Below are 72089 nucleotides of genomic sequence, written 5' to 3'. Positions count from 1 at the left end.
AACCTCCATCAGGTTGCAAATTCAATATAATTTTTTTCACTATCTAGCTCTGAAAAGATATTTCGGTTTCTAGCAGTGTGTGGGACTTGTTCTATTAGTCCATCTATACTAACCCCCATCAGGTTGAAAATTCAATATAATTTTTTACTGCATCTAGCTCTGAAAAACTATTTCAGCTTCTAGCAGTGTGTGGGACTTGTTCTATTAGTCCATCTATACTAACCTCCATCTGGTTGCAAATTCAATATAATTTTTTTCTGCATCTAGCTCTGAAAAAATATTTCGGCTTCTAGCAGTGTGTGGGACTTGTTCTATTAGTCCATCTATACTAACCTCCAGCAGGCTGCAAATTCAATATAATTTTTTTCTGCATCTAGCTCTGAAAAAATATTTTGGCTTCTAGCAGTGTGTGGAACTTGTTCTATTAGTCCATCTATACTAACCTCCATCAGGTTGCAAATTCAATATAATTTTTTTCTGCATCTAGCTCTGAAAAAATATTTCGGCTTCTAGCAGTGTGTGGGACTTGTTCTATTAGTCCATCTATACGAACCTCTAGCAGGTTGCAAATTCAATATAATTTTTTTCTGCATCTAGCTCTGAAAAAATATTTCGACTTCTAGCAGTGTGTGGGACTTGTTCTATTAGTCCATCTATACTAACCTCCATCAGGTTGCAAATTCAATATAATTTTTTTCTGCATCTAGCTCTGAAAAGTTATTTCTGCTTCTAGCAGTGTGTGGGACTTGTTCTATTAGTCCATCTATACTAACCCCCATCAGGTTGCAAATTCAATATAATTTTTTTCTGCATCTAGCTCTGAAAAAATATTTCGGCTTCTAGCAGTGTGTGGGACTTGTTTTATTAGTCCATCTATACTAACCCTCATCAGGTTGCAAATTCAATATAATTTTTATCTACATCTAGCTCTGAAAAAATATTTGGGCTTCGGCTTGTAGCAGTGTGTGGGACTTGTTCTATTAGTCCATCTATACTAACCTCCACCAGGTTGCAAATTCAATCTAATTTTTTTCTGCATCTAGCTCTGAAAAAATATTTTGGCTTGTAGCAGTGTGTTGGACTTGTTCTATTAGTCCATCTATACTAACCTCCATCAGGTTGCAAATTCAATCTAATTTTTTTCTGCATCTAGCTCTGAAAAACTATTTCGGCTTCTAGCAGTGTGTGGGACTTGTTCTATTAGTCCATCTATACTAACCTTCATCAGGTTGCAAATTCAATATAATTTTTTTCTGCATCCATCTCTGAAAAAATATTTCGGCTTCTAGCAGTGTGTGTGACTTGTTCTATTAGTCCATCTATACTAACCTCCAGCAAGTTGCAAGTTCAATATAATTTTTTTCTGCATCTAGCTCTGAAAAAATATTTCGGCTTCTAGCTGTGTGTGGGACTTGTTCTATTAGTCCATCTATACTAACCTTCAGCAGGTTGCAAATTCAATATAATTTTTTTCTGCATCTAGCTCTGAAAAAATATTTCGGCTTCTAGCAGTGTGTGGGACTTGTTCTATTAATCCATCTATACTAACCTCCATCAGGTTGCAAATTCAATATAATTTTTTTCAGCATCTAGCTCTGAAAAGATATTTCAGTTTCTAGCAGTGTGTGGGACTTGTTCTATTAGTCCATCTATACTAACCCCCATCAGGTTGCAAATTCAATATAATTTTTATCTGCATTTAGCTCTGATAAACTATTTCGGCTTCTAGCAGTGTGTGGGACTTGTTCTATTAGTCCATCTATACTAACCTCCAGCAGGTTGCAAATTCAAAATAATTTTTATTTACATCTAGCTCTGAAAAAATATTTGGGCTTCGGCTTGTAGCAGTGTGTGGGACTTGTACTATTAGTCCATCTATACTAAACTCCAGCAGGTTGCAAATTCAATATAATTTTTTTCTACATCTAGCTCTGAAAAAAATATTTTGGCTTCTAGCAGTGTGTGGGACTTGTTCTATTAGTCCATCTATACTAACCTCCAGCAGGTTGCAAATTCAATATAATTTTTTTCTGCATCTAGCTCTGAAAAAATATTTCGGCTTCTAGCAGTGTGTGGGACTTGTTCTATTATTCCATCTATACTAACCTCCATCAGGTTGCAAATTCAATATAATTTTTTTCTGCATCTAGCTCTGAAAAAATATTTCGGCTTCTAGCTGTGTGTGGGACTTGTTCTATTAGTCCATCTATACTAACCTTCAGCAGGTTGCAAATTCAATATAATTTTTTTCTGCATCTAGCTCTGAAAAACTATTTCGGCTTCTAGCAGTGTGTGGGACTTGTTCTATTAGTCCATCTATACTAACCTCCATCAGGTTGCAAATTCAATATAATTTTTTCTGCATCTAGCTCTGAAAAAAATATTTCGGCTTCTAGCAGTGTGTGGGACTTGTTCTATTAGTCCATCTATACTAACCTCCAGCAGGTTGCAAATTCAATATAATTTTTTTCTGCATCTAGCTCTGAAAAAATATTTCGACTTCTAGTATTGTGTGGGACTTGTTCTATTAGTCCATCTATACTAACCTCCATCAGGTTGCAAATTCAATATAATTTTTTTCTGCATCTAGCTCTGAAAAAATATTTCGGCTTCTAGCAGTGTGTGGGACTTGTTCTATTAGTCCATCTATACTAACCTCCATCAGGTTGCAAATTCAATATAATTTTTTCTGCATCTAGCTCTGAAAAAATATTTCGGCTTCTAGCAGTGTGTGGGACTTGTTCTATTAGTCCATCTATACTATCCCTCATCAGGTTGCAAATTCAATATAATTTTTATCTGCATTTAGCTCTGAAAAACTATTTCGGCTTCTAGCAGTGTGTGGGACTTGTTCTATTAGTCCATCTATATTAACCTCCACCAGGTTGCAAATTCAATATAATTTTTTTCTGCATCTAGCCCTGAAAAAATATTTCGGCTTCTAGCAGTGTGTGGGACTTGTTCTATTAGTCCATCTATACTAACCTCCAGCAGGTTGCAAATTCAATATAATTTTTTTCTGCATCTAGCTCTGAAAAAATATTTCGGCTTCTAGCAGTGTGTGGGACTTGTTCTATTATTCCATCTATACTAACCTCCATCAGGTTGCAAATTCTATATAATTTTTTTCTGCATCTAGCTCTGAAAAAATATTTCGGCTTCTAGCTGTGTGTGGGACTTGTTCTATTAGTCCATCTATACTAACCTTCAGCAGGTTGCAAATTCAATATAATTTTTTTCTGCATCTAGCTCTGAAAAAATATTTCGGCTTCTAGCAGTGTGTGGGACTTGTTCTATTAATCCATCTATACTAACCTCCATCAGGTTGCAAATTCAATATAATTTTTTTCAGCATCTAGCTCTGAAAAGATATTTCGGTTTCTAGTAGTGTGTGGGACTTGTTCTATTAGTCCATCTATACTAACCCCCATCAGGTTGCAAATTCAATATAATTTTTTTCTGCATCTAGCTCTGAAAAACTATTTCAGCTTCTAGCAGTGTGTGGGACTTGTTCTATTAGTCCATCTATACTAACCTCCATCAGGTTGCAAATTCAATATAACTTTTTTCTGCATCTAGCTCTGAAAAAATATTTTGGCTTCTAGCAGTGTGTGGGACTTGTTCTATTTGTCCATCTATACTAACCTCCAGCAGGTTGCAAATTCAATATAATTTTTTTCTGCATCTAGCTCTGAAAAAATATTTTGGCTTCTAGCAGTGTGTGGGACTTGTTCTATTAGTCCATCTATACTAACCTCCATCAGGTTACAAATTCAATATAATTTTTTTCTGCATCTAGCTCTGAAAAAATATTTCGGCTTCTAGCAATGTGTGGGACTTGTTCTATTAGTCCATCTATACTAACCCCCATCATGTTGCAAATTCAATATAATTTTTATCTGCATTTAGCTCTGAAAAACTATTTCGGCTTCTAGCAGTGTGTGGGACTTGTTCTATTAGTCCATCTATACTAACCTCCAGCAGGTTGCAAATTCAAAATAATTTTTATTTACATCTAGCTCTGAAAAAATATTTGGGCTTCGGCTTGTAGCAGTGTGTGGGACTTGTACTATTAGTCCATCTATACTAAACTCCAGCAGGTTGCAAATTCAATATAATTTTTTTCTACATCTAGCTCTGAAAAAAATATTTCGGCTTCTAGCAGTGTGTGGGACTTGTTCTATTAGTCCATCTATACTAACCTCCAGCAGGTTGCAAATTCAATATAATTTTTTTCTGCATCTAGCTCTGAAAAAATATTTCGGCTTCTAGCAGTGTGTGGGACTTGTTCTATTATTCCATCTATACTAACCTCCATCAGGTTGCAAATTCAATATAATTTTTTTCTGCATCTAGCTCTGAAAAAATATTTCGGCTTCTAGCTGTCTGTGGGACTTGTTCTATTAGTCCATCTATACTAACCTTCAGCAGGTTGCAAATTCAATATAATTTTTTTCTGCATCTAGCTCTGAAAAACTATTTCGGCTTCTAGCAGTGTGTGGGACTTGTTCTATTAGTCCATCTATACTAACCTCCATCAGGTTGCAAATTCAATATAATTTTTTCTGCATCTAGCTCTGAAAAAAATATTTCGGCTTCTAGCAGTGTGTGGGACTTGTTCTATTAGTCCATCTATACTAACCTCCAGCAGGTTGCAAATTCAATATAATTTTTTTCTGCATCTAGCTCTGAAAAAATATTTCGACTTCTAGCAGTGTGTGGGACTTGTTCTATTAGTCCATCTATACTAACCTCCATCAGGTTGCAAATTCAATATAATTTTTTTCTGCATCTAGCTCTGAAAAAATATTTCGGCTTCTAGCAGTGTGTGGGACTTGTTCTATTAGTCCATCTTTACTAACCTCCATCAGGTTGCAAATTCAATATAATTTTTTCTGCATCTAGCGCTGAAAAAATATTTCGGCTTCTAGCAGTGTGTGGGACTTGTTCTATTAGTCCATCTATACTAACCCCCATCAGATTGCAAATTCAATATAATTATTATCTGTATTTAGCTCTGAAAAACTATTTCGGCTTCTAGCATTGTGTGGGACTTGTTCTATTAGTCCATCTATACTAACCTCCAGCAGGTTGCAAATTCAAAATAATTTTTATTTACATCTAGCTCTGAAAAAATATTTGGGCTTCGGCTTGTAGCAGTGTGTGGGACTTGTACTATTAGTCCATCTATACTAAACTCCAGCAGGTTGCAAATTCAATATAATTTTTTTCTGCATCTAGCTCTGAAAAAAATATTTCGGCTTCTAGCAGTGTGTGGGACTTGTTCTATTAGTCCATCTATACTAACCTCCACCAGGTTGCAAATTCAATATAATTTTTTTCTGCATCTAGCCCTGAAAAAATATTTCGGCTTCTAGCAGTGTGTGGGACTTGTTCTATTAGTCCATCTATACTAACCTCCAGCAGGTTGCAAATTCAATATAATTTTTTTCTGCATCTAGCTCTGAAAAAATATTTCGGCTTCTAGCAGTGTGTGGGACTTGTTCTATTATTCCATCTATACTAACCTCCATCAGGTTGCAAATTCAATATAATTTTTTTCTGCATCTAGCTCTGAAAAAATATTTCGGCTTCTAGCTGTGTGTGGGACTTGTTCTATTAGTCCATCTATACTAACCTTCAGCAGTTTGCAAATTCAATATAATTTTTTTCTGCATCTAGCTCTGAAAAAATATTTTGGCTTCTAGCAATGTGTGGGACTTGTTCTATTAATCCATCTATACTAACCTCCATCAGGTTGCAAATTCAATATAATTTTTTTCACTATCTAGCTCTGAAAAGATATTTCGGTTTCTAGCAGTGTGTGGGACTTGTTCTATTAGTCCATCTATACTAACCCCCATCAGGTTGCAAATTCAATATAATTTTTAACTGCATCTAGCTCTGAAAAACTATTTCAGCTTCTAGCAGTGTGTGGGACTTGTTCTATTAGTCCATCTATACTAACCTCCATCAGGTTGCAAATTCAATATAATTTTTTTCTGCATCTAGATCTGAAAAAATATTTCGGCTTCTAGCAGTGTGTGGGACTTGTTCTATTAGTCCATCTATACTAACCTCCAGCAGGCTGCAAATTCAATATAATTTTTTTCTGCATCTAGCTCTGAAAATATATTTCGGCTTCTAGCAGTGTGTGGGACTTGTTCTATTAGTCCATCTATACGAACCTCTAGCAGGTTGCAAATTCAATATAATTTTTTTCTGCATCTAGCTCTGAAAAAATATTTCGGCTTCTAGCAGTGTGTGGGACTTGTTCTATTAGTCCATCTATGCTAACCTCCATCAGGTTGCAAATTCAATATAATTTTTTTCTGCATCTAGCTCTGAAAAGTTATTTCTGCTTCTAGCAGTGTGTGGGACTTGTTCTATTAGCCATCTATACTAACCCCCATCAGGTTGCAAATTCAATATAATTTTTTTCTTCATCTAGCTCTGAAAAAATATTTCGGTTTCTAGCAGTGTGTGGGACTTGTTCTATTAGTCCATCTATACTAACCTCCAGCAGGTTGCAAATTCAAAATAATTTTTATCTACATCTAGCTCTGAAAAAATATTTGGGCTTCGGCTTGTAGCAGTGTGTCGGACTTGTTCTATTAGTCCATCTATACTAACCTCCACCAGGTTGCAAATTCAATCTAATTTTTTTCTGCATCTAGCTCTGAAAAAATATTTTGGCTTGTAGCAGTGTGTGGGACTTGTTCTATTAGTCCATCTATACTAACCTCCATCAGGTTGCAAATTCAATCTAATTTTTTTCTGCATCTAGCTCTGAAAAACTATTTCGGCTTCTAGCAGTGTGTGGGACTTGTTCTATTAGTCCATCTATACTAACCTTCATCAGGTTGCAAATTCAATATAATTTTTTTCTGCATCCATCTCTGAAAAAATATTTCGGCTTCTAGCAGTGTGTGGGACTTGTTCTATTAGTCCATCTATACTAACCTCCAGCAAGTTGCAAGTTCAATATAATTTTTTTCTGCATCTAGCTCTGAAAAAATATTTTGGCTTCTAGCAGTGTGTGGGACTTGTTCTATTTTTCCATCTATACTAACCTCCAGCAGGTTGCAAATTCAATATAATTTTTTTCTGCATCTAGCTCTGAAAAAATATTTTGGCTTCTAGCAGTGTGTGGGACTTGTTCTATTCATCCATCTATACTAACCTCCATCAGGTTGCAAATTCAATATATTTTTTTTCTGCATCTAGCTCTGAAAAAATATTTTGGCTTCTAGCAGTGTGTGGGACTTGTTCTATTAGTCCATCTATACTAACCCCTAGCAGGTTGCAAATTCAATATAATTTTTTTCTGCATCTAGCTCTGAAAAAATATTTCGGTTTCTAGCAGTGTGTGGGACTTTTTCTATTAGTCCATCTATACTAACCTCCATCAGGTTGCAAATTCAATATAATTTTTTCTGCATCTAGCTCTGAAAAAATATTTCGGCTTCTAGCAGTGTGTGGGACTTGTTCTATTAGTCCATCTATACTAACCCCCATCAGGTTGCAAATTCAATATAATTTTTTTCTGCATCTAGCTCTGAAAAACTATTTCGGCTTCTAGCAGTGTGTGGGACTTGTTCTATTAGTCCATCTATACTAACCTCCAGCAGGTTGCAAATTCAAAATAATTTTTATCTACATCTAGCTCTGAAAAAATATTTGGGCTTCGGCTTGTAGCAGTGTGTGGGATTTGTTCTATTAGTCCATCTATACTAACCTCCACCAGGTTGCAAATTCAATCTAATTTTTTTCTGCATCTAGCTCTGAAAAAATATTTTGGCTTGTAGCAGTGTGTGGGACTTGTTCTATTAGTCCATCTATACTAACCTCCATCAGGTTGCAAATTCAATCTAATTTTTTTCTGCATCTAGCTCTGAAAAACTATTTCAGCTTCTAGCAGTGTGTGGGACTTGTTCTATTAGTCCATCTATACTAACCTTCATCAGGATGCAAATTCAATATAATTTTTTTCTGCATCTAGCTCTGAAAAAATATTTCGGCTTCTAGCAGTGTGTGGGACTTGTTCTATTAGTCCATCTATACTAACCTCCAGCAGGTTGCAAATTCAATATAATTTTTTTCTGCATCTAGCTCTGAAAAAATATTTTGGCTTCTAGCAGTGTGTGGGAAATGTTCTATTTCTCCATCTATAATAACGTCCAGCAGGTTGCAAATTCAATATAATTTTTTTCTGCATCTAGCTCTGAAAAAATATTTTGGCTTCTAGCAGTGTGTGGGACTTGTTCTATTAGTCCATCTATACTAACCTCCATCAGGTTGCAAATTCAATATAATTTTTTTCTGCATCTAGCTCTGAAAAAATATTTTGGCTTCTAGCAGTGTGTGGGACTTGTTCTATTGGTCCATCTATGCTAACCTCTAGCAGGTTGCAATTAAATATAATTTTTTTCTGCATCTAGCTCTGAAAAAATATTTCGGCTTCTAGCAGTGTGTGGGACTTGTTCTATTAGTCCATCTATACTAACCTCCATCAGGTTGCAAATTCAATATAATTTTTTCTGCATCTAGCTCTGAAAAAATATTTCGGCTTCTAGCAGTGTGTGGGACTTGTTCTATTAGTCCATCTATACAACCCCCATCAGGCTGCAAATTCAATATAATTTTTATCTGCATTTAGCTCTGAAAAACTATTTCGGCTTCTAGCAGTGTGTGGGACTTGTTCTATTAGTCCATCTATACTAACCTCCAGCAGGTTGCAAATTCAAAATAATTTTTATTTACATCTAGCTATGAAAAAATATTTGGGCTTCGGCTTGTAGCAGTGTGTGGGACTTGTACTATTAGTCCATCTATACTAAACTCCAGCAGGTTGCAAATTCAATATAATTTTTTTCTGCATCTAGCTCTGAAAAAAAAATTTCGGCTTCTAGCAGTGTGTGGGACTTGTTCTATTAGTCCATCTGTACTAACCTCCACCAGGTTGCAAATTCAATATAATTTTTTTCTGCATCTAGCCCTGAAAAAATATTTCGGCTTCTAGCAGTGTGTGGGACTTGTTCTATTAGTCCATCTATACTAACCTCCAGCATGTTGCAAATTCAATATAATTTTTTTCTGCATCTAGCTCTGGAAAAATATTTCGGCTTCTAGCAGTGTGTGGGACTTGTTCTATTATTTCATTTATACTAACCTCCATCAGGTTGCAAATTCAATATAATTTTTTTCTGCATCTAGCTCTGAAAAAATATTTCGGCTTCTAGCAGTGTGTGGGACTTGTTCTATTAGTCCATCTATACTAACCTCCAGCAGGTTGCAAATTCAATATAATTTTTTTCTGCATCTAGCTCTGAAAAAATATTTTGGCTTCTAGCAGTGTGTGGGACTTGTTCTATTAGTCCATCTATACTAACCTCCAGCTGGTTGCAAATTCAATATCATTTTTTTCTGCATCTAGCTCTGAAAAAATATTTTGGCTTCTAGCAGTGTGTGGGACTTGTTCTATTAGTCCATCTATACTAACCTCCAGCAGGTTGCAAATTCAATATAATTTTTTTCTGCATCTAGCTCTGAAAAAATATTTCGGCTTCTAGCAGTGTGTGGGACTTGTTCTATTAGTCCATCTATATGAACCTTCATCAGGTTGCAAATTCAGTGTAAATTTTTTCTGCATCTAGCTCTGAAAAAATATTTTGGCTTCTAGCAGTATGTGGGACTTGTTCTATTAGTCCATCTATACTAACCTCCAGCAGGTTGCAAATTCAATATAATTTTTTTCTGCATCTAGCTCTGAAAAAATATTTCGGCTTCTAGCAGTGTGTGGGACTTGTTCTATTATTTCATTTATACTAACCTCCATCAGGTTGCAAATTCAATATAATTTTTTTCTGCATCTAGTTCTGAAAAAATATTTCGGCTTCTAGCTGTGTGTGGGACTTGTTCTATTAGTCTATCTATACTAACCTTCAGCAGGTTGCAAATTCAATATAATTTTTTTCTGCATCTAGCTCTGAAAAACTATTTCTGCTTCTAGCAGTGTGTGGGACTTGTTCTATTAGTCCATCTATACTAACCTGCATCAGGTTGCAAATTCAATATAATTTTATCTGCATCTAGCTCTGAAAAAAATATTTCGGCTTCTAGCAGTGTGTGGGACTTGTTCTATTAGTCCATCTATACTAACCTCCAGCAGGTTGCAAATTCAATATAATTTTTTTCTGCATCTAGCTCTGAAAAAATATTTCGGCTTCAAGCAGTGTGTGGGACTTGTACTATTAGTCCATCTATACTAACCTCCATCAGGTTGCAACTTCAAAATAATTTTTTTCTGCATCTAGCTCTGAAAAAATATTTCGGCTTCTAGCAGTGTGTGGGACTTGTTCTATTAGTCCATCTATACTAACCTCCAGCAGGTTGCAAATTCAATATAATTTTTTTTTGCATCTAGCTCTGAAAAAATATTTTGGCTTCTAGCATTGTGTGGGACTTGTTCTATTAGTCCATCTATACTAACCTCCAGCCGGTTGCAAATTCAATATCATTTTTTTCTGCATCTAGCTCTGAAAAAATATTTTGGCTTCTAGCAGTGTGTGGGACTTGTTCTATTAGTCCATCTATACTAACCTCCATCAGGTTGCAAATTCAATATATTTTTTTCTGCATCTAGCTCTGAAAAAATATTTTGGCTTCTACCAGTGTGTGGGACTTGTTCTATTAGTCCATCTATACAACCCCCATCAGGTTGCAAATTCAATATAACTTTTATCTGCATTTAGCTCTGAAAAACTATTTCGGCTTCTAGCAGTGTGTGGGACTTGTTCTATTAGTCCATCTATAGTAACCTCCAGCAGGTTGCAAATTCAAAATAATTTTTATTTACATCTAGCTCTGAAAAAATATTTGGGCTTCGGCTTGTAGCAGTGTGTGGGACTTGTACTATTAGTCCATCTATACTAAACTCCAGCAGGTTGCAAATTCAATATAATTTTTTTCTGCATCTAGCTCTGAAAAAAATATTTCGGCTTCTAGCAGTGTGTGGGACTTGTTCTATTAGTCCATCTATACTAACCTCCACCAGGTTGCAAATTCAATATAATTTTTTTCTGCATGTAGCCCTGAAAAAATATTTCGGCTTCTAGCAGTGTGTGGGACTTGTTCTATTAGTCCATCTATACTAACCTCCAGCAGGTTGCAAATTCAATATAATTTTTTTCTGCATCCAGCTCTGAAAAAATATTTCGGCTTCTAGCAGTGTGTGGGACTTGTTCTATTATTTCATTTATACTAACCTCCATCAGGTTGCAAATTCAATATAATTTTTTTCTGCATCTAGCTCTGAAAAAATATTTCGGCTTCTAGCTGTGTGTGGGACTTGTTCTATTAGTCCATCTATACTAACCTTCAGCAGGTTGCAAATTCAATATAATTTTTATCTGCATCTAGCTCTGAAAAACTATTTCGTATTCTAGCAGTGTGTGGGACTTGTTCTATTAGTCCATCTATACTAACCTCTATCAGGTTGCAAATTCAATATAATTTTTTCTGCATCTAGCTCTGAAAAAAATATTTCGGCTTCTAGCAGTGTGTGGGACTTGTTCTATTAGTCCATCTATACTAACCTCCATCAGGTTGCAAATTCAATATAATTTTTTTCTGCATCTAGCTCTGAAAAAATATTTCGGCTTCTAGCAGTGTGTGGGACTTGTTCTATTAGTCCATCTATACTAACCTCCATCAGGTTGCAAATTCAAAATAATTTTTTTCTGCATCTAGCTCTGAAAAAATATTTCGGCTTCTAGCAGTGTGTGGGACTTGTTCTATTAGTCCATCTATACTAACCTCCAGCAGGTTGCAAATTCAATATAATTTTTTTCTGCATCTAGCTCTGAAAAAATATTTTGGCTTCTAGCAGTGTGTGGGACTTGTTCTATTAGCCCATCTATACTAACCTCCAGCCGGTTGCAAATTCAATATCATTTTTTTCTGCATCTAGCTCTGAAAAAATATTTTGGCTTCTAGCAGTGTGTGGGACTTGTTCTATTAGTCCATCTATACTAACCTCCATCAGGTTGCAATTTCAATATATTTTTTTCTGCATCTAGCTCTGAAAAAATATTTCGGCTTCTAGCAGTGTGTGGGACTTGTTCTATTAGTCCATCTATACTAACCTCTAGCAGGTTGCAAATTCAATATAATTTTTTTCTGCATCCAGCTCTGAAAAAATATTTCGGCTTCTAGCAGTGTGTGGGACTTTTTCTATTAGTCCATCTATACGAACCTCCATCAGGTTGCAAATTCAATATAATTTTTTTCTGCATCTAGCTCTGAAAAAAATATTTCGGCTTCTAGCAGTGTGTGGGACTTGATCTATTAGTCCATCTATACTAACCTCCAGCAGGTTGCAAATTCAATATAATTTTTTTCTGCATCTAGCTCTGAAAAAATATTTCGGCTTCTAGCAGTGTGTGGGACTTGTTCTATTAGTCCATCTAAATGAACCTCCATGAGGTTGCAAATTCAGTATAAATTTTTTCTGCATCTAGCTCTGAAAAAATATTTCGGCTTCTAGCAGTGTGTGGGACTTGTTCTATTAGTCCATCTATACTAACCTCCAGCAGGTTGCAAATTCAATATAATTTTTTTCTGCATCTAGCTCTGAAAAAATATTTCGGCTTCTAGCTGTGTGTGGGACTTGTTCTATTAGTCCATCTATACTAACCTTCAGCAGGTTGCAAATTCAATATAATTTTTTTCTGCATCTAGCTCTGAAAAACTATTTCGGCTTCTAGCAGTGTGTGGGACTTGTTCTATTAGTCCATCTATACTAACCTCCATCAGGTTGCAAATTCAATATAATTTTTTCTGCATCTAGCTCTGAAAAAAATATTTCGGCTTCTAGCAGTGTTTGGGACTTGTTCTATTAGTCCATCTATACTAACCTCCAGCAGGTTGCAAATTCAATATAATTTTTTTCTGCATCTAGCTCTGAAAAAATATTTCGGCTTCTAGCAGTGTGTGGGACTTGTTCTATTAGTCCATCTATACTAACCGCCATCAGGTTGCAAATTTAAAATAATTTTTTTCTGCATCTAGCTCTGAAAAAATATTTCGGCTTCTAGCACTGTGTGGGACTTGTTCTATTAGTCCATCTATACTAACCTCCAGCAGGTTGCAAATTCAATATAATTTTTTTCTGCATCTAGCTCTGAAAACATATTTTGGCTTCTAGCAGTGTGTGGTACTTGTTCTATTAGTCCATCTATACTAACCTCCAGCCGGTTGCAAATTCAATATCATTTTTTTCTGCATCTAGCTCTGAAAAAATATTTTGGCTTCTAGCAGTGTGTGGGACTTGTTCTATTAGTCCATCTATACTAACCTCCAGCAGGATGCAAATTCAAAATAATTTTTTTCTGCATCTAGCTCTGAAAAAATATTTTGGCTTCTAGCAGTGTGTGGGACTTGTTCTATTAGTCCATCTATACTAACCTCCATCAGGTTGCAAATTCAATATAATTTTTTTCTGCATCTAGCTCTGAGAAACTATTTCGGCTTCTAGCAGTGTGTGGGACTTCTTCTATTAGTCTATCTATACTAACCTCCATCAGGTTGCAAATTCAATATAATTTTTTTCTGCATCTAGCTCTGAAAAAATATTTTGGCTTCTAGCAGTGTGTGGGACTTGTTCTATTAGTCCATCTATACTAACCTCCATCAGGTTGCAAATTCAATATAATTTTTTTCTGCATCTAGCTCTGAGAAACTATTTCGGCTTCTAGCAGTGTGTGGGACTTGTTCTATTAGTCCATCTATACTAACCTCCAGCAGGTTGCAAATTCAAAATAATTTTTATCTGCATCTAACCCAGCCAATACTTTTGGCCTAATACCACAGTTTGGCCACTCAGCTCTGCTCGGTTCCCATCCATTGTTTTTTGTGCAAACAACTCAAGATTTGTGAATTAGTTAATCACCAAAATGAGTGGAAAAAGGCCTGCTGCTGGTGGAAAGGGGAATAGGCGTGTTCGGAAGGAAAAAAAAGGTTGTGTCCGCGGGGTAGGTGTTAAAGCAACAGTAACATCTGCAGAAGAAAGACCATCTTCCAGTCAAACTAAGATGTCTACTTCTTTTATCGGACAATGTGATAAGATCCCTTTCTTACGGCCACGCCAATCGCTACAAATTCCAGATGAGGCACAAAAACAGCAGGTGCTTCAACGGATATCAAGTGCTCCTTTAAGTGGGCTCTCCTCCACCTCAACTTCAACATCACAAATACTCCAGTCCTCAAAGGTGTCACCCCAATCGCACTTGCTTCCTCACGGCTCCCAAGTCTCCAGCTGTCCATCTGAGTATTGGGTAAAACAGATGGCTGGGTCTGCAGAGCTGTTTACTCAGACTATAGCCTGGGAATCAGAGGTCGGCTCCAGAGCTTCTGTGAATCCAGACGAGGAAATGATCTGCACTGATGCCCAGAATCTTTATGAGTCGGATCCAGGACAAGACGCAGAAGGTTCTGACCATAATGTAGACCCTCGTTCCCAAACTGTAACTCCTGTTGGTGGAGCCAATGAGGAAGACGATGATGAGACTCAAATACCTGATTGGAGCGATAACTTTAGTTTTTTGTCAGGGCAGGAAGAGGTTGGCTCTGAGGACGACGGGTGTGATAACACACAGGGTGATGATGACGAGGTTGGAGATCCCACTTACTGTCAACCCTCAGTCAGCCAAGAGATGAGGTCAGCAGAGGAGGTGGAGGAGGATGCTAGTGACGATGAGGTCAGGTTGCACCTTCCTGGACAGAGACGTAGTACTGGAAGCACGTCAACAACTGCATCCTCAAACACAACTCTGCTTCTGACCACAAGTCGTGGTGGCTCTTCAGGTCGCATGGGTTCTAAGCCTTGCATAGCCTGGGCATTTTTTCAGATCGATAAAGATGACCCAACTCGTGTTATCTGTAACATTTGTCAGCAAAAGCTAAGTAGAGGCCAAAAAATACATAGTTTGAGTACTTCATGCATGAACCGGCACATGGATATGAAGCATAAGTTGCAGTGGGAAGCTCACTGTGCTACAATGCGACCTAGCCGGCCGGGCCAACCACCGTCTACCACATCTTGTGCATCCGCGGCCTCTTCATCCTCTGTGACTGGGGGGACAGCAGTCACACATGTTTTGGGATGCAGACCTGCCACCTCTTTACCCGCAACAGCCAGCGTGATTGGCAGGTCATCATTTTCTTTGGAGTTGGAAACACCAGCTGGTGTTCAGCACTGTCAGACATCGATAGCACCACCTTTGGATCAAGGCAACCTAACATGTCCGCCTGCATCTTCCTCACAGACCGGCAGTTTGCCGGGGACTCGCTTCTCAACCCCGTCTAAGCACAACAGCCAGCCCTCGGTCCCTCTGATGTGGGCAAGTAAAAGACCATTTCCTCCTAGCCATGAGAAAGCTAAGAGGTTGAATTTCACCATCTGCAAGCTCTTGGCTACAGAAATGCTTCCTTTCCGCCTGGTGGACACAGAGAATTTTCGAGACCTCGTGTCCGTCGCACTGCCCCAGTACCAGATGCCCAGTCGGCACTACTTCTCAAAGAAAGGTGTGCCTGCGCTCCACCAGCATGTCGCACACAACATCACCGCTTCTTTGAGAAACTCTGTGTGTGACAGGGTGCATTTCACCACAGACACTTGGACGAGTAGGCATGGACAGGGGCGTTACATGTCGCTGACTGGGCACTGGGTAACCATGGTGACAGCAGGACAAGGGGCTGCTGTCCAAGTCTTGCCGTCCCCACGAGTTGTGCGTCAATCCTCTTTATCTCGAAGTTCCTCCACTGCTTCTGCCTCCTCAACCTCCTCTCGGTCCTCCACCTGCACTCAAAGCCTGTCTGGTCATGCCACAAGCTTTCTAACTGCGCAGAAGGGATCCTGCATACCTCCTTACTATGCTGGCAGTAGGGCTCAACGTCATCAGGCGGTTTTTACTTTGAAATGTCTGGGAAATGTGAGTCACACAGCTGAGGAGTTGTGGTCAGCTCTGGAGAACCAGTTTCATGAATGGTTGTCTCCACTGGACCTGAAACCAGGGAAGGCCATGTGCGACAATGCTGCAAACCTGGGTGCGGCCCTTCGCCGGGGCAATGTCAAACACGTGCCTTGTATGGCTCTCGTGTTGAACCTGGTTGTCCAGCAATTTTTAGCCCACTATCCCGGACTAGATGGCCTTCTGCAGAGGGCACGATCACTGTGTGCTCACTTCCGCCGTTCTCATCCCGCAACTCAGCGACTTACATCTCTACAGAAGTCATTGGGCCTGCCACTTCACCGGCTAAAATGCGATGTGCCTACCCGGTGGAATTCAACTCTGCACATGTTGCAGCAACTGTGGCAGCACCGACAAGCCCTGGTGCAATACGTTCTGACGTATAGCCTAGGCCAACGAGATCCAGAGGTGGGGCAAATCACGCTGGAGGAGTGGTCTCAGATCAGGGACCTATGCACCCTTCTGCACAGTTTTGAAATGGCGACGAAGATGTTTAGTGCTGACGATGCCATTATCAGCATGACTATTCCGGTGATTTACATGCTGGAGCACATGTTAAACATAATTCGGAGTCAGGTGGTGGCACAAGAGGAGGTGGAGGAAGTAGAGGAGGAGGAGTTGTATGCGGAAGGGCTAACATCTGCAAGGTCCAGACGGTCGGCAGCACCAAGGCGGAAGGCATGTGAGGGTGGGGGAGATGGTTTTACCAGGGCGCATGGTAGCAGCCAAACTAGTGAGGAAGGTGCAGGAGCCCTGGAAGTGGAGGACAAACTGATGGAAGACTCATCAGATGAGGGAGACCTTGATCACATTTGTGTTGTGCGAGGTTGGGGGGAGAGGGCAGAGGAAGGAAGCATGATTGTTACCTCGCCACCAACACAACAGGGACTTGGTGCTCCTGGATGCGCAAGACACATGAGTGCCTTCTTGCTGCACTACCTGCAACATGACCCTCGAATTGTGAGAATTAGAATTAATCCTGACTACTGGGTTGCCACACTGTTAGATCCCCGGTACAAAAGTTAATTTGCAGAAATTATTCCTGCCATAGAAAGAGATGCACGCATGCAGGAGTATCAGCAGAGACTGTTGCCGAATCTTATATGTGCTTTTCCCCAAAACACTAGTGGTGCACGTAGTGAATCTCACAGTTCCAACTTGCCAACCGTGGGACCGTCGAGCGTTCAGCTCTCAAAACGTAACAGAAACACAGTATCTGCTGGTAACATCAATTTTGCGGAATCATTTCACCACTTTTCTAGCCCATCCTTTGCAAGGCCACAGGAGACAAGAAGTCTGACACATAGTCAACGCCTAGAGACGATGGTACAGGAGTATCTCCAAGTGAACATTGAAGCCATCACTGTGTCACTGGACCCTTGCTCTTTTTGGGCTTCCAATCTAGATAAATGGCCGGAGCTCGCCACTTACGCCTTGGAGATCTTGTCATGCCCCGCAGCCAGCGTTCTGTCTGAACATGTGTTCAGCGCTGGTGGTGGTGTGCTGACAGATAAGCGCATGCGGCTCTCCACTGATAATGTAGACAGACTCACGTTCATAAAGATGAACAAATCATGGATCCGAAACGACTTTTCTACCCCTGTGTCATCCTGGGGAGAGTAAAAGCTTGACGATTTGTTAAAATCACCTCACCAACCGTTTTAAGCTTTAAAATTACTAACCATGTTTATCTGTATCTTGGCTGGAAAATAATTTGGGCCTTGTAGCAGTGTGTAGTTCTGATTCTATTAGGCCATCTATACTAAGCTCCACCAGATTTAAAATTACTAATCATGTTTATCTGTATCTTGGCTGGAAAATAATTTGGACTTTGTAGCAGTTTGCAGTACTGATTCTATTAGGCCATCTATACTAAGCTCCAGCAGCTTTCAAATTAATAATAATTTTTAGCTGCATCTAGCCCGGAAAATAATTTTGGGGCTCCTAGATGCGCAAGACACATGAGTGCCTTCTTGCTGCACTACCTGCAACATGACACTCAGATTGTCAGAATTCGAAGTAATCCTGACTACTGGGTTGCCACACTCTTAGATCCCCCACACTCTTCGATCAACCTTTTCATTTTAATAAAGAACAAAAAAATGGTCATTTTTGAAATTATAAGCATTAGCATTTTATTAGAAACTGAAATCAAACAGTTTTCAACTCAAAACTTTATTCTAGGTGATGTTACATTTGCACATAGGACCCCTTGTTCGAAAGGAGCTTCTGAACTCTCTCATCCATTGAATTTGTCAGGTTTTGGATGGTTTCTGCTTCAATTGTTTTGCATGAGAACAGAATACCCTCCCAGAGCTGTTGCTTAGATGTGAACTGCCTCCCGCCATCATAGACACTCCTTTTGATGATGCTCCAGAGGTTCTGAATGGGGTTGAGGTCAGGGGAGCATGGGGGTCACACCATAAGTTTGTCCCCTTTTATGCCCATATCAGCCAGAGATGCAGATGTGTTATGTGCAGCATGAGACGGTGCATTATCATGCATGAAAATGATCTTGCTGCGGAATACACGGTTCTTCTTCTTGAACCATGGCAGGAAGTGCTGTTTGAGAAACTCCACATACATTATGGAGTTCATCTTTACCCCTTCAGGGATCCTAAAGGGGCCGACAATCTCTCTCCCCATGATTCCAGCCCAAAACATTATTCCACCTCCTCCTTGTTGGCGCCGTAGCCGTGTTTGCGTGGGGTGTCCATCAACCAGCCATCCTCCACTCCATCCATCTGGACCATCGAGCGTTGCACGGCACTCATCGGTGAACAAAACAGTTTTGATGTCAGTCTTCATGTATTGTTTGGCCCACTGGAGCCGTTTCTGCTTGTGTGCAGTGGATAGAGGAGGTCGACAGGATGGCTTACGCACAGCTGCAAACCTCTGAAGGACTCTGCATCTTGTTGTTCGGGGGATGTTGGAGGCACCAGCAGCTTCAAAAACTTGTCTGCTGCTATGACAAGGCTTTTTTTCCGCTGCTCTTTTAACCTGATGTAATTGCCTGTAGGAAAGAGTCCTCAATTTTCCCTTATCAGCACGCACACATGTGTACTGTGAATCAGCTACATACTTCTTGATTGTGCGATGATCAGGATGAAGTGTCTTGGCAATGTTGATTGTAGTCATGCCTTGACCTAAACACTCCACAATTTGTTGCTTCTCAGCAGCCGACACATCCTTTTTCTTTCCCATTTTTGCAGAACATGTAGGCTGCTTAATAATGTGGGACAGCCTTCTTAAGTAGTTTTGCCTTTCATTGGACACACCTGCCAAACTAATTAGCACAGGTGTCTGCAATTGCTTACAGTGATATAAAGAGCCATGACACACATCACCATCAATGAGTTTAACTGACAAACAAAAAAATTCTTACCTTATCACTCCTAAACACTTTTTGCATAATAATTTGGAACACAGTGTACATGTGCTTTTCCACAAAACACCAGTGGTTCACGTAGTGAATCTTACAGTTCTAACTTGCCAACCGTGGTCTGTATGGAGTTGTTCAATAAAGGGCCCAAAATTAAGATAACATAGATGGGAGTGGTCTCTATGAATAGGAATTCCTAAGTATTTGATACCCTGTGAGGGCCAGGCAAAGGGAAAGTTGAACTGGATGGAATCCTGTATGGATTTGGGGAGGGAGACATTGAGGGCCTCAGACTTCGCTGCATTGATTTTAAAATTTGACCATGTAACAAAGTGATCTATTTCAGCCATAACAGCAGGGATGGATATATGTGATTGAGTGATATATACTAGGACATCATCAGCAAATGCAGAGCACTTGTACTCGGTGCCTCCCACCTCAATCCACCTAATATTGGGGTTATGGCGAATTGATGAGAGCAGGTGCTCCGTCACTAGGATGTATAAGAGAGGGGACAGAGGACATCCCTGCCTTGTCCCATTGGTGATTATGAAAGGTGATGAAAATGTTCCATTTATCTTTAGCCTAGGTGACGTATTGCGATACAGGGCCGTGATTTTGCCTATAAAAGGGTCCCCTAGACCCCTACCCCAAGCTGTTGAAGGGAATAATATATGGCATGCCAGGAAACTCTATGGAGTGCTTTCTCAGCATCCAACGTGTTATGATCTGCTACAAGCACTAAGGAAAGAAAGGAGATCTGTCCCTACAATAGAACTAAGCTAGATCCCTACGATGTAACGGGGAACCTGATCCTGCGATCAGACCCGCTAAAGTCCTCGGCTAGTCTGTACGAAGACCTATAGATGCAAGGGAGGGATCCCTACAAGAACTAGGGACTGGGATAAAGTTGGACACCTCCTAGCAGAAATTGTAGCAGTAAAAGACAAACACACAACATAGAACATAAAGGTCCGAAGACCTAGCTAAACTGACTGAGAAAGGTAACTAAGCACCAGGCTAACTTAAGAGTAGAAATTACAATGAAGTCCAGCAAGGCCAGGAGGGCGGAGCAGGATTAAATAGGCAAAAAAGTTCATGTGACCAGCAAGATAGAAAAAGCCTAACAGGAGAGTTCTACCAGTACCCCCTCTTTTATGAGGATCCTCCGGATCCCCTAGGCCCAGGCTTATCAGGAAACCTCTTGTGAAACGCTCTGACAAGTCTGGAAGCAGAAACATCATCCGCCCTCACCCATGAGTTATCCTCGGGACCGAAACCCTTCCAAGCGACGAGATACTGCAAACTCCCTCTATACCGTCTAGAATTTAGGATGCGGGAAATTTCGTATTCCCCGTCCTCCACCACCGGAGGAACAGTGGCAGAGGCGTCTCCACCCGACACATAAGCTCTTTTCAACAGAGAAACATGAAACACCGGATTAATCTTCCAGGAGGTAGGAACCTCCAACCTAACAGCAGATTGGTTAACTACCTGAAGCACCTTAAAGGGCCCTACAAACTTGGGACCCAGTTTTTTAGAAGGAATCCTCAACCGCAGATTCTTAGAGGACAACCAAACCATGTCACCAATAACAAACAAAACCTCTTGCCGTTTCCTATCAAAGTACCTCTTAGATTTTTTGTTAGCCTCCTGAAGATTACCACGCACATCCGTCCAAACTCTCTCCAAATCACCGGAAAAACTCTCCTCCTCAGGCACAGCCGATACCAATTTGGAGAATGACCCAAAAGACGGATGTCTCTCAGAACAACAAAAAAAAGGTGAACAACCAGCAGAAGAGGATGTATGGTTGTTAAGAGCAAACTCAGCAAGTGGCAGCAACTCAGACCACCCCTCCTGATTGTCTGACACAAAACAACGCAAGAACTGCTCAACATCCTGATTCTTCCTTTCTGTCTGGCCATTAGACTCAGGATGATATCCAGATGAAAACGACAAATTAACTCCCAACCTGTCACAAAAAGCACGCCAAAAACGAGCCACGAACTGAGGTCCCCTATCCGAAACAATGTCAGTAGGAACGCCATGTAGTCTGACAATTTCCTTGACAAAGGCCTTAGCGAGTGTCTTAGCGCAGGGCAGTTTGATGAAAGGAACCAAGTGACACATCTTGCTAAAACGGTCCACGACCACCCAGATGACTGTGAAACCCTCAGAGGGGGGAAGGTCAGTAATAAAGTCCATAGCCAGATGTGTCCAAGGTGCACTAGGAACCTCCAGAGGGCAAAGCAACCCCGCTGCAGGAGTATGTGAAGACTTAGATCTAGCACACACCGTACATTGACGCACCCACTTAATGACTTCCTTCTGCCATCCAGGCCACCAAAAACTGCGACCCACAAGTCTCTTGGTCTCAGAAATTCCTGGATGACCTGCCAACCGAGACTCATGACACTCAACAAACAAATCTCTCCTAAAGGTCCTAGGCACAAACAACCTCCCATGGGGAGTGTTAGATGGGGCATTCTCCTGTGCTTTAAGAATCTCATCTTCCAAAACGGAGTCCAATGCAGCAATCACAACACCTTCTTGTAAAATGCTCCCCTCCTCCTCAGCACCGACCATGGGAGAAAAGCTGCGAGACAAAGCATCAGCTTTAACATTCTTGGTACCCGGGATGTAAGTAACGGAAAAATTAAACCGCGAGAAAAAAAGTGCCCACCTAGCCTGACGGGCATTCAAGCGCTTGGCAGCATCAAGATAGGTCAGATTTTTATGATCAGTGAAAACCTGATGGGGAAATTCAGCACCTTCCAAGAGATGACGCCAGTGTTCAAATGCGAGTTTAATAGCCAGCAATTCCCGATGACCAATATCGTAATTAAGTTCAGTCTCAGAAAATTTTTTTGAAAAAAAAGCACAGGGATGTACTCCATCCTTGTTTTTCTGAGACAACACCGCACTGACCCCCACCGAAGAAGCATCAACCTTAACCAAAAACGGTTTAGTCACATCAGGCTGCATAAGGATGGGGGCAGAGCTGAACCTCTCCTTAAGAAACACAAAAGCTTCAATGGCCTCAGTAGTCCACTGAACCGCATTAGCACCTTTCCTGGTGAGATCGGTCAGTGGTTTGACAATAATAGAAAAATTTTTAATGAATTTTCTGTAATAATTGGTGAAACCCAAAAACCTCTGTATCGATTTCAAACCAATAGGCCTAGGCCATTCTTGAACCGCCTGAACCTTCACAGGGTCCATCTCAAAGCACTCGCTGGAGATAATATAGCCCAAAAAACTAATTCTCTGTACAGCGAACTCACATTTCTCCAGCTTAGCAAAAAGAGAATTGTCAATTAATAACTGTAATACCTCACGTACGCTCCGCCAATGAGACTCCAGATCCGGTGAATAAATCAAAATGTCATCCAAATACACAACCACATTTTTGCCGATCAAAGGTCTAAGGATGTCATTAATAAGATTCTGAAAAAATGCTGGAGCATTGGTAAGACCAAAAGGCATAACCAGGTTCTCAAAATGACCCACAGGAGTGTTAAAAGCAATCTTCCATTCATCACCCTCCTTCATGCGCAACAAATTGTATGCCCCCCGGAGATCAATTTTAGAGAACCACTTGGACCCCACTAACTGGTTAAACAAATCAGGAATCAATGGCAGTGGGTAAGGATTGCGTACAGTAATTTTATTAATCTCACGAAAATCCAGACAAGGACGTAAACCGCCGTCCTTTTTTTTAACAAAAAAAAATCCAACAGCCACAGGAGACTTGGAAGGCCTAATGTGACCGGCGGCCAAGCTTGTCTGTATGTATTCCTCTAAAGCCTTTCTCTCAGGAATAGTAAGATTAAATAAACGTCTTTTAGGAAGAGTCGCTCTAGGGACAAATTCAATGGTACAATCATAGTCTCTATGGGGAGGCAAAATCTGAGACTCCTCCTCAGAAAAAACTCTCCAAAAATCCTGAATAGGTACAGGTAATTCCCCCTTTTCCACTGCAGCAATACGTCCGTTACAACACTTGTCATAACACTTAGGGCTCCAGGACTTAATTTCATTGGTAGACCAATCCAGTACAGGATTGTGCAATTTTAACCAGGGTAACACCAAAATTACTGGAGAAGGCAAATTATTTAATACCACCAAATCCAAATTTTGTTGGTGAATACCATTAATAGTGAAGGGAAATTCACAGACCTTGTGAGTAACACTCTTCAAGGGGGAGCCATCGACAGAAACCTCAGCAATAGGGGATGACAAAGGTTTGGGTTTTAATTTAAGTTTTTCCAAGAATCCCCCATCAATCACATTCAGAGTAGAACAACAATCCACAAATATCCGAAATTCAATTAATTCTTCCTGAGCAGCAGCAGTAGCAGAAAGAAATACCCCTTAGTATTTAAACAGGCAATACGGGCGTAACTGACCTTTTTTTTTTCTTTGTTCATACGAAGCACACAGTCCTTAATAAAATGGTCAGATTTCCCGCAATAAAAGCACAAGCCTTCAGAAGATCTGCGGTCTTTTTCCTGAGAGCGGGGAGCCTTCGCCCCAATCTCCATCGGCTCTCCAATGTCAGTACAGACCCTCTCAAGACTCGGAGCTGAAATGGCAGAGGATTTACTCTCAATAACCCTTGCACGCAGTCTCCTGTCCACCCGTATAGCTAATTGCATTGCCTCCTGCAAGTTTCCAGGTGTTCGATAAGCAATCAGCAAATCCTTAACCCTTTCACCTAGCCCCGCAAGAAACAAACTTTTCAAAGCTGAATCGTTCCATCCCACCTGGGCAGACCACCGACGGAAGTGAGAACAATATTTTTCCACATTACCTGATCCCTGCCTCAAACGTCTCAATTCAGTCTCAGCTCATGAGACACGATCAGGATCATCATACAACAAACCCAAAGCAGAAAAAAACTATCCACTGATCTAAAGCATGGATCACTAGGTTGGAGAGAAAAGGCCCATCCCTGAGGTTCTTTGCGCAAAAGTGACATTATGAACCCTATGCGCTGTGATTCATCACCAGAGGATCTGGGTCTCAAACGAAAATACAACAAACAAGCATTTTTAAAGGAAAAAAATTCTTCTTGATCACCAAAAAATAAATCAGGCAAACGTACCTTTGGCTCCACAAAATGTGCTCCAGAACAGCTACTCACGTGTTGTTGGAGCTCGGCCACCTCCAGAGAGAGTCCCTGCAGGCGTTGAGCCAAATCCTGAACCGACACCATGATGGAAACTGGAAGTCTTTCCTTAGAGATATTTTTTTGGCTGGACTTACTGTTATGATCTGCTACAAGCACTAAGGAAAGAAAGGAGATCTGTCCCTACAATAGAACTAAGCTAGATCCCTACGATGTAACGGGGAACCTGATCCTGCGATCAGACCCGCTAAAGTCCTCGGCTAGTCTGTACGAAGACCTATAGATGCAAGGGAGGGATCCCTACAAGAAATAGGGACTGGGATAAAGTTGGACACCTCCTAGCAGAAATTGTAGCAGTAAAAGACAAACACACAACATAGAACATAAAGGTCTGAAGACCTAGCTAAACTGACTGAGAAAGGTAACTAAGCACCAGGCTAACTTAAGAGTAGAAATTACAATGAAGTCCAGCAAGACCAGGAGGGCGGAGCAGGATTAAATAGGCAAAAAAGGTCATGTGACCAGCAAGATAGAAAAAACCTAACAGGAGAGTTCTAACACAACGAGAGTATCTAATTACAAATTTGTAACTGCATCTAGCCCAGGAAATACTTTGTGCCTAGTAGCAGTGTCTGCTAGTCAGCGGATTATCCCAGCTGTTAGGCAAGCTACACTACCTGTAGTTTGGACACTTAATTTTTTCAAAGGAAATGGTTCGGGCCCCCGGGACACTCAGTGAAGAGCATCGGGGAGGCACCCCAAGGCATTGGGGCTGGGACTGGCGGTAGGACGCCTTGCGGTGGACCGCCGAGCTCGATCCTTATGAAAGCTTTTTAACTGCAGCAGCTTTAGTGGATGCTACTGGAGCTGGAATTACGCAACTGCTGGCATGAGACTTGCCCTCCAATAGATCCTTGTAAAAGGATTTAAAGTGTATTCATTCAAATTAGAGAGACAATTTAAATTAAAAAGCTTAGACCTGCCTCCACCGCAGGGGGGCTCGCTCGACCCACCAGCGGACAGGCACCAGTATTGGGAGAGGGGGGCTGGCCGTCAGGGTCCACCGCAGCTCTGGCACAAACCCGGCGACACGGAGGTCGCATGGGTAGTAACGGACTGGCCGTGTCAGCTTCGCACTTTTTTGGTTTTAGAAGGGCATGACATGCCTATATCTGTGTCTCCCCCTCCTTTTACTCCTCCACCTCTTTTCTTTTCGCATGACTATATGTACTTGTCACTTTTCCATGTGTTAGTTGTGTCTTCTGAGCAGTTTGTCAGCTTTTGGACACCTTTGAAGGTGTTTTCTATGTGTTTCTATGTGTTTTTGTTTGCCTGCCATTGGTTTTAACGGTGTTCGAAGGTGTTCGATGAACAGTTCGACGAACAGTTCGGCGAACATACGGGTGTTCGATGAACCGAACCGAACTCGAACACTACGGGGGTGGTTCAACACTACTCCTTAGCTTGCTGGTACTTTTCTGTGGGAATGAGCCTGTCTCCAGCCAGCCAGGAATATCCACTGAATGGCATGCCATGGTTTGGTATTAACAGTATCCCAGTACCCAAAGCGAAGACATCCACAATTTCCATATCTCAGGAATTTTATTTGGTACACTGGCTGCCAAAACATTAGCTTCTCACAAAGGAGCTGAAGACACTGAGTGGCAGTAGGTGCAAGTTTCTCCAGCAAGACCTGTTTGTTAGATATCAGAGGGAGAACAGAATTGAGCTTTTACCAAGGTGCCAGATTTCAGATCTTAAGTCTTATAGATTGCTGGAGCCAGTCCACAGTAAAAAAAAAAAGCAGCCATAGCGTGTCCAGGAACCTTCACACAGACTTTTCTTAGCCAGGGCAGCTTCTCGCTGAGAGTTGTATTTCACCACAGCTATATTCTTTAGCTTGGTGAAAGGACTGGCATAGAGGGAAACTGTATATACTCCAGCTGTCATTTCTCCCATGAAGTCCTCTAATGCAGCTTGTTCCATAAGCAATGGCAGCCCGTCCAACATCAGTTCACACTTCTTGGTGGTGCCTGATCTGCAATGCATTTTGAGAAATAACGTGCATAAGCAAAGCCACGGTTTAGGCCACTGAAGGTCATCATTAAACGAAACTCATACAGCTTTCTCACAGACTGAAAGAGGGGTATCAAGACTTCCAAGACAGCCAAGACTTCCCTGTCCTCACCAAGAGGATGACTGTCCATGTTCTCCTCCTCGCTCTCCTCCTCCTCATTATCACCCAATCCACGTTGAGATGAGATGAGGCTGGGCTATGTAGCATCACCCTGTATAGTTCCTTGCTCCGTCTGCAATACCTCCTCTTTAATTGTAAGCATTAGTTTTTATGTGCAGAGGCTGACCTGAATTCCAACGGGCGTATTGAAGCTGGTACTCAACAACTGCCCTCTGCTGCTAACAAATCCTTCCCAAAATCTGCAACAATGATTTCCAAAGTGTGGTCACATCGCACACCAGTCAGTCAGCTTCCACCTCCACAAGCCTAAAAGGCAAAATTTCTAGTGCAAGCAGTCAAGAAATGTGCCAGTTTAGTATTGTGGCCTATTGGTTCCTGCTTTTTTGTGCTTACGTTCCAAGGACTGGGGTAGGAACAACTGTATGCTGTTCTGGGACAAGGACATGGACGTGGTTGATGACTGTGGTTGCAAGTAGTGATGAGCGAATATGTTTGAAAAACGATCGCTGATTTCAAATTCGGCACGAATAATTATTGCGTTGCAACTAAGTGTTTTTATCACTTTATCTAGGATAGTGGTGGTGTACAATGAGTGGGGAGACATATATGATGAGGGGAGGGGCTGAGGAGAGCTTAGATGAGCTCAGGACAGCGCTGTGCTTGTCATTTTTTTTCCCTAACTTTATGTGTGCAAATCGCGGCTAGCCAATCAGGGCGCAGGAACCATCCACAATGTCCAGACACAAGGGCTTGTGCCATTGGCTGCTGAAATCACATGTCTCTCTCTATATAAAGAGCAGACATGCTGTTTTATCGCCATTTTGTCATTATAAGAGGTCACAGAGGCTGCTGCTGACGCTGCTCCTGGACTCATTAGAGATTTTAGCTACTTAGCTAGGCGGTTGCTTCTAAGTCAGATAGTTTAGGTAGCTAGTTTCCTGTGTGGCTGTGAAATCGACCTTTCAGCAGATTTTTTTTTCTCGTGCCATTACTGAGGTCCACACAAAGACAGCAGGGCACATTTCTTAAAAGTCTGTTGTGCACTGCTTCTATTGTGTTCCATGAATGAGTACACTTTAAAAATCTATTTTTTTCAGTTGCTGCTAACATCATATAGCAAGCTATAGTAGCCCACCTTGTCATTTTGTGGGGGTGAAATTCAGCTGTATGTAGAGCTCCTGCAGAATACAAAAATCATTTTTTTTCAGTTGCTAATGTGATACAGCAAGCCATAGTAGCCAACCTTGTCATTTTGTGGGGGTGAAATTCAGCTGTATGCAGAGCTCGTGAAGAGTACAAAAATCTATTTTTTCAGTTTCTAACATGATACAGCAAGCCATAGTAACCCACCTTGTCATTTTGTGGGGGTGAAATTCAGCTGCATGCAGAGCTCATGCAGAGTACAAAAATCTATTTTTTCAGCTGCTAACGTGTTATAGCAAGCTATAGTAGCCCACCCTGTCATTTTGTGGGGGTTAAATTCAGCTGTATGCAGAGCTCCTGCAGAATACAAAAATCATTTATTTTCAGTTGCTAATGTGATACAGCAAGCCATAGTAGCCAACCTTGTCATTTTGTGGGGGTGAAATTCAGCTGTATGCAGAGCTCGTGAAGTGTACAAAAATCTATTTTTTTCAGTTGCTAACATGATACAGCAAGCCATAGTAACCCACCTTGTCATTTTGTGGGGGTGAAATTCAGCTGCATGCAGAGCTCATGCAGAGTACAAAAATCTATTTTTTCAGCTGCTAACGTGATATAGCAAGCCATAGTAGCCCACCTTATCATTTTGTGGGGATGAAATTCAGCTGTATGAAGAACTCGTGCAGAGTACAAAAATCTATTTTTTTCTGTGAGTAACGTGACGCAGCACGCCACAGGCCACCTTTTCATTTTGTCGCGGTGAAATTCAGCTGTATGCAGAGTAAAAAAATCTATTTTTTTCTGTAACTAATGTGATACAGCAAGCCATATCTCACCTTTTCATATAGTAATGCTGAAATTCAGCTGTGTTCAGAGCTGTTGCAGAGTAAAAACAAATATTTTTTTCAATTGCTAACGTTATACAGCAAGCCATATTTCACCTTGTAATTTTGTGGCGGTGAAATTCAGCTGTATGCACTGTTCATGCAGAGTAAAAAAAAATCTATTTTTTTCTGTAACGTGATACAGAAAAGCTCTGAGTTTGAAATTGTTTGGAGCATATCTTCTCCGTTAAACAAGCCTCATCCACACTAAAAAAAATACTTTTTTTCTCTTACTAACATGATAGGGAAGGAGAGATCTCAGTTTGAAATTGTTTGAAGCATATCTTCTATGTTATACAGGCCTCATCTACACTAAAAAAAAATTCTTCTGTTACTAACATGATATACTAGGGGAGATCTCAGTTTGAAATTATTTGGAGCATATTTTTTATGTTATACAGGCCTCATCCACACTAAAAAAAATACTTTATTCTCTGACTAACATTATACAGTAGGGGAAATCTCAGTTTGAAATTGTTTGTAGCATATCTTGTATGTTATACAGGCCTCATCTACGCTAAAAAAAATACTTTCTTCTCTGACTAACGTGATACAGTAGGGAAGATCGCAGTTTGAAATTGTTTGTAGCAAATCTTGTATGTTATACAGGCCTCATCCACGCTAAAAAATACTTTCTTCTCTTACTAACGTGATACAGTAGAGGAGATCTGTTTGAAATTGTTTGGAGCATATCTCCTATGTTATACAGGCCTTATCCACACTAAAAGAATACCTTCTTCTCTTACTAACGTGATACAGTAGGGGAGGTGTCAGTTTGAAATTGTTTGGAGCATATCTTCTATGTTATACAGGCCTCATACACACTAAAAAATACTTTCTTCTCTTAGTAACGTGATACAATAGGGGACATCTCAGGGTGCCAAGGGAGACTGGATTACTGTGATCGAGGGAAGCTGTTGATCTGTTTGAAATTGTTTAAAGCATATCTTGTATGTTATACAGGCCTCATCCACACTAAAAAATACTTTCATCTGTGACTAACGTGATACAGAAGGAGAAATCTCATTTTCAAATTGTTTTTTTTTCATATAGTGACGCTGAAATTCAGCTGTGTGCAGAGCTGTTGCAGAGTAAAAACAAATATTTTTTTCAGTTGCTAACGTGTTACAGCAAGCCATATTTCACTTTGTAATTTTGTGGCGGTGAAATTCAGCTGTATGCACTGTTCATGCAGAGTAAAAAAAATCTATTTTTTTCTGTGAGTAACGTGATACAGAAAAGCTCTGAGTTTGAAATTGTTTGGAGCATATCTTCTCCGTTATACAAGCCTCATCCAAACTAAAAAAATACTTTCTTCTGTTACTAACGTGATACAGTAGGGGACATCTCAGTTTGAAATTGTTTGGAGCATATCTCCTATGTTATACAGGCCTCATCAACACTAAAAAATACTTTCTTCTGTTACTAACATCATACAGCAGGCCAGATGTCAGTTTAAAATTTTTGGGTGCTGATATTGTTCTCCACACAGGGGTACACATGATAAAATAGAAATTGGTTTTCTTACTACTGTGGTGTTTAAAGCATGCTACATTTCATCTTTTAATTCTTTGGTGCAGATATTGTTCTTGTCATGGGTGTGTCAGGTGTGACAGACAGTCGCTCTGGATCCGGCTGTAGAAGGTCACTGCGCTTGGCATTACAGACGCCTCATTGATCCTCTCATCTGTAGTATAGTTATATCATTCTTCCGTTAGGACCCAACAGCGACCTCCAGTCTTCTGCTGCTGATTGACAAACCCTTGCTTGGTAGCTAAAACCTCTCAGTTTCTCCAGAGAGTCACCAGTGATAGTTCTATGTACCTCTGTGCAGGCTTGGAGTACTGGCAGTCGGTTAGTCTCATCTTTGGTGCCCTTGGAGATCAGTTGGCGTTATCTCTCTGATGTCTGCTCAAGCCAAGTGTATCCTCTTTGTTTGTTTACCTTGCTGTCTTTAGTTTGCAGTGGGGCCTGACTAGTGCTCACCCCGTCCCCTGCCTATCTAGGGCCTCGCTCTAGGGACATTCAGGGTTTAGGTTCCTGCTCGGCGATAGGTGCAGAACCTATATAGGGATGGTAGGGTAGGCAGGGTGATATTAGATCTGCCTAGGGGAATGCACTCCCCCTTTCCCTAGTTGTTGGGCTTCCTTCCCCCCTCTTACAGTCATTGTACACTTATTCCTTCCCTCACCTTGCGTGACAGTTCTCCACACAGGGATGCACATGATGAAATCGAAATTGGTTTTCTTACTACTATGGTATATAAAGCAGGCTATAATTCATATTTTAATTCTTTGGTGCAGATATTGTTCTCCATACAGGGGTACCCATCATAAAATCAAAATTGGTTTTCTTACTACTGTGGTATATAAAGCAAGCAACATTTCATCTTTTAATTCTTTGGTGCTGATATTGTTCTCCACACAAGGGTACACATTAGTGATGAGCGAGCACTAAATGTGCTAAACTTAGTGGTTAAGCGGTTTCTCAAAACCTATCTAGATCTGCCAGAGCTGCTTGTGAAAGTATGCCGCATGTGTGCCCATTTCAGAAAGTCAGCTACAGCTTCCGCCACCCTGGCAGTGCTTCAGCAGCGTTTGCAGCCTCCAGCTCACCGAGTGGTGTGCGATGTCACCACACATTGGAAATCAACGTTGCAGATGTTGGGAAGGATTTGTGAGCGGCAGAGGGCAGTTGTAGAGTACCAGCTTCAACACGCACATTTGAATGCAGGTCAGCCTCCGCACATAAGAGGTGATGAGTGGGCATGGATATCTGACATCTGTGCCGTCCTCCGAAACTTTGAGGACTCCACCAAGATGGTGAGCGGCGATGACGTCATAATTAGCATCACCATCCCGCTTCTCTGTCTACTGAAATGCTCGCTGCTCACAATTTAAGAGGAGGCATTGCAGGCGGAGCAAAGAACTTTACAGGGTGATGCTGCACAGCCCAGCCTCATCTCATCTCAACGTGGATTGGGTGATAAAGAGGAGGAGGAGGAGGAGGAGGAGAGGGGAACATGGACAGTCATCCTCTTGGTCAGGACAGGGAAGTCTTGGCTGTCTTGGAACTCTTGATACCCCTCTTTCAGTCTGTGGGAAAGCTGTATGAGTTTCACTTAATGATGACCTTCAGTGGCCTAAACCATGGCTTTGCTTATGCATGTTATTTCTCAAAATGCATTGCAGATCAGGCCATTGCCCAACTCTGTAGTCATGAAATTCAAGACGTAAAGAAAGATCTTTGTGTGTCGAAGCACCACTGAGAAGTATGATCTGATGTTGGACGGGTTACCATTTTGTTATGGAACAAGCTGCATTAGAGGACTTCCTGGGAGAAACGACAGCTGGAGTAGATTTTTTTCCCTCTATCCCAGTCCTTTCACCGAGCTAAAGAATATGGCTGTGGTGAAATTCAACTCTCACCGAGAAGCAGCCCTGGCTAAGAAAAGTCTGTGTGAAGGTTCCCGGACACTCTATGGCTGCTTTTTTACTGTGGATGGCACCAGCAATCTATAAGACTTAAGATGCAATCTGGCAACGTGGCAAAGCCCAGTTCTGTTCTCCCTCTGATATCTAACTGTCACGGGTGTGTCAGGTTTGACAGATAGTCATACGGGATCCGACAGCAGAAGGTCGCTGCGTTTGGCGGTGTAAACATCTTCCTGATACTTTCATTAACCCTCTCTCTCTTGGACCCAGCGGTGAACTTTACCTTGCTTGGAGATTATACTTTTAGGTCCCAGCGGTTATCCTCACCTTCTGCTGCTAATTACCACACCCTTGCTGGATCTTTAAATGCACTCAGTTTCTCCAGAGAGTTGCTGGTGATAGAGTTTCCCCTTCTATTCAGGCCTGGAATTCTAGTAGTCAGCTAGAATTTCCTTGAAGTGCCTTTGTGGATTGTAGTCATGTTCTCTCCGGTGTCATCTTCAAGCTAAATGTATTCCCTTGTATGTTTTCCTGGTTTGTACTTTTGTTTGCAGTGGGACTGACTAGTGCTCAACTCTTCCCCTCCCTACCTAGGGCCTAGAACTAGAGTCATCTAAGGCTAAGTTATTTTGCTCAGCGATAGGTGTGGAACCTATGTAGGGTCAATAGGGGAGTCAAGGTGTCGTTAGATCAGCTTAGGGGTCTCCACTCTCCGTTTCCCTAGTTGTAGAGCTCCCTCCTCTGTTTCCATTATTATACACTGGGTTCTCCCCATACCTAGCATGACACTAACAAACAGGTCATGCTGGAGAAACTTGCACCTACTGCCACTTAGTGTCTTCAGCTCCTTTGTGACAAACTATTGTTTGGGCAGCCAGTCTACCAAATAAAATTCCTGAGGTGGAAATTGTACATGGCTTAGTTTCTGGCACTGGGTGCTAATACCAAACCATGGCGTGCCCTAATTCACTGGATATTCCTGGCTGGTTGGAGACAAGCTTATTCCCACAGAAAAGTACCAGCAAGCAAAGGAGATGGTGGACTCTATCATCATGAAGGAGTTAGCTCATTGTCTAGGAGACCAACCAACGCTGATGTCTACCTTGTGCCCAATCCAGAAAGTCACCATTAGTGATGAACGAACGTGCTGCTCGCCACTGCTCGGTACTCACCCGAGCATCACTGTGCTCGACGAACTCGGCGAGTATTTCCGGGTTGTTCGGGCAGGAACTCGGGTCCCCTCCCTGCATGTTTGTTGCTCTTTAAAGAGCAAATGAACATGCAGGGATTTCCTGCCACGCACTGTAATGCCGTAGCCATGTTGGCTATGGGCATTACAGTGATTGGCTGGCCGTACAGCGTCATCAGGTCTATATAAGACCTGGCGCCGCTATGCTCGTCACAGAGTACCCCGGAATCAGGCAGAGTAGGGTGAGGTGCGGCTGCACCAGGGAGAGATTTGCTTCTTTATACACTGCTCAAAAAAATAAAGGGAACACTTAAACAACAGAATATAACTCCAAGTAAATCAAACTTCTATGAAATCAAACTATCCACTTAGGAAGCAACACTGATTTACAATCAATTTCACATGCTGTTGTGCAAATGGAATAGACAATAGATGGAAATTATTGGCAATTATCAAGACACACTCAATAAAGGAGTGGTTCTGCAGGTGGGGACCAAAGACCACATCTCAGTACCAATGCTTTCTGGCAGATGTTTTGGTCACTTTTGAATGTTGGTTGTGCTTTCACACTCGTGGTAGTATGAGACGGACTCTACAACCCACAGAAGTTGCTCAGGTAGTGCAGCTCATCCAGGATGGCACATCAATACGAGCTGTGGCAAGAAGGATTGCTGTGTCTGTCAGCGTAGTGTCCAGAGGCTGGAAGCGCTAACAGGGGACAGGCAAGTACACCAGGAGACGTGGAGGGGGCTGTAGGAGGGCAACAACCCAGCAGCAGGACTGCTACCTCCTTGTGCAAGGAGGAACAGGAGGAGCACTGCCAGAGCCCTGCAAAATGACCTCCAGCAAGCTACAAATGTGCATGTGTCTGCACAAATGGTTAGAAACCTACTCCATGAGGGTGGTATGAGGGCCCGACGTCCACAGATGGGAGTTGTGCTCACAGCCCAACACCATGCAGGACGCTTGGCATTTACCACAGAACACCAGGAATGGCAAAGTTGCCACTGGCGCCCTGTGCTCTTCACAGATGAAAGCAGGTTCACACTGAGCACATGTGACAGACGGGACAGAGTCTGGAGACTGGAGACGCTGTGGAGAGCGATCTGCTGCCTGCAACATCCTTCAGCATGACCGGTTTGGCAGTGGGTCAGAAATGGTGAGGGGTGGTATTTCTTTGGAGGGCTGCACAGCCCTCCATGTGCTTGCTAGAGGTAGCCTGACTGCCATTAGGTACTGAGATGAGATCCTCAGACCCCTTGTGAGACCATATGCTGGTGCAGTTGGCCCTGGGTTCCTCCTAATGCAGGACAATGCCAGACCTCATGTGGCTGGAGTGTGTCAGCAGTTCCTGCCAGATGAAGGGATTGAAGCTATGGACTGTCCCATCCGTTCCACAGACCTGAATCCGATTGAGCACATCTGGGACATCATGTCTCGCTCCATCCACCAACATCACGTTGCACCGCAGACCAGGAGTTGGCGAATGCTTTAGTCCAGGTCTGGGAGGAGATCCCACAGGAGACCATCCGCAACTTCATCAGGAGCATGCCGTTACGGATCCGGGTGGTGGAACCTCTGTGCTGCGGTGCAAGGAGGGACCCAGAGGGGCGTAACTAGGTATCAACTCGGAGCGACCAAGGTCGTACGGCAGCTCAATTGACTCCGTGACCAGGGAGGGTCCGAGCAGAGGGACCAGGTGCTACTCTGGGGACGACCTTGTAAGGGAGCAGGTGACTCCCACGGTACAGATGGCAGGGACTGACCGATATTGCAGATGGGCACAGCAGGCAGGCTGACGAGTGATCCGGGTAGATGGACTGGCAGACACGGCAGGAGACAGGCGGGAGCCTCTAGGTAGGCTGTCAGGTGGTCACAGCAGGTGACAGGCAGGAGCCTCTAGGAAGGCTGTCAGGTGGTCACGGCAAGTGACAGGCAGGAGCCTCTAGGTAGGCTGTCAGGTGGTCACGGCAAGTGACGGGCAGGAGCCTCCATGTAGGCTCGGCAGGTATCAAGCAGGAGCCTCCAGGTAGGCATGGTAGGTAGCGGGCAGGTGCTTCCAGGTAAGGAGGCGGGCAGAGCCCATAGACAGACTGGCGGACTGAACGGAAGACAGGCTGTCGGGCTGGAGAGTAGTCAGGCTGGCGGACTGGACTGGTAGTCAGGCTGGCGGGCAGGCCTAGTAGTCAGGATAGCAGTGGGACCTGAGGGCTGAAGCAGAGGTAAGTACACTATGCAACAACTATTGCTCGGGCACCTCCGGCAATTGGCCCTAAGCACCGTGCCCAGGAAGCTGAACGCGCCGGCAGCAGCAGGAAGAGGAGCGCTTGAGGACGCCGGGCGAGGAGCGCGGTGGTGAGAGGGATGGTGTCTCTGCCTGGCAGGGGGCAGAGACGCCGATGCTACAGTACCCCCCCTTTTACGCCCCCTCTTTTTTAGGCCAGAAAGACATTTTTTAAGGAGAAGAGGGGCATGAATGTTCTCCCTGGGTTCCCAAGTTCTCTCCTCTGGGCCAAACACCTTCCAATCCACCAGAACAAAAGGTTTTTCCTCTTACCCTCTTGGCCAGAATGTTCTCTACCTCATAAACGTCCTCAGCAGAAACCGGAGCAGGGGGAGTACCTGGACTGTTGGAAAAAATATTAAACACAACAGGTTTGAGGAGAGATACGTGGAAGGAGTTGGGAATCCTCAAGGTGTACGGGAGTTTTAACTTGTAGGCCACTGGGTTGATTTGTTTGAGGACTTCAAATGGACAGATGAACCAAGGACCCAACTTATGGGAGGGTATTTTGAGCCGAACATGTTTGGAGGAGAGCCAGACCTTGTCTCCCGGACAGAATTGAGGCGGATCCAGACGTCTCTTCATCCGCTCGGAGGACTGAAGAAGTGCGGACCTAGTATTTTCCCAAATGGTGGAAAATTCGCTCACCAGAGACTCCGCGGCAGGGTTGTCCACAGAAGCGGAGACGGGAAACAGAATCCGGGGATGTTGACCGTAGACTACAAAGAACGGGGACTTGGAAGTCGATTCGCTCTCATGGTTGTTGTAGGAGAACTCGGCCCATGGTAGGAGCTCCACCCAATCGGTATGGTGAGTGTTAACAAAGTGCCGGAGGTAGCTGGTAAGGATCTGATTGATACACTCCACTTGGCCATTGGACTGTGGATGGTAAGCGGAGGAGAAATCCAGGGTGACATCCAGCAGCTTACACGTAGCTCTCCAGAAGCGTGAGGTGAACTGAACCCCTCGATCCGACACAATGTGGAGGGGTAGGCCATGGAGACGGAAGATGTGAAGGATGAAGTCCTTAGCCAGCTCCGATGCAGACGGGAGACCAGGCAGAGGGATGAAGTGGGCCATTTTAGAAAAGCGGTCGGCGACCACCCCACCCAAATGACTGCACAACCGGCAGAAACAGGGAGATCTGTAATACAGCATAGCAATGTGCTGCCACGGGGCAGCAGGTACGGGAAGAGGCAGGAGGTGACCGGCTGGAAGATGTCTGGGAACTTTGTTGCAGGCACAGGCCGAACAGGCAGAGACGAAGTCTACCACATCCTTGCGCAGGGTAGGCCAACAGTAATGCCGGGTAATGAGCAGGAAGGTCTTCTTCTGACCGGCATGGCTGGCTAGTTTAGATGAATGACCCCGGTGAAGAATCTTCTCCTGATCTGGAACCGCTACAAACGTCTTACCGGGTGGGAGACGAGTCAGATCCAAGGGGGCCATACTCATCACTTTGGAGGGGTCAATGATGTGCATAGGCTCCTCCTCTAGATCGGAGGACAGGAAGGATCGGGACAAGGCGTCAGCTTTAACATTCTTGTCCGCCGGGCGGAAATGAAGGATAAAGTCGAAGAGAGCGAAAAACAGAGACCACCGGGCCTGACGCGGATTGAGTCTTTGGGCATTCTGGAGATATGCTAGGTTTTTGTGATCAGTATAGATGATCACCCAGTATAGAGTCCCTTCAAGCTGGTAACACCACTCCTCCAGCGCCAATTTGATGGCTAGCAGTTCTCGGTCTCCTATGGAGTAGTTGCGCTTAGACGAGGAGAAGAGTTTGGAGAAGAAGCCGCAGGTTACCATTCTATCGGATGAAGATTTTTGGGTGAGCACCGCTCCGGCTCTGGAGGAGGAAGCATCAAACTCCAGAAAGAACTGTTTGTTGCAGTCCGGACGGTGCAGTACTGAGGCAGAGGAGAAGGCTTGCTTTAAGGAAAGGAAGGCCTCCTCGGCTTCGGGCGGCATTCCTTGGGATTTGCTCCCTTACGGTTGAGCGCAGAGATGGGAGCAGTCCGGGAAGAGAAGTGCGGGATGAAGAGACGGTAGTAGTTGGCGAAGCCCAGGAATCGCCGAAATGCTTTCAACCCCTCCGGACGGGGCCACTTTAAGACAGAAGAGAGCTTCTCGGGGTCCATTCGTAGACCTGTCTGGGGGATAATATAGCCCAGGAACGGAAGGGAGGTCTGCTCGAAGAGGCACTTCTCAAATGTGGCATAGAGGTGATTCTGCCTGAGCCTAAGCAGGACCTGACGAACATCCCTCCGGTGTGTGGGAAGTTCCGGAGAGAAGACCAAGATGTCGTCCAGGTACACCACCATGCAGGAATATAGAAGGTCACGGAAGATGTCATTGACTAATTCTTGGAAGACGGCGGGAGCATTGCAGAGACTGAAGGGCATCACACTGTATTCATAGTGACCGTCCTGGGTATTGAATGCCGTCTTCCACTCGTCTCCTTGACGGATCCAGACCAGGTTATACGCCCCACGTAGATCCAGCTTGGAAAAGATCCTGGCACCCTTAAGGTGGTCAAACAACTCGGAGATGAGCTGCAGGGGGTATTTGTTTTTGACCTTGATTTGGTTGAGCCCTCTATAGTCAATACAAGGGTGTAGTGAACCATCCTTCTTCTTGACAAAGAAGAATTCGGCCCCAGCCGGGGAGGTAGATTTCCGGATGAATCCCCTAGCCAGATTTTCCTCAATGTACTCCGACATGCCCCGGGTTTCGGCCGACGACAACGGGTAAATACACCCACGGGGTGGAGTGGCACCGGATAAAAGGTTGATCGGGTAATCATATGGCCTATGAGGTGGCAGTGTCTCTGCTTCCTTTTTGTTGAAGACATCTGCATAGGACCAGTAAGGTGCCGGTAAGCCGGGTAGATTAGCCGGGGTGGGTGGAGGACGAACCGGGCGGACCGGGACCAGGCAGGTCTTATGGCAATCCTGTCCCCAACGGAGAACTTCACCGGATTGCCAATTCAGCACGGGTTCATGTCTCTGAAGCCAGGGTAGACCTAGCAATAGAGAGTGAGAGAGACCGGAAAGCACATGGAAGGAGATCCTCTCAGAGTGCAGCATTCCCAACTGCAGGGTTATAGGTTCTGTGAAGAGCAGGATGGTCACCGGAAGGAGTCTTCCATCCACGGAGGCGACTGCCAATGGTTCAACCAGAGGTTTGGTGGGAATGTGATATTTCTCTACCAGGGACTGGGAAATGAGGTTCCCAGCAGCTCCGGAATCCAGGTGTAAAATTTCAAAGTAGCGGTTCTCTCCCCAGGAGATAGAGACAGACAAAGTCAGGGAAGGAGAGGGTTTACTTTTGCCCAGGATGACCTCTCCGAGCGGTCCTAGACACTGGCGTTTCCCGGCTTCACCGGGCAGGAACGGATGAAGTGCTCCTTACTGCCACAGTAGAAACAGCTCCCCTCGGCTCGGCGTGACTCTTGGCGAGATTTGACCATCTTGGTCTGGTCGACCTGCATAGGTTCGGGCGAGCATGCCCGGGGAGTTGCTAATTGAGAGGTAGGTCTCTGGAAAGTAGGAGCAAGACAAAGAAATCTTCTCTCCCGGGTAGTCTCTTTAGCACGTTCCAGGAAACGGATGTCGATCCGGGTAGCTAGCGACACCAGGTCATCCAGAGTGGTAGAGATGTCCCGACACGCTAGCTCGTCCTTGATCCGACCGGAAAGGCCCTCCCAAAAGGTGGACACCAGTGCCTCGTTGTCCCAGGTAAGCTCAGAGGTGAGGGTACGGAACGGTATGGCATACTTGGCCACGGTGAGACATCCTTGGCGGAGACGGAATAATGAGGAGGCAGTAGAAATCCTACGTCCGGGTTCATCGAAGACCCTCCAGAAGGCAGAGAGGAAAGCTGGAAGATCAGACACCAAGGAATCCCCTCTCTCTCATAGAGGGTTAAGCCATGCCAGCGCCTCCCCGGTGAGGTGAGACATGATGAACGCCACCTTAGCCCGATCGGAGGGAAACTGATGTGCCAAAAATTCAAAGTGCAGCGTGCACTGGTTCAGAAAGCCCCGACATGAGACGGAGTCACCTCCAAAACGAGGAGGTGCAGAAAGCCGGGGACCTGGGTTGGATGCCGTGGTATTGATGGGCAGCGGCTCTGCTGGAGCGGGAGTCGCAAGACTCGAGGCAGACACAGGTGGGACAGTCAGCGTGTCCAGGCGGGAGTTGACATTCCGCAGGAAGTTCAGGATGGTTTCCTGTTGGGATCTCTGATTAGAAACCTCCTGGTACAGGTCAGAGAGTGAAGGAACTTGGGGGCCACCGGGTTCCATGGCCCGAGCAAACTGTTACGGATCCGGGTGGTGGAACGTCTGTGCTGCAGTGCAAGGAGGGACCCAGAGGGGCGAAACTAGGTATTAACTCGGAGCGACCAAGGTTGTACGGCGGCTCAATCGACTCCGTGACCAGGGAGGGTCCGAGCAGAGGGACCAGGTGCTACTCTGGGGACGACCTTGTAAGGGAGCAGGTGACTCCCACGGTACAGATGGCAGGGACTGACCGATATTGCAGATGGGCACAGCAGGCAGGCTGATGAGTGATCCGGGTAGATGGACTGGCAGACACGGCAGGCGACAGGCGGGAGCCTCTAGGTAGGCTGTCAGGTGGTCACAGCAGGTGACAGGCAGGAGCCTCTAGGTAGGCTGTCAGGTGGTCACGGCAAGTGATGGGCAGGAGCCTCCAGGTAGGCTGACAGGTGGTCACGGCAAGTGACAGGCAGGTGCCTCTAGGTAGGCTGACAGGTGGTCATGGCAAGTGATGGGCAGGAGCCTCCAGGTAGGCTGACAGGTGGTCACGGCAAGTGACAGGCAGGAGCCTCTAGGTAGGCTGACAGGTGGTCATGGGAAGTGACAGGCAGGAGCCTCTAGGTAGGCTGTCAGGTGGTCACGGCAAGTGACGGGCAAGAGCCTCCAGGTAGGCTGACAAGTGGTCACGGCAAGTGACAGGCAGGAGCCTCTAAGTAGGCTGACAGGTGGTCACGGCAAGTGACGGGCAGGAGCCTCCAGGTAGGCTGACAGGTGGTCATGGCAAGTGACAGGCAGGAGCCTCTAGGTAGGCTGACAGGTGGTCACAGCAAGTGACAGGCAAGAGCCTCTAGGTAGGCTGTCAGGTGGTCACGGCAAGTGACGGGCAGGAGCCTCCAGGTAGGCACGGCAGGTAGCAAGCAGGACCCTCCAGGTAGGCACGGTATGTAGCGGGCAGGTGCTTCCAGGTAAGGAGGCGGGCAGAGCCCATAGACAGACTGGCGGACTGAAAGGAAGACAGACTGTCGGGCTGGAGAGTAGTCAGGCTGGCGGACTGGACTGGTAGTCAGGCTGGCAGGCAGGACTAGTAGTCAGGCTAGCAGCGGGACCTGAGGGCTGAACCAGAGGTAAGTACACTATGAAACAACTATTTCTCGGGCACCTCCATTTTGGAGGAGGTGACTTATATATGGGAGGACCTCCGGCAATTGGCCGGGGACTCCTTAGGGCGGTGCACGTGGCCCCTTTAAGAGGGAGGGAGCGCGCGCGCGCCCTAAGCACCGTGCCCGGGAAGCTGTGCACGCCTGCAGCAGCAGGAAGAGGAGCGCTGGAGGACGCCGGGCGAGGAGCGCAGCGGTGAGAGGGACGGCGTCTCTGCCTAGCAAGGGGCAGAGACACCGATGCTAGACATGCCAAGGCATTGTAGGGAGGTCATACAGGCACGTGGAGGCCACACACAATGCTGAGCCTCATTTTGACTTGTTTTAAAGGACATTACATCAAAGTTGGATCAGCCTGTAGTGTGTTTTTCCACTTTAATTTTGGGGGTGACTCCAAATCCAGGCCTCCATTGGTTAATAAATTTGATTTCTATTGATGATTTTTGTGTGTTTTTATTGTCAGCACATTCAACTTTGTACAGAACAAAGTATTCAATGAGAATATTTCATTCATTCAGATCTAGGATGTGTTATTTGAGTGTTCCCTTTATTTTTTTGAGCAGTGTAGTTAGTATAGGTTTTCCACAAGATATATACAGTATATATCAATCTAAACTAACAGTCCATCTGAGGACTAATCCAGCTGCATATATTCAGTGGTGATAACAGGAGATAGGCAGGCAGGCAGGCAGCGTATGTGGCAGACTGCAGTGCATGATACAGCACAAGAGAGTCCATTGAGCGTCCTATTAGTATAGGTATTCCACAATATGTATATATATATATATATATATATATATATATATATATATCTCCATCTGAATTAAAAGTCCTTCTGAGGACTAATCCAGCTGCATATAATCAGTGCTAGGAAGGCAGGCAGTGTATGTGGTAGGCTGCAGTGTATGATAGAGCACAGGGGGGTCCATTGAACGTCCTGTCTGCTGCTGCTGTAATAATTACAATTATTTGTAGACATAGCCCCTGATATCAGGGGTCCAGGAAAATATATTATTGATCTTAATCCTGGTTATTTGCTTAAAGAGCAATCCAGAGTACACAATTTTTCTCCTCCATTTGCTTGTTCTCATTGCAGAATAAAGCCAGATGTGTTCCATATTTCAGCAATAAAAATCCAGAAATTTAAACTGATAAACTGAACGTGGAAAATATTGGCCTCCTTTTAGATTCTGTTGCAGTGTGTCGGTCAAGCTATTCACACTAGGTGTCTGTGAAGAATAGCATTAGTAAATTACAGGCCAGCTATTTAAAACCGTGGTTCTCCGTCAGACATAACACCTATAAGAGTGTTCCAAAATCAGCCATTCCTCGTGAACGTGGAAAATATTGTCCTCCATTAAACATGGGCAAGGTGCGTTGCAAGGGATGGAGAAGTGGACATGATGGTGATGGTGCATGCAGAGGCCGAGGCTGAGGACGTGGCCGTGGGCAAGCTGAAATTGTGCCAAAATAAACACCCACATCATCTCTCTCGACCTTCCTGTCCAAATTACTAGGGGACCGCACAACACCACTATTGAACACACAGCAGAGTCAAAAGGTTGTTGGTTGGATAGCAGGTAATGCTTCCAGTCACTTTGCTGCCATCACCACCACCCTGTCTTCCACACGGTCAAGTCTCAGTAGCCGTGAGTCTGGACCGCATATTCCTCACCCTGATCCTCTTTCCTTCCACCATGCTGAGTGCCCGTAGACAACTGATCCTACACTTGGACGCTCAGAAGAGCTGTTCACTTTTCCGTTTGTAGATTCGGGCCTCTTGCCCGGCCAGCTTAAAGTGAGTCAAGAGGAGAGCATGTGTAGCGATGCCCAAATATTGGAGCAGCCACTGTCACACAAAGGCAACGGTGGTAAAATGCAATTACTGTCGCAAGAGGTGGATGATGATGAGACACAATTGCCAGAAAGTCAGGAGGAGGACCAGGGTGTGGAAGTGGAAGACGAGGTGGTGGATGATATAGTAACTGACCCAACCTGGCAGGGGGACATACAGAGCAAGGACAGCAGCACACAGGGGGAGGGAGGCGTAGCACCACAACAGGCAGGAAGAAGCAGACACAAGGCGCAGAAGCGTTCCTCGTAACGCCAACACGATGGAAGTTGCCAGTACAACTGTTAGGTCTTCCCGAGTCTGGTTATTTTTTAAAGACTCAGCAAAAAGGCCATTTGCACCACCTGCCAGGTCAGAACCAGCAGGGGTAGCAAACATAGCAGCCTGACCACCACCAGCATGATCAAGCACATGGCAGCAAAGCACCCAACTAAGTGGGTCGAACCCCAAGGTCCAGCAACAGTGTCTGCGGGTGACACCACTGCTTGTTCCGTTGAACATGCACCCTGTTCATGGTGCATGCCAAGATGCCTCCCGCCCTGCACCTGTCATTGAACACTCTCGACTAGCACCATCAGCAAGTACGTCCACATCCATGTCCCAGCGCAGCATTCAGATGTCCCTACACCAGTCCTTGGAACGCAAGCGAAAATATGCAGCCAACACCCCACAGGCCACATTACTAAATTCACACATTTTGCAAATGCTTGCGCTCGAAATATTGCCTTTTATGCTCATGGAGTTGAAAGCTTTCTGCAACCTGATGGCAGCGGCCATCCCTTGGTACTCGGTCCGCAGCCGCCACTATATTTCCTGGTGTACCGTCCCCGCATTACACAAGCACGTGTCCCACAACATTAGCCGTGCCCTCAACAAACGCAGTTACTGGGAAAGTCCACCTAACCATGGACACATGAACAAGTGCTTGTGGGCAGGGATGGTACATCTCGCTGATGGCACTCTGGGTTAATATAGTGGAAGCCGGGACCCATTCGGACCTTGGGACGGAACACGCCCTCCCGATGAAGAGGATTGCGGGCCCTGGGTCAATCAAGGTTTCCCCCACATTATACAGCTCCTACACCTCCTCCTCCTCCTCATCTTCAGCCTCCTCCATCGCTGAAATGATCACATCAGTCGCAAGCTGGAAGCACTGCAGCAATGCCTCAACCAAGCGGCAACAGGCTGTGCTGAAGCTTATATGCTTAGACGACATACCGCACAAACGCTGAAAAGTTGTGGACACCTCTGAAAGAGGACGCAGATCTGTGGCTGACACTGCTGAACCTACAGCCAGGCATGGTCGTGTGTGACAATGGCCAGAACCTGGTGGTGGATCTCAGCTGAGGCGAGCTCACACACGTACCATGCCTGGCCCATGTGCTTAACCTCGTGGTTCAGCAGTTTCTCAAAACCTACCCGGATCTGTCGGTACATCTTGTCAAAGTACACCGCATGTGTACCCATTTTAGAAAGCCCTTGCCGTGCTTCAGAAGCGTTTGCAGCTTCCAGCTCACTGACTGATCTGCGATGTCCCCACGCGTTGGAACTCTACAGTGCAGATGTTGGGAAGGATTGGTGAGCAGTAGAGGGCAGTTGTTGACTACCAGCATCAACAAGGCTGTCAGTATTCAGTTCAGACTCCACACATAAAACCTCAGGAGTGGATATGGATGTCAGACATATGTACCATCCTCCAAAACTTTGAGGACTCCACCAAAATGGTGAGCGGCGATGACGCCATAATTATCGTCACCATCCCGCTTCTCTGTCTTCAGAAATGCTCTCTGCTCACAATTAAAGAGGATGCATTGCAGGCGGAGCACGATGAGATGGAGCAAGGAACTATTCAGGGTGATTTCACACAGCCCATTATCATCTCATCCCAATGTGGATTGGGTGACAATGAGGAAGAGGAGGAGGAAGCACAGGAACTAGTTTCTTGTGCTATAGACTGTACTACCTGCACAGCTGTCCTACCATCTGTTCTGCGTGGATGGCCTGAGGACAGGGAGGAGGAAATGGAGGAAGATGAGGAGGAGAGCACGGTCAGTCATCCTCTTCGTGAGGACACAGAAGTCTTGCCTGTTAGCAGTCTGGCTCACATGGCTGAGTTTATGTTATGCTAACTTTCCTGTGACCCTCGCGTTGTCCAAATTTTGGGTGACAGTCATTACTGGTTGATATCACTTCTAGACCCACACTACAAGGAGAATTTTCTGTCTCTTATTCCCTTGCAGGACATGCCTAATAAAATGGTGCAGTACGAGAAGGCCTTTGTTGCGAAATTATTTAAAAAATTCTCATCTGGAAACGCTGGCGGCAGAGGTCACAGTTCATTGGACAACCAAGGAGTACAGACGAGGCAGGGGAACACTGTCAAAATTCTGGAACAGTTTTCTCAGACCCTCCCATCACACAGGCCCTGAGCCGTGGGATACTCTCCCAAGGAGGGAAAAGTTTTGAAAGATGGTGATGGAGTACCTTGCCGATTGTACCAACGTCCTCTGTGATTCATCTGTGCCTTATAATAATTGGGTATCCAAGCTGGACACGTGGCATGAACTGGCTCTCTAAGCCTTGGAGGTCCTGGCCTACCCTGATGCTAGCATTTTGTTAGAGTGGGTTTTTAGTGCCGCAGGTGGAATTATAACCGATAAGCGCATCCGCCTGTCAACTGAAAATGCTGACAAACTGACTCTTATAAAAATGAACAAGGGCTGGATTGGGCCAGACTTCTCAACAACACCGAATGATAGCAGCGTAACAAACTCAAATGCAGTGTCTTTTTTAGGGCTGTCAAACTCTATCCCCAAGCACATCCAGACAAGGGTATAAGCTTCCTAATTTTGTCTATTTGCTCTTGTCCTCCTCCTTCTCTGCATCCTCATCCACCATATGTACCATATCAATATATTAACGTCTCTTGCAAGGGACATTGGAGTTCCTCCAAATTTTTGGCAGCTGTTGCATTCACTGCATAGGCAAACAGTATGGGAGACCCACATCCTAATAATGGGAACATTGTTTTCAGGAGGCCCTCCGACCTCTACGTCTCTTGCAAGGAACATTGGAGTTCCTCCAAATTATTGACAGCCATTGCAGTCATTGCATAGGCAAACAGTATGGGCAACCCTCTCCTTTCTAATGGGAACATGTCATTACTGTAGTCCAGCTCTATGTGTCTTTAAATTGTTAGTAAGGTTTTTCCTAAATTTTGGCAGCCGTTGGACTCACTGCATACCCTATAACTGTATAGCAGACCCTGTCCTTTCTAATGGGAACATTTTTTTTTTACTAAGACCCTCCTCTATGTCTCTTAAAAGGGGTATTGGGTTGCATCCAAATATTTGGCAGCCCTTGCAGTCACTGCACATGCAATAACAGAATGGGAAACCCACTCGTTAATAATGGGAACAACAAAGCATAGCCGACTGCTGGCCCTTTAAGAATAGTAAGGCTGTAAAAATAGTGTTTTTGACTTTCACAATCCCTCCTTCATAAATGAAACAGGATGTGTCTGATGATGTGTCACACACCACATGGCCAGATAAGGTAGTAAAATGTTAAAATGACATTTCCCAGTGAATGTATTTGTCTTGGTTGAAAGCAATGCAAATGTAACAATTATAATGGATAGCTCAGGAGTCCTTTGCGTGGAGACACGACAGAACACAGATTATAGGTGGAAAGTCTATATTATTAACACACGGTGAATAAACACTAGTGCAGAGAAAAACTCAAAGTCCAAACAAAGTTTCTTGAAGATGCTTGACGCAAGAAAGTCTTTGTTTAGTCAAAACACAGTTATGTACATATATATTTAAGCAAGTCCATATTATATATATATATATATATTTAATTGTCCAGGGAGGCCTGGATAGAAAGTCCAGAACAGACCTGTGCTCTGATTCTATTTATAGTAGGTAGGAATGGAGCAGAAACCAGCTTTCGTGCTCAGCAAATGCAGGTGGGAGCAGAGGCACAAAGGAAGCAGCACGAGTAGCAGAGGCAGAAGGAATGCTGGAAACCAGGGTATTCAGCAGGATCACTTGAGAGCAGGAGAGGAGATCACACAGGATAGCAGGAGAGTGCAGGAGAGTGCAGAAAGCCAGGAAGCCACCAGGAACTGGTCACAGGCAGAATACTCAAGCAGTGGCTGGAGGGCGGGGTGGAGTTATAAAGCAGACGACAAAGGGCACATGAGACCAAGGACGCCATCTTGAAAAAGGGCAGGAATGCCCAAAAGGTAATAGAAAATCCTCAGAGTCCTGACAGCAAAAGTGCAAAAACGCATCAAAAACGCTACGTGTGAACATAGCCCAAGTTGTGGAGGAGTATTTTTGTTTTTGGTCATTTTTTTTTGCCTTACATGCAAGTCATTATCCTGGAAAGGATGTTCCTTAACATATTTCCCAGGAAAATCCATTTTGGCTTCGTTTTTTTATGTTTTATTGTGATTCCGTAAAAGTGGTGTAATACCTCTGACAATGTTGTTGAAGCAGTGACCTGGGAGTCAAAAATGCTTTCAGGGGTCTTCCCCATGCTGTTCCCATGTCATTTGAGCACTTTTCCCATCGATTTGGGAAATTTTTAGTCCCTCTGCAGACCGCCAGGGTCAGCCGCCGGAAAAATGCTCGAGTTTCCCATAGACTTACATTGGGCTCATTACTCGGACTGAGCACTCGAGCATTCCAATTTGCCTGACTCGAACAACGAGTACCCGAGCATTTTAGTGCTCGCTCATCATTAGTCACCAGTCCTCTGTCTATTGAAACGCTTGCTGCTCACAGTTAAAGAGGAGGCATTGCAGGCGGAGCAAGGAACTATACAGGGTGATGCTATGACGCGCCCCCAGAACCGTGGGGTACTCGGCAGCCAGGCCTTGTGCTGCTTTTGGGGGATATCACGGTGGCTGGCCCGGTCCGTGACCCAGGGCGGTCAGTGAAATGGGGAACTTGTATTATATGGGGATTTTTGGTATTTTTCGTGACGCCACCTGTGGTGTCTGGTGAAGATCACCAGCGCTGCAACAGTCCTCTGAGGCAGATGGTAGGGGCAGCTATGATGGGACAGCTCCCCACAGGTGGAGCAGGCCTCAGGGCAGTGTAGAGGTGTAGAAAGATGGTGGAAGCAGGAGAGAGACGGCAGGACAGTCTCAGAGGAAGTACAGGCACACACACAAGGGCACACTTCAATACCTTTACTGGTGGTGCTGCAGGCACGGTCCAGGGTACTCCAGGTGAAGGGCGCACTTCTGGACTCTCCCCAGTGAGCGTGTATAGGGCCTCCTGATCTGTGTCTTTTACTCTCTAAGCTTCGGGCCTGCCTGGCACTAGGCCTGGCTAGCTTACTGCTTCCTTCTTGTACCTACTGACCTGGCGGTAGGGTTTTCTCCTGTTTCCCACTATTCCTGGTCGCTGGAGCCTTAGTGGTACCTAACCCTGTTGCTATGGTCAGCGGTTGGTTAACCTGGGACTTGTAGTTCTCCAGAGGTTCCGGTGGTTCCTGCTGGGTCATAAAGATCCCTGTAGGCGCGGACCCGGTGTCCGGTATATGGTTCGAGGTGAGCCTGTTATGCTCCTCTGCCCCCTATGCATTTCTCCTTCTTCCCCTCAGTCTGCAGAATCTCTCATTCAGACTCCCTGAGCAGACTCTCTGAGTTCTGTCCCTGTCTGTGCCTGACAGGAACTCTCACTTGCCTTCTAGCCCGCTCCAGGCTCTCACTGGCCAGACTAGCCCGCAGCTTGGGCCTAGCCTGGCCTTCAGCCACACCGACTTCAGCTTGCCTGGAGCTGCAGCATGGTGTCACACTGTCTGCTTCCCACTGACTGACTTCCAGAACTCCACCCCCCAGTAATTATATAACTGACAGGGCTCCATCTTGTGGACTCGGGTGGAGGTGTCTGTATGCATTGAGGCCACTGGGGAGAATTCCATCCAAGCACCCCTCTCGGATCTGTGGCACCAATGCGCAGCAGGGCGCCAAATTCCCCCCTAGTAAAACTCAGTACTCCTGGACTGAAGCAATTTTCAAAAACAGGTTAACAATAACATTTCTTCCCTTTATGTTAGGCACATTTCTTGAACGTTGCAAAAACATAATCAATAATACACATATATACAATAGTTAAAGTTTTTGAGCAAATGTCAGCGAGTCCCCTAACAGGGTGTCTATTTCACTGCATAGGTAGCTTTAGAGGCACTCCAGGGAGTGCAACCATGCACAAGGAAACAGTTTGTGGGCTGCACACGCACATTAGCAGCAACACAACTTTACGTTCTGCAATGACCAGTTTTGGTGAGATCCCTCCTCGGGTGTGTCCCTCTCATCCGGGTAAGCTGGCTTGTGGGGGACCTGCTCCAAACCCCCAACGAAGGTCCAGGGCGGGCTGCAGGACTGGTGTAGGACCACTGGTTTGGCCACGCCATGCAGGTTTTAGTGGTGGTGGGCTTGTGAAAACCACCAGGGGGCACCTCAGGAGGTGCAAACTACGTACAATGGTGGGACCGCTCATAGTTCACGGACTCCAAGTTTAGGTTACATGAGAGCTACCGGGAAACAAGTAGCTCAAGGGCGCCCCATCCTGGGCTGCGCCTGGTTATGGGAGGTGGGTGACCCGTCCTGGTCATCCTCCCGTTCAGTCAGGGTGTCCTGTTCCAGCAGTTCCCTCACCCTCTGAACATTTTAGGGCATGCTGTAGAGTCATGGGCACCATCCGTGCCACAGCTCCTGCTGGTGCGGCGATTGCTTTAGCCTGAGCAGCACTGGACGAAGTTACTCCTGCGGGGGCATTGTCGAGGGCCGCGGTGTTCTGCTGGGCTTCAGACATCGTTGCCCCCCTAGTGAACCGTGGCCTACCTTCTCTATTTTTCTTCCGGTAGGCCGCAGCTCTGCAGGCGACGGTCTCCTTCCAGGACCTTGCGTCGCTCGCGTCTGACGTCAGGGCGCTCACTGGCTCCTTCCAGGACCTGACGCTTCCTGATTTGACGTCAGGGGCGGGGCGTGTCCTGGGCTTCGCGCGCTTCAGCAGGCACGCCTCTCAGTTTCCCGCGGTTACACCCTTCTTCCCGCGCGGCAACACAGTAATTGCGGCGATCTTCGCCACAGTTAAACACACAGTTCTTATTAAAGGCGCACAGTACCCGGTGGCAATGGGCACGGAATCCTGTTCATGACACCAGAACGATGACGCGCCCCCAGGGCCGTGGGGTACTCGGCAGCCGGGCCTTGTGCTGCTTTTGGGGGATATCACGGTGGCTGGCCCGGTCCGTGACCCAGGGCGGTCAGTGAAATGGGGAACTTGTATTATATGGGGATTTTTGGTATTTTTCGTGACGCCACCTGTGGTGTCTGGTGAGGATCACCAGCGCTGCAACAGTCCTGTGAGGCAGATGGTAGGGGCAGCTATGATGAGACGGCTCCCCACAGGTGGAGCAGGCCTCAGGGCAGTGTAGAGGTGTAGAAAGATGGTGGAAGCAGGAGAGAGACGGCAGGACGGTCCCAGAGGAAGTACAGGCACACACACAAGGGCAAACTTCAATACCTTTACTGGTGGTGCTGCAGGCACGGTCCAGGATACTCCAGGTGAAGGGCGCACTTCTGGACTTTCCCCAGTGAGCGTGTATAGGGCCTCCTGATCTGTGTCTTTTACTCTCTAAGCTTCGGGGCTGCCTGGAGCTAGGCCTGGCTAGCTTACTGCTTCCTTCTTGTACCTACTGACCTGGCGGTAGGGTTTTCTCCTGGTTCCCACTATTCCTGGTCGCTGGAGCCTTAGTGGTACCTAACCCTGTTGCTGTAGTCAGCCGTTGGTTAACCTGGGACTTGTAGTTCTCCACGGGTTCCGGTGGTTCCTACTGGGTCATAAAGATCCCTGTAGGCGCGGACCTGGTGTCCGGTATATGGTTCGAGGTGAGCCTGTTATGCTCCTCTGCCCCCTATGCATTTCTCCTTCTTCCCCTCAGTCTGCAGACTCTCTCATGCAGACTCCCTGAGCAGACTCTCTGAGTTCTGCCACTATCTGTGCCAGACAAGAACTCTCACTTGCCTTCTAGCCCGCTCCAGGCTCTCACTGGCCAGACTAGCCCGCAGCTTGGGCCTAGCCTGGCCTTCAGCCACACAGACTTCAGCTTGCCTGGAGCTGCAGCATGGTGTTACACTGTCTGCTTCCCACTGACTGACTTCCTGAACTCCACCCCCCACTATTTATATACTTGACAGGGCTCCATCTAGTAGACTTGGGTGGAGGTGTCTGTATGTATTGAGGCCACTGGGGAGAATTCCATCCATGCACCCCTCTCGGATCTGTGGCACCAATGCGCAGCAGGGTGCCACAGCTACACAGCCCAGCCTCATCTCATCTCAACGCGAATTGGATGATAATGAACAGGATGAGGAGGAGAACATGGACAGTCGTCCTCTTGGTGAGGACAGGGAAGTCTTGACTGTTTGGAAGTCTTGATACCCCTCTTTCAGTCTGTAGGAAAGCTGTATGAGTTTTGCTTAATGATGACCTTTAGTGGCCTAAACCATGGTTTTGCTTATGCATGTTATTTCTCAAAACGCATTGCAGATCAGGCCATTGCCCAACTCTGTAGTTATGAAATTCAAGACATAAAGAAAGATCTTTGTCTGTCGAAGCACCACCGAGAAGTATGAGCTTATGGAACAAGCTGCAAAAAGCAGAGTCGGACTGAAGAACATTGGGCCCACCAGAGGATTTGATTCTGAGGGCCCCCATTTCTCCCCCACTCAAGAGCCCCATAGCAGCTGCAAGGTTTGCACTATGAACTCTCCTGAAGGAGAAGTCAGGGCCTAATGGAGGATTCTCCGGTTCTCTGGTGGGCCCGTCCAACCCTGCCAAGAAACAGCCCTGGCTAACAAAAGTCTGTGTGAAGGTTCCCGGACACTCTATGGCTGCTTTTTTACTGTGGACTGGCTCCAGATATCTATAAAACTTAAGATCTGCAATCTGGTACCTTGGAAAAGCCCAATTCTGTTCTCCCTCTGATATTGTCACGGATGTGTCAGGTGTGACAGACATTCGCTCTGGATCCGACTGTGTTTGGCATTGCAGATGCCTTCTTGATCCTCTCATCTCAGTAGTAAAGCTATATCCTTCTTCCTTTAGGACCCAGTAGTGAACTCCACCATCTGCTACTGATTTACACACCCTTGCTTAGTAGTTAAAAACTCTCAGTTTCTCCAGAGAGTCGCCGGTGATAGTTTTATGTACCTCTGTACAAACTTGGAGTACTCGCAGTCGGCTAGTCTCATCCTTGGTGCCCTTGGAGAAGAGTTGGTATTATCACTCTGCAGTCTGCTCAAGCTAAATGTAACCCCTTTGTTTGTTTACCTGTTTGTCTTTAGTTACAGTGGGGCCCGACTAATGCTCACCCCGTCCCCTCCCTATCTAGGGCCTCGCTCTAGGGTCATTCAGGGTTTAGGTTTCTGCCCGGCGATAGTTGCAGAACCTATATAGGGACGATAGGGTAGGCAGGGTGATATTAGATCTGCCTAGGGGTCTCACTCCTCCTTTCCCTAGTTGTTGGGCTCCCTTCCCCCTCTTCCCATCATTGTACACTTATTTCTTCCTCACCTTGCGTGACATTATCACTGGCCGTGCATAAAAAAGAAAAAAAAACTGACGTTTTTTTTTTTTTTGCGTGTTTTTTTTTGTTGTGTTTTTTTTTCCCATTGCAATGCTGGCAAAGCAACTGTACAAGCTGTCTCTGGAGGTGACAGACCTCCACTCTAATGTTCAGCAGCAGCGGGTGCAGGTCCCTAATGTTGGATTCTCTGTGGGTAGGCCGGCCCAGCTTGAACCCAAGGTTGCCCCCTCGGACAGGTTTTCAGGAGGTAGGGACAAGTTTTTTGTGTTCAAGGAAGCTTGCAAATTGTATTTTAAACTTTGTCCTTACTCCTCTGGAGATGAGGAGCAGCAAGTGGGGATTGTGATCTCACTGTTCCAAGGAGATCCTCAATCCTGGGCTTTCTCTTTACTACAGGGTTCTGATTGTCTCCAGTCAGTGGAGGGGTTTTTCGGGGCTCTAGCCCTCATCTATGATGATCCTGACTGTAACTCCTTGGCTGAGTCCAAGCTGCTTCGCCTTCAGCAGGGGAGTCGGTCAGTGGAGACGTATAGCTCTGAATTCCGCAGGTCGGCAACCGATACCAAATGGAATGACCCGGCTCTTAGAAGACAATTTTGTCAGGGCCTTACGAAAAGGTTGAAAGATGCCTTGGCAGTGTATGAAACTCTGGAGTTCTTGGAGGCTGCCAAGTCATTGGCTGTACGTGTTGATAGACTCCTGCGGGATAGGTAGATGAGGCCACCTTCTCCAGAGCCCTCTTTTTGGGGTAATGCCCCTTTCCTGGGGGGGTAGACTGGGGGTGAACCAGTACTGGTGGAGGTGGAAGAATCCATGCAGTTAAGGGGTGCCTCTGCATCATATTTTTCCCCTGACATACGCAAAAAGAAGGGCTTGTGGAAAAAAGGGACATTTTAGTGGGGCCTGTCCCTCCATTCCTAAGCAAAATGAAGCTCAATTAACCCTTGGTAGTCTGGAGTTGGATAATCAGGGGGTGTGTTTGTCATCAACCTGCAGTTCTCAGTTTGTCCTGACAGCAGAGGTGGTGCTAGAGAGAAGGACTGAGAAAATTTCTGTGTTTGTAGACAGTGGAGCTGGAGTCAGTCCTTCTGAGGACTAATCCAGCTGCATATATACAGCGGTGATAGCATGAGTTAGGCAGGCAGGCAGTGTTTGTGGCAGACTGCAGTGCATGATACAGCACAAGAGGGTCCATTGAACGTCCCGTTAGTATAGGTATTCCACAACATATATATATATCCATCTGAACTATCAGTCCTTCTGAGGACTAATGCAGCTGAATATAATCAGTGCTAGGCAGGAATTAGGCAGGCAGGCAGTGTATGTGGCAGACTGCAGTGCATAATACAGCACAAGAGGGTCCATTGAGCATCCTGTCTGCTGCTGTTGTAATAATTACAGATTTTTGTAGACATAGGTCCAGATATCAGGGGCCAGAGCAAAATTTTTTTTTATCTTAATCCTGGTTATTTGTTTAAAAATCAATCCAGAGTGCACCGCTTTTCTGCTCCATTTGCTTGTTAGCACTGCAGAATACAGCCAGATCTGTTCCATATTACAGCAATAAAAATCCAGAAATTTGAACTGAACGTGGAAAATATTGGCCTCCTTTTCCATTCTGTTGCAGTGTGTCAGTCAAGCTATTCATACTAGATGTCTGTGAAGTAAATTACAGGCCTGCTATTTAAAACCGTGGTTCTCTGTTAGACATATCACCTATAACAGTGTTCCAAAATCAGCCATTTCTGCCTTACATTTCGTTGCAGTGTGTTGGTCAAGCTATTCACACTAGGTCTCTGTGTAGAATAATATTAGTTAATTACAGGCCTGCTATTTAAAACCGTGGTTCTCTGTCAGACATATCACATATAACAGTGTTTCAAAATCAGCCATTTCTTCCATTTTCATTTCGCTGCAGTGTGTCAGTCAAGCTATTCACACGAGGTCTTTGTGTAGAATAATATTAGTAAATTACAGGCCTGCTATTTAAAACCGTGGTTCTCTGTCAGACATATCACCTATAACAGTGTTCCAGAATCAGACATTTCTTCCATTTTCATTTCATTGCAGTGTGTCAGTCAAGCTATTCACACTAGGTCTTTGTGTACAATAATATTAGTAAATTACAGGCCTGCTATTTAAAACCGTGGTTCTCTGTCAGACATATCACCTATAACAGTGTTCCAGAATCAGCCATTTCTTCCATTTTCATTTCATTGCAGTGTGTCGGTCAATCTATTCACACTTGGTCTCTGTGTAGAATAATATTAGTAAATTACAGGCCTGCTATTTAAAACCGTGGTTCTCTGTCAGATATAGCACCTATAACTGCGTTCTAAAATCAGCCATTTCTGCCTTCCATTTCGTTGCAGTGTGTCAGTCAAGCTATTCACACTAGGTCTCTGAAGAATACTACAGGCCTGCTATTTAAAAACATGATTCTCCGTCAGATGTATCACATATCACTGTGGTTCAAATTCAGCCATTTGTAGTGAACGTGAAAAATATTGTCCTCCATTGATAGATTGTAGAAGTATGTCAGTGTACACCATTTTACAGCTCTATTTGCTTGTTCGCAGAACAATAAGATTTTTTTAGTTTTATTCATATTACTGTATTGTGGAAGCAGAGGAACTTTTTTCAATGGTCAGACGCACGTGACCCATATGACTGCCGTAATACAGAAATTTTGTGGAGCGTGCCAAATATTCCTCTCCTTTTAAAGTCAGCCGCCTGTATTTTGTTGAACCAATTGACACTTGGTCGCTGACAAATACCATACTATTGGGCGACTGCCTGAAACCGTGGCCATGAGACGTTATCCCATATGACTGCCCTAATAATCCAGCCCATTATTATGAGCGTGTCAAATATTACACTCCATTTAAAGTATTGCAGTTGTGGGTTCAAAACTGTTCTCAGCTGGCCGCTGACAAATAGCATATCTGTCAACAATGTTGTCAGAGTATTACGACACTTTTGCGGACTGACAAAAAAAAACATACAAAGAACAAGCTAAAATGGAAAAAAATGAAAGAAACATTCTTTTCAGGGTAATGACTAGTATTTAAGACCAAAGAAAAAAAAAATAAAGTTATGAACTGTGGAAGACTGGAAGACAATTATGCGACCAGAATGAACACTCATGTGTAGCTGGTGATGATACCACCTAGCAGCAGCACCTGTTCCTATTGTAAATGCATTTGACAGTGTTATCGATAGGGAATAGAACAGATTTTAATCTTTTCTAGGTAGCATCAGCAGCACGCAGTATAAGGCAATAATACCTTGCTGGATCGGTGTAATACGCTATCCATACTACGATACCTCACCCGTAAAAGAATTTCAGTTAAGACAGTTAATATTCTAGAACATAGAATCTATTTGAATTGTCCTTGGCATTATTAAGGAGTGTGTCTCCTATACTGTTATTGCATATGCAACAATTTCAAGAGCTTCCAAAAATTAGGACGCACTCCAATACACATTTGAAGAGAAGTAAAAAAATAAATATAAAAAAAATAAAAACACAGTAAGATCTTTCTTTAGTATAAAAACCAGACTTGCCAATGTAACCTCAATGTAATCACATTGTTCAGTTCCTGCACCTCCTCCTCCTCCAGTTCGGCCTCCATCTCCAAAAGGACCACATCAGTCACAAGTTGGAAGCACTGCAGCACTGCCTTGGCCAAGCGGCAACAGGCTGTGCTGAAGGAAATATACTTAATGCTTAGGTGACAAACTGCCCAGAGCTGCAGAGTTGTTGAAAGCTGTAACACAGCAGCCTGATCTGTGGCTCTCACCGCTGAACATACAGCTAGGCATGGTCGTGTGTGACAATGGGCGGAACCTAGTGGCTGAAAATGACAGCCGGAGTAGATATGGTTTCCCTCTATGCCAGTCCTTTCACCGAGCTAAAGAATATGGCTGTGGTGAAATATACTTTCACTGAGAAGCAGTGTCAGACTGAAAAACATTGGGCCCACCAGAGGATTTTAATCTGAAGGCCCACCTTTCTCCCCCGCTCAAGAGCCCCATAGCAGCTGCAAAGTTTGCGCTGTCATAAACTGTCCTGATGGAGAAGCCAGGGCCCATCCGAGGATTCTCTGGTAGGCCCGTCCAACCCTGCCGAGAAGCAGCCCTGGCTAAAATAAGTATTTGGGAAGGTTCCTGGACACTCTGTGGCAGCTTTTTTACTGAGGGGGAATCCCACGCAAACATGGGGAAAACATACAAAATCCTTGCAGATGTTGTCCTTGGTGGGATTTGAACCCTGGACCCCAGCGATACAAGACTTCAGGGATAATCTCTGAGCCACTGTGCTACCCTCTCTGTTCTCCCTCTGATATCTAACATGCTGGAGAAACTTATATCTACTGCCACTCAGTATCTTCGGCTCCTTTGTGAGAAACTAATATATTTGGGCAGCCACTCAGTCTACCAAATTAAATTCCTGAGAAGGAAATCATGGATGGCTTTGCTACTGGTACTGGGGGAACTGCTAATACCATGGCGTTGTGCCATAGTTCACTGGAAATATTCCAGGCTGGTTGGAGCAAAGCTGATTTCCATAGAGAAGTTCCAGTAGCAAGCTAAGGCGATGGTTGCCCCAATCATCATCACAACCTCACCTCGGCACTATGAACTCTCCTGAAGGAGAAGCCAGGGCCCACCGGAGGAGTCTAAGGTTCTCTGGTGGGCCTGTCCAACCCTAGCTAAGAAGCAGTCCTAGCTAAGAAAAGTCTGTGGGAAGGTTCCTGGACACTCTATGGCTGTTTTTTTTTTTTTGCTGTGGACTGGCTCCAGCAATCTATAAGATTGCAATCTATGATCCCTTCACTGGCTCCTCATTGGCCAGAGACTTCAATTCAAAACCGTAACCATGACATGCAAAGCCATCCACAACTTGTCTGCTCCATATATCTGTGACCTAGTCTCCCGGTACATACCTGCACGCAACCTCTGATCCTCACAAAATCTCCTCCTCTACCTCTACTCCCGTCTTCTCTCCTCTTCCCACAATCACATACAAGATTTTTCCCATGCATCCCTTCTACTCTTGAACGCTGTACCCCAACATATCAGACTCTTGCCTACTATTGAAACCTTTAAAAGGAAGATGAAGACCCACCTCTTCCGACAAACCTACAACCTGCAGTAACCCTCGCTCCACTATAAAGCTGCACGACCAGCTGTACCCTCATCTACAGTATCCTCACCCATCCCTTATAGACTTTTTGTGTGCCCTCAGGAGCAGGGTCCTCTCTGCTCTTGTACCAGTCAGTCACCTCTTTTCACATGTAAAGCACAGTGGAATAAATGGCACTATAATAATAAATAATAATTATACTACTTGTACTCTGGGTCAATTGATGGAACTTTCCTGGTGACTGCCCCTAAATTGATGTGTTTTGGCAGCTTTTGGTCCCGTTTGAAGGTGATGTGGTTTTGGCACCCATTGAATCCAATGGCATTCGGCAATGTTTGGCGAATATTTGACAATTACTTGGACGAATATTGCAAAAATGGCAATTGTAATCCGAAACAAATATTGAAATATTCGCTTGTCTCTAATCAGAAACACCCTTAAAAAATTATGTGGGTGTTGCATCACGGTCTCCCTGATGATATGGTGGTGGAAGATGAGGAGAAGGAGTGGGACGTAAAATAGAACAATGTCTGGGTGTGAAGGGGTGCATGAGAATAGACCCCCCCAAAAAAATAACCACTGGGTTTGAGTTTATGTTTCATGCTATGATGCTGTTGAGAAGTCTGACCCAATTCAGCCCTTGTTCATTTTTATAAGAGTCAGCCTGTCAGCATTTTCACTTGACAGGCAGATGCGGCTATCAGTTTTTTCAGTTATAATGCCCCCGGTGGCACTACAAACTATTTCTGACAAAATGCTAGCAGCCAGGACCTCCAAGGCGTAGAAAGGCAGTTCATGCCACGTGTCCAGTTTGCACCTTCCAAAACTTTTCCCTCCTTGTCAGAGTACCCCGTGTATCAGGACCTGGGCGGCATCTGGTTTGTGTCTTCCTCGTTTGTACTCCTTGGTTGTCCAATGAACTGTCTGACTGTGACCTCTGCCACCAGCGCTGTCAGATGGAAAAAAAATTTTTGTCATAATTCCTCAACATGAGCCTGAACTTAATATCTCCCAAAATTAACTCCTTCAGTTTCCTCCCTCTACTAACCTACCTATACCTGCATAGGCGGATTATAATGAGGGCAATCCGGGCTTCCACCCGGGGCCCTGAGCCTGCAGGGGGCCCGCAGCTCCGGGTGAGGTTTCTAATGCCAGATTGCCCTCATTATATGTGCGGGCCGCCGCGGCACATACCGGTAGCAGTGGCGGGAGGGGGGGCGCCGGACCGCTCCTCCAGCAGCGGCCGCCGCTACTTCTTCATCGGCCGGGCCAGCACTGCAGCAGTTAACTTCCCTGTGCTGGCCCAGCCGCGTCACTGCTAGGAGACACGGCCCTGTACACGGTCGTGTCTCCTAGCTGTGACGTCACGCAGTGCGCGCCCGGCCTGCACTGCTGCAATGGAGAAGTCAGAGCAGGCAGGAAGAATGGAGCCAGGGGATGGTGAGTATGTATGTGTGTGTGTGTGTGTGTGTGTGTGTATGTGTGTGTATGTATGTGTGTGTATGTGTGTGTGTGTATGTGTGTGTGTGTGTGTGTGTGTAGGCAGATATTGTGTGATGTCTGTTTATATGTATTTTTGTGTTTCAAATGTGTTTATGCGTGTATGTATATGTCTGTATATGTTTGTGTGTGTGTGTGACTGCGTGCGGCCTCCTGCTGAGTATAGTTGGTGCTGTGCAGCCTCCTGCTGTCTCTGGGGGGGGCGCCGTGCGGCCTCCCACTATGTATAGATGGCGCCGTGCGGCCCCCCGCTGTGTATAGATGGTGCCGTGCGGCCCCCCGCTGTGTATAGATGGCACTGTGCGGCCCCCTGCTGTGTATAGATGGCGCCGTGCGGCCCCCTGCTGTGTATAGATGTCGCCGTGCGACCCCCTGCTGTGTATAGATGGCGCCGTGCGGCCCCCTGCTGTGTATAGATGGCGCCGTGCGGCCCCCTGCTGTGTATAGATGGTGCCGTGCGGCCCCCTGCTGTGTATAGATGGCGCCATGCGGCCTCCTGCTGTGTATAGATGGCGCCGTGCGGCCTCCTGCTGTGTATAGATGGCTATGTGCGGCCTCCTGCTGTGTATAGATGGCGCCGTGCGGCCTCCTGCTGTCTCTGGGGGGGCTCCGTGCGGCCTCCCGCTGTGTATAGATGGCTACGTACGGCCTCCTGCTCAGTATAGATGGCACCGTGCGGCCTTCTGCTGTGTATAGATGGCGCCGTGCGGCCTCCCGCTGTGTATAGATGGCGCTGTGCGGCCCCCTGCTGTGTATAGATGGCGCCGTGCGGCCCCCCGCTGTGTATAGATGGCGCCGTGCGGCCCCCTGCTGTGTATAGATGGCTCCGTGCGGCCCCCTGCTGTGTATAGATGGCGCAGTGCGGCCCCTGCTGTGTATAGATGGCGCCGTGCGGCCCCCTGCTGTGTATAGATGGCTACGTGCGGCCTCCTGCTGTGTATAGATGGCTACGTGCGGCCTCCTGCTGAGTATAGATGGCGCCGTGCGGCCTCCTGCTGTCTCTGGGGGGGGCTCCGTGCGGCCTCCCGCTGTGTATAGATGGTGCCGTGCGGCCTCCTGCTGTGTATAGATGGCTACGTGCAGCCTCCTGCTGTGTATAGATGGCTACGTGCGGCCTCCTGCTGTCTCTGGGGGGGGCGCCGTGCGGCCTACCGCTGTGTATAGATGGCGCCGTGCGGCCTCCTGCTGTGTATAGATGGTGCCGTGCGGCCTCCCGCTGTGTATAGATGGCTACTTGCGGCCTCCTGCTGTGTATAGATGGCACCGTACAGCCTCCCGCTGTGTATAGATGGCTACGTGTGCTCAATATTGAGTCATACAATTAATTTAAGGCTACGTGCCCACGATACAGAAATGTTCCAGATTTTTTTTGAGCGTTTCTGTATCTCCCTGGCAGAAAAAACGCATGCGGATTTTACATGCGGATTGTACATGCGGATTTTACATGCGGATTGTACATGCGTTTTCCTGCCAGGGACATGCGGATGTGAAGCGTTCTTCACTTGCATTTCCACATGCGGGTTGTGATTTTAGCATCACTTGGAAACTGCTTGACAACTTGGTTACACTATATAAATCCATGCAACCAGCATGGATTTATATAGTGTGACCGTAAAAGGATGGTAAAAAATAAAAAATATATACTTACCTTCTGATGGCTTTTTCAGACCATCGCAAGCTGCCGGCAAGCCAGGACTCATCGGATAAAGACACCGGGGGCCATCAGAAGGTAAGTATAATATTTATTTTTTATTTTATTCTTTTTTTACAGGTACTATGGTACCCGGGTCCGGAGGAGAGTCTCCTGTCCTCCACACCCGGGTACCATCCGCACATTGAAACACTTGGATTCCGCATGTACAGATGCAGTGATGCGGATTCCATGCGTTCTAATGCAAGTCAATGGCGGTGAAAACGCCGCGATTCCGCAAAATAATTGGTAATGCTGCGGAATTTTCGCCAATGATAATCCGCAGCGGAAATTTCCGCAGCATGTGCACAGCAATGGCAGAACTTCTACCAAGCATTTTTTAAGCGTTTCTGCAACAGAATTGCCGCTGCGGAAACGCTTAAAAAACGCATAGTGGGCACACAGCCTAAAAAAAAATATTATAATTAATATTGTGCCAAATTAATTTCACGTGAACTATCACATGATCTATCACAGGGGATCATGTGACATGTCACGTGATAAATCAGGTGTGTGTGTGTGTGTGTGTGTGTGTGTGGGGGGTGCCTGCGCCTTCTAAACTGCCCGGGGCCCTTGCTACTCTTAATCCACCCCTGTATACCTGACTTTGCAATTTCCTTTAGGTGCTGCCACCATAATTCCCACTCGGCACGCCTACTATCTTGGAGTCATATTTGACACACAACTTTCTTTTATTCAATGTGGAAAATCACTCACTCGCTCATGTTACCTGCACCTTAAAAACATCTCCAGAAATCGACCTTTTCTCACCATTGATACTGCAAAAACTCTTACTGTCGCTCTTATTCGCTAGTGCAACTCTCTTCTAATCGGTCTCCCTCTTAAAAAACTGTCTCCTCTCCAATTCCTTCTGAATTCAGCAGCCAGGGTCTTATTTCTATCAAGCCGCTTCACCAACACCTCTACCCTGTGCCAGTTATTGCACGGGTTAAGTTAAACAATCACTACAGAATACAATACAAACTCATCTCTCTCACCCACTAAGCTGTCCACAGTTCTGCACCGGCCTAAATCTCTTCCCTCAATTCTGTGTATCACCCCTCCTGTGCCCTCCGTTCTGCAACTGATCTAAGACAGACATCCTCCTTAATCAGAACCTCACACCTCCGTCTGCAAGAATTCTCTTGTGCCATGCCAGTTTTCTGTAATGCCCAAAATGCTTACAACGCGATGATGACGGTAAAGGCAGGGGAACATAAAGTCAGCCTTGTGTGCCAGACTGCCAACAGCCAAGACTTTCCTGTTCTCACCAAGAGTATGACTGCCTATATTCTCTTCCTCCTCTGCCTCATTATCACCCAATCTGCGTTGAGATGAGATGAGGCTGGGCTGAGTAGCATCACCCTGTATAGTTCCTTGCTCCGCCTGCAATGCCTCCTCTTTAATTGTGAGCAGCGAGCATTTCAGTAGACAGAGAAGTGGGATGGTGACGCTAATTATGGTGTCATCGCCGCTCACCATATTGGTGGAGTCTTCAAAGTTTTGGAGGAGGGCACAGATGTCAGACATCCATGCCCACTCATCAGCTCTTATGTGAGGAGGCTGACCTGAATGCCAAGGAACGTGTTGAAGTTGGTGCTCAACAACTGCTTTCTGCTGCTCAAAATCATTCGAAACATGTGCAACTTTGATTTCCAATGCGTAGTCACATCGCACACCAGTTGTTGAGCTGGAAGCTGCAACTGCTGCTGAAGCCCTGCCAGGGCGGCGGAAGCTGTAGCTGACTTTCTGAAATGGGCACACACGCGGAATACATTCACAAGCAGCTCTTGCAGATCCGTGTAGATTTTGAGAAACTGTAGAACCACTAAGTTGAGCACATGGGCCAGGCATGGTACATGTGCAAGCTTTCCTAGCTTCAGAGCCGCCACCAGGTTCTTTGATACAGCTTTCAACAATTCTGCAATGGTGTGCGGGTTGTCGCCTAAGCATACAGTCCTGCTTATTGTTATTGCCCCACAAGAAGTTTAAGTAAATAATCTGGAATATGTCCTGAAAAAATTACTCAAGTGATGGAGATGGAGGCTGAAGAGGAGGAGCTGGTGCAGGAGCTGTAGAATGTAGAGGAAACCCTGATTGACCCAGGGCCCGCAATCCTTTGCGACAGGAGGATGTGTTCCATCCCAGGGTCCTACTGGGTCCCAGGTTCCACAATATTAACCCAGTGGAATTGGTCAGTGAGATGAAATGTCCATGGCCACATTCACTTGTCTACGTGTTTGTGGTTAGGCGGTCCTTCCAACTTAAGTGCATTGAAGAGGGCACAGGTAATGTTCTGGGACCCGCGCTTGTGGAAGGCGGAGATGATACCGGGAGAAATAGTGGTGGCTGGGGACCGAGTGTGGACTCCCGGCCGCCGCCAGCATGAGGTTGTGAAAAGCTTCTGCTTCAACAAGCCTAAAAGGCAACATTTCAAGTGCTAGCAAGCAGTCCAGAAATGTGGCAGTTTGGTATTGCGGCCTGTGGGTGAGTGGTTGGCTGCATACTTGTGCTTGCGTTCCAAGTAACACAAAGCTAAGGAGATGGAGGATCCAAACATCATGAATAATTTGGTTGTTGTCTAGGAGACCGAGCACAATATTAACCCAGTCACATGTGTCAGTGAGATGTACCGTCCCTGGCCACATTCACTTTTCCATTTGTTTGTGGTTAGGCGGTCCTTCCCACTTAAGTGCACTGGGGAGGGCACGGGTAATGTTCTGGGACCCGCTTGTGGAAGGCGGAGACAATACCAGGAGAAATAGTGGCGGCTGGGGATTGAGTATGGACACCCCCGCTGCCGGCATGAGGCCTGTTGGCTGCATACTTGCGCTTGCATTCCAAGTAACAGAAAACTATAGAGATAGTGGCCTCTATCATCATCACGATCTCACCTTGGCACTATGAACTCTCCTGATGGAGAAGCCAGGGCCCACCGGAGGATTCTCCGGCTCTCTGGTGGGCCTGTGCAACCCTGCCGAGAAGCAGCCCTGGCCACATTAACTTGTTCACGTGTTTGTGGTTAGGTGGTCCTTCCCAGTAAGTGCACTGCGGAGGACACGGGTAATGTTCTGGAACCCGCACTTGTGGAAGGCGGAGACGATACCTGAAGAAATAGTGGCGGCTGGGGACTCAGTATGGACACCCGGCTGCCGCCGCCAAAGGGACTGGGACGTGGACGGTGATGGTTGCAAGTCTGCAATAACAGATGCATGGCGGGAGGCATCTTTGTATGCGTCATGGACAGGGGATTGGTGTGAATGCACAACAGCAGAAAAGGCAGTGGTGTCACCCGCAGACACTGTTTCCGGACCTTGGTGTTCGGCCCAGCTAGTCAGGTGCTTTGCTGTCATGTGCCTGATCATGCTGGTGGTGGTCAGGCTGGTAGTTTTGGTGCTCCTGCTGATGCTGGCCTGGCAGATGTTACAAATGACCTTTTTAGGGTTATCTAAACAGTCTATAAAAAAGAACCAGACTCGGGAAGACCTAACAGTTGTACTGACAACTTCCGTCGTGTTGGTGTTCCGGGAAGCAGATGCCTGCCTTGAGTCTGTGTCCACCACATTGCTTATTCCTGCCTGTTGTGTTGCTATGCCTCCCTCCCCCTTTGTGCTGCTGTCCTCGCTTTACATGTCCCTTTGCCAGGTTGGGTTAGTGGCTTCATCGTCCACCATTTCATTTTCCACTTCTGCACTCTGGTCCTCCTCCTAACTTTCTGTCCATTGTGTCTCATCATTATCCACCTCTTACGACAGTACTTGCACTTTACCACCGTCAACTTCGGGTGACCATGGCTGCTCAAATCGCTACATGTGATTTTCTGTTGCCCTGCTTGAAGCTGGCCGGTCGAGAGGCCCAAATTTATCAATGGAAAACAGAACAGCTCTTGGGGTAACCCTGGACTCTAATCTCTCCTTCAAATCACATATCCAAGCTCTTTCCACTTCCAAGCGGACCGTTCGAGAGGCCAGAATCTATAAATAGAAAGATGAACAAAACAGCTCTTCGGAGTGTGCAAGTGTGGGATTAGTTGTCTCAGGGCACTCGGAATGGTGGGAGGAAGGAGGAATAGGGTAAGGAAGATGCCAACTTCAAGTAAAAAAAAATCTCCTGGATCCCCACATTCTTCAACCACGAATCTACAAAAACACAAGTGAACGCACTCATCATCTCCCTTCGACGACTGCAACCTCCTTCTTTTGCCCGACTAATCCACCTGTCCCCTTGCTATTCCCTGGCCTCTCCTCTCTGTCAATCCCTTCACTGGCTCCAGTTCAAAACCCTAACCTTGGCATGCAAAGCTATCCACAACCTGTCTCCTCCATACATCTGCGACATAGTCTCAAGGTACTTACCTGTACGCAACTTCTGATATTCACAAGATCTCCTTCTCTACTCCCCTCTTATCTCCTCTTCCCACAATCGCATACAAGATATCTCCCGTGCATCGCCCCTTCTCTGGAACTCTCTACCCCACCATTTTTGACTCTCGCCTATTGTTAAAACCTTGAAAATCACCTGAAGACCCTCCTACAGTAACCCTCGCTCCACCATACCGCTGCAAAACCAGCTCTATCCTCACCTACTGTGTCCTCATCCATGCCCTGTAGACTGTGAGCTCTCACGGGCAGGGTCCTCTCCTCTCCTGTACCAGTCGTTGTCACATTTTTGTTCAAGATTATTGTAATTGTTTTTGCGATGTATACCCCTTTTTCACATGTAAAGCGCCATGGAATAAATGACAAAAAAGTAATAATAATAATTAGTGATGAGCGAGAACTATGACTTGTATATAAGGCAAAATAAATAACCAAAAACAAAAATGCTCCTCCACAGCTTGGGCTATGTTCACACGTAGCGTTTTTGATGCGTTTTTGCACTTTTGCATTGCTTGCAACGGTGAAAAATACATTCACCAGTAAATGTAATTTTAACATTTTACAACCTTATCTGGCCATGTGGTGTGTGGAACATAATCAGACACATCCTTTTGCATTTATGAAGGAATGATTGTGAAAGTTACAAACACTATTTTTACAGCCTTACTATTCTTAATGGGCCAGCAGTCGACTATGCTTTGTTGTTCCCATTATTAAAGAGTGGGTCTCCTATACTGTTATTGCATATTCAGTGACTGCAAGGGCTGCCAAAAATTTGGACGCAACCTGATACCCCTTTGAAGAGACATAAAGGTGGGTCTCAGTAAAAAAAAATGTTGCCATTATAAAGGAGTGGGTCTGCTATAGTGGTAATGCCTATGCTGTGACTGCAAGGGCTGTTAAAATTTAGGAAAAACCCCACTAACAATTTAAAGACACATAGAGAAGGGCCACAGTAATGACAAATTCAAATTAGAAAGGAGAGAGTCTGCTATACAGTTATAGGGTATGCAGTGAGTCCAACGGCTGACCAAATTTAGGAAAAACCCCACTAAGAATTTAAAGACACATAGAACTGGGCCACAGTAACAAGTACGACATGTTCCCATTAGAAAGGAGAGGGTCTGCTATCCAGTTATAGAGTATGTAGTGAGTCCAACGGCTGCCAAAATTTAGGAAAAACCCCACTAACAATTTAAAGACACATAGAGCTGGGCCACAGTAACGAGATGTTCCCATTAGAAAGGAGAGGGTCTGCTATCCAGTTATAGGGTATGCAGTGAGTCCAACGGCTGCCAAAATTTAGGAAAAACCCCACTAACAATTTAAAGACACATAGAGCTGGGCCACAGTAATGAGATGTTCCCATTAGAAAGGAGAGGGTCTGCTATCCAGTTATAGGGTATGGCGTGAGTCCAATGGCTGCCAAAATTTAGGAGAAACCCCATTAACAGTGTAAAGACACATAGAGCTGGGCCACATTAATGACATTTTCCCATTAGAAAGGAGAGGGTCTACTATCCAGTTGTAGGGAATGCAGTGCATCCAACGGCTGCCAAAATTTAGGAGAAACTCCACTAACAATTTAAAGACACATAGAGATGGGCCACAGTAACGACATGTTCCCATTAGAAAGGAGAGGGTCTGCTATACAGTTATAGGGTATGCAGTGAGTGCAACGGCTCCCAAAATTTAGGAAAAACCCCACTAAGAATTTAAAGACACATAGAGCTGGGCCACAGTAACAAGTACGACATGTTCCCATTAGAAAGGAGAGGGTCTGCTATCCAGTTATAGAGTATGTAGTGAGTCCAACGGCTGCCAAAATTTAGGAAAAACCCCACTAACAATGTAAAGACACATAGAGCTGGACCACAGTAACGACATGTTCCCATTAGAAAGGAGAGGGTCTGCTATCTAGTTATAGGGTATGCAGTGAGTCCAACGGCTGCCAAAATTTAGGAAAAACCCCACTAACAATTTAAAGACACATAGAGCTGGGCCACAGTAACGAGATGTTCCCATTAGAAAGGAGAGGGTCTGCTATCCAGTTATAGGGTATGGCGTGAGTCCAATGGCTGCCAAAATTTAGGAGAAACCCCATTAACAGTGTAAAGACACATAGAGCTGGGCCACAGTAATGACATTTTCCCATTAGAAAGGAGAGGGTCTACTATCCAGTTGTAGGGAATGCAGTGCATCCAACGGCTGCCAAAATTTAGGAGAAACTCCACTAACAATTTAAAGACACATAGAGATGGGCCACAGTAACGACATGTTCCCATTAGAAAGGAGAGGGTCTGCTATACAGTTATAGGGTATGCAGTGAGTGCAACGGCTCCCAAAATTTAGGAAAAACCATACTAACAATTTAAAGTCAAATAGAGCTGGGCCACAGTAATGACTTGTTCCCATTAGAAAGGAGAGGGTCTGCTATCCAGTTATAGGGTATGCAGTGAGTCCACCGGCTGCCAAAATTTAGCAAAAACCCTACTAACAATTTAAAGGCACATGGAGTTGGGCTACAGTAATGAGTACGACATGTTCCCATTAAAAAGGAGTGGGTCTCCCATACTGTTTGCCTATGCATTGAATGCAACGGTTGCCAAAAATGTGGAGGAACTCCAGTGTCCCTTACAAGAGACGTAGAGGTCGGAGGTCCTACTGAAAACAATGTTCCCATTATTAGGCAGTGGGTCTCCCATACTGTGAATGCAATGGCTGCCAAAATTTTGGAGGAACCCCAATGCCCATTGTAAGAGACGTAGATATGGCGATATGGTAGACATGGTGGTGATATGGAGATGGAGGATGATGAGAAGGAGGAGGACAAGAGCAAATAGACAAAATCAGGAAGCTGTGGTAAGACGACTTGCTTGGCCGCATCCGGAAGTAGACTCAGGATCAGGGTTTTTCTCTGCAAGCTTTATTATATGGCTTAAAGCTCTGCAACTCCAGCACAATAAAACACGGCCTTACTGGAAAAATGACAAAACAAAAGATAAACGATAGCACAGTCATTATGTATGTGGAACTCGCCCACATAGGGTCTTTCCTGAGCTGAAGCTTTCCCAGTATGGAAACCTTGCCTCTCCAGATCCCAACACAGAAAAAAAAACACAACTGAACATTTAAACCATGCTCAGCCACACCCAGATGGGAGGTATGGTGAATGACGTCCCACCCATCTCTATGTCATTCACATATAACCACACCCTTTAAAAGAATGAACCCCCAGCATATAACATGCTGGCAGAAATTCAGTAGGTCTCAGTTCACAAGAAGAGCAGACATCAATTTAAACTTTCGGCCAAGTAGGTAATATCTTAGCGTGTCTATGGTCCATTTTATGGCTAAGCATTCTTTCTCCACAATGGCATAATTTTTCTCTCAGGGCGAGAGCTTCCAGCTCATATACAGGATGGGATGCCCTTCCCCATTTATCTCCTGAGACAGTACAGCTCCTAGGCCAACTTCTGAGGCGTCTGTCTGGAGCACAAACTCTTTAGTAAAATCTGGTACGACCAGGAGCAGCTGCTTACAGAGTGTCAGCTTCAGCTGTTGGAACGCCATCTCAGTTTCAACCGTCCATTTCGCCATCGTTGATTTCAGAAGGTCCATCAGTGGAGAGGCAATCATGGAAAAACTTGGGATAAACCGGCGGTAATATCCCCCGATTCCAAGAAACGCTCTCACCTGCTTCTTGGAGAGCGGCTGCAGCCAGTTCTGAATTTCCTCGATCTTATTGACCTGTGGCTTAATTTTGCTTTCCCGATGACGTAGCCTAAGTATTTGGCCTCCTCCTTTCCAATGGCACACTTTCTCGGATTTATCGTAAATCCCGCCTTCCTTAGAGCATCCAGAATTGCCTGTACCTTTGTCAGATGACTAGCCCAGTCTGGGCTAAAGACAACAATGTCATCAAGGTAGGCTGCAGCATACTTCTTTTGTGGGCCGAGGATCCGATCCATGGCCCTCTGGAAGGTGGATGGTGCACCCTGCAGTCCGAAAGGCATTCTGGTGCACTGGAAGCACCCATCAGGTACTGAGAAAGCTGTTTTCTCCTTGGCCCTCTGGGACATAGGAATTTGCCAGTAGCCCTTCGTCAAGTCAAGGGTGGTGATATATCTCGCAGGTCCAAGCCGCTCGATGAGTTCATCGACTCGGGGCATCGGGTATGCGTTACAGTTGGATACCTCATTCAGCCTGCGGTAGTCTTTACAAAATCTCCATTCCCTGTTGGACTTCGGAACGACAACGATGGGACTCGACCATCCACTCTTTAATTCCTCTATCACGCCGAGGTCCAGCATCCTCTTCACCTCGGCTGAGATTACCTCACGGCGGGCTTCAAGAATCCTATAGGGTTTGAGGTTTACCCTAACATGCGCTTCTGTCAGCACATCATGCTCGACCACCTGCATATGCCCTGGCAACTCCAAGAACAGGTCACGGTTCCGTTGCAGCAGCTCTCTACATTGTTGTTTCTGTGCCGGCGATAGAGTCTCTGCTATCGTGACGTCCTTGACTTTGGCTTTCAGACTGGCTCCCAAACAAGAAGCCCCCAACATTTCCCGATCTTGCCATGGCTTGAACAAGTTCACATGGTACACTTGGTGCGGCTTTCTTAGGCCAGGCTGGTGAACTTTGTAGTTCACTTCGCTGAGTTTCCCCACCACCTCATACGGGCCTTGCCGCTTGGCCAGGAACCACAGGAACTTACTCGACAGTGTCTCAGCCTCGCTGACCAGTTATAGACCCTTGCCTGGGCCTCTTGTGCCTGGAGGATATGCTCCTTCACGATAGGCACCACTTTCACCATTCTTTCCTGCATCTGGGCGACATGTTCTATGATGCTCCGGTGGGGCGTAACCTCGGCTTCCCAGGTTTCCTTGGCAATATCCAGGAGCCCTCGCGGATGTCGTCCATACACTAGCTCAAACTGGGAGAAACTCATAGAGGCTTGTGGGACCTCTCTTACTGAGAAAAGCAGGAACGGTAGCAGGTAGTCCTAGTCACGACCATCCTTCTCTATGACCTTTTTGAGCATTGCATTTAAGGTTTTATTAAAGCGCTCCACCAGGCTGTCGGTCTGCGTATGGTAAACGGAGGTTTGCAGCTGGGCAATCTGAAGGACTTTACACAGCTCCTTCATTACCTTGCTTATGAATGGGGTTCCTTTGTTCGTTAGTATCTCTTTCGGCAGTCCAGTCCTGACAAATATATGGACAAGTTCTCAGGCTATGCTCATAGGTGATGAGTTCCTCAGTGGTACCGCTTCCGGGTACCAGGTCGCATAGTCCGTGACCACCAGGATGTATTGGTGGCCCCGGACCGATTTGAATAAGGGCCCCACTAGGTCCATGGCAATTCTCTAAAGGGGATTTCTATCACAGGTAGGGGGATTAACGGACTATGGAAGTGGGAAGAGGGGGCAGTTATCTGGCAGGTGGGGCAGGACCTACAATAGTTCAGGATCTCCTGGTAACACCCTGGCAAGTAAAACCTCCTCAATATCCTCTACTGAGTCTTCTCGACCCCCAGGTGTCCCCTCAGAATGGGCCATATCTAGTACCCTTTGTCGGTATGGCACTGGAACTAATAGCTGCTCCACTATCTCATCACCCCTTGTTTTGGTCACCCGATACAATAACGATCCCTGAACTGCAAAATGTGGGTACCTGGCATCTGCCCTCGGCTCTTGAGCAACCCCATTACAGACAATAACATTGTCCCATGCCCCCTTCAAGGTCACGTCCCGAACTTGAGCAGACCCAAAGTTCTCTCCTGTCATCTCTAACTCAGGGAGGTTGGCTTCCTCGGTCACAGTCTCGTCCTCGTCGCTGGCAAGGATACACAATGGGAACTCATCCCCTTCAGATGTCAATGGGGGTATTTCCCTAGGGACCTGGATTTTGTCCATGTGACTTAGTCCGGTTCCTTTCCTCCACAAGCCCCAGAACAACGGGAAATCGCGTCCCAATATGACAGGATGTAACAGGTTCTTAACCACCCAGACCTCGTGGAATAGGGCACCACAGTCTGTTCCCACTGTTACTCTGGCCACAGGGTAGTCCTTCGCATCCCCATGTATGCAGCGAATGCCCACAGTCTTAGCAGAGATCAGCTGGTGGGGAAGGTTGGCACTGATTAGGGTCACTAGACTCCCTGAATCCAACAGTCCCAGCACCATCACCCTATTAACAGACACGCCACATGCCTGCGGCCCCTCACCAGCTTGTCCATCCACACTACAGGCTGGATAGGCATAATAGGAACAATGCCGTCCTAGGCTGCAGTCCATTGGTTCAGGGGACATATGACACCGGGAAGCTATTTGTTCAGGATTATGACACCACCAACATATCACATCCCTCACACCAGTCTTTGCAGGGCCCTCAATGGGATTGGGACGACCCCTGTTTGTGACTTTAGACCCCTTACAATGTGAGCCCATCCCTCTTTGGGTACTCCAGTATGGGGGAATTGACTATGTCCGATTTCCCAAGAAATTTTTCGACCACTTGGTACCTCTCTACCAGGCCCACGAGGTCGTCCGTGTTCCAAGGGTCGCCATAGGCAGCCCAGGTCTGCACAGGCCTGGGTAGGGAATGGATGAACCTGTCCATCACCACTCGTTCAACCTTCTGGGCAGGAGAGGAAGACTCTGGCTGCAGCCATTTCTGGACTAGATGTAACAAGTCAAACATCTGCGAGCGAGGGGGTTTGTTGCCAGCATACGCCCAGTGGTGGACCCTTTGTGCTCTGACAGACATAGTCACTCCCGAGC

The sequence above is a fragment of the Phyllobates terribilis genome, unplaced genomic scaffold (genome assembly GCF_046119375.1).
Source record: "Phyllobates terribilis strain yellow unplaced genomic scaffold, ASM4611937v1 Scaffold_1__5_contigs__length_1240528914, whole genome shotgun sequence".
NCBI classification, from domain to species: Eukaryota; Metazoa; Chordata; class Amphibia; order Anura; family Dendrobatidae; genus Phyllobates; species Phyllobates terribilis.
Note: the sequence above shows the minus strand (reverse complement) of the source record.